Consider the following 70,938-nt stretch of genomic DNA (forward strand, 5'->3'; position numbering starts at 1 on the left):
ATTTTTTGAGCTTCTTGGATCTTTGTGTCAATTTTTTTTCCCGCAGATTTAGGAAGTTTTCAGCCATTACTTCTTCAAATGAGCTCTCTCTCTTTCTGTCTTCTCCTACTGAGATTACCATAATGCATATACTAGTTCACTTGGTGGTGTCCCATAAGTCCCTTGTCTATCTTCACTTTTCTTGGTTCTTTTATTCTCTTGCTCCTCTGACATGATGATTTCAAATGACCTGCCTTCAAGCTTGATAATTCTTCTGCCTTATCAAGTGGTCTATTGAACACCTCCAGTGAATTTTGCAGTTAAATTATTTTATTATTTTTTCATCCCTAGAATCTGCGTGGTTCTTTGTTATAGTGTTAATTTCTTTGTCAATATTCTCATTTCGTTCATGCTTCATTTTCCCGATTTCATTTAGTTGTCTCTCTGTGTTCTGTTTTAGCTCATTGAACATCTTTATGACAATTACTTTAAATTCTTTGTCAGGCAGCTCTTAGGTCTACATTTCTTTAGGGCTGGCTCCTGGAGTGTTGTTTTGCTCCAGTGACTGGGCCATCTTCCCCAGTTGATTTGTATGTCTTGAAATCTTTTGTTGGGATTTGGGCATTTGAAGAAACAATCACTTCTCCCAGTCTTTGCATACCAGCTTGGTGCATAGGAAGACCTTCACCAATTGGCTGGAGGTTCTAGGACCTCTCAAACCTTTTGTAATGCCTTGTTGCCCCTGGCGTCTACCTACATAACTGCAGCTCTTACCTGCTGTGCACTTTCGTTTTCAGGAGCTTCCAGACTCTATCTCAGGTTGCTTCAGCCTTCCAAGTCAGGCAAGACAGAAACCAGTCCCTCAAATAGCCCCCAAACAAGCCAGAACGTTGTATGTATGGTCCACTCTCTTGTTCTTATCCCAAGGGAGGGGCCCAGAATTCATGATTTTTTTTTTTTTCCTAGTGTTCCACACTACACCATGTAGAGGGAGGGGCAAAAGGGGGATGCTGAATGCTGGGAATTTTCCTACCCCTGTCGCTGGAATCCCTTCTTGGTTTTACAAGGGCCAATGTGCTGTAGCTTGTCCAGTGATCTCTACAATTCTCACAGAGGTATTTAGGTTTATACAATGTTGTTAAGTTAATGTCTCTATCAGGGAAGGAGGGCCTGTAGCTTTCTTGACTGCTGTCATGCTGATATCACTCCCATGGGGGAACTTTTTGACAAGTGGTATTGGAAAAACTGGATCTCTCCCTCACACCACACACAAGGATACATTTCAAGTGGACCAGAGTTTACAGTGTGACAGGAGACAATCTTCTCTATATTTAGAGTGGGAAATCTTTCCTAGCTACGACTAAAAACCAAAAAGATATAAGGCAAAATATTGATAAAGTTTATTAAGGAAACATAAAATGCTTTTGCATGGCAAACAATGAAACAAAACACTATCAATGAGGTAAAAAGATTCATGACAAACAGGAAAAATGATTTACGACTTAGATCAGAAGAAAAGGTAACTGTCCTAATATACCCCTAAGACATAAAGAACTTTTCTTGGAAAGGAGAAAATGCCAAGGCCCCTATACTAACTGGGCCAAAACTATAAACTAAAAGTACATAAGAATAAAGAAAACAGGAATTTCTCTTAACCGTATGGAAAAGATGGGCAGCCTTGCACATATGAAGGGAAATGCAAGTTAATGTACGCACTAATATGTCATTTATCTCCTAACAGATGGGCAAATTCAAAAATCTGGCAATACTACTGGTGAGATGCTGGGAAAACTTTCTCTCTCCGATATTGATGGGGAAAAGGCAAATGGTCCATCCTTCTTGAAGAGTTATTTGACAGTAATGAGCAAGATACCTTGTGTTTTCACCTTTTAAGCAGCAATGGTACATCTAGGGATCAATCCCAAAGACGTAGTGATATAAAAATTGCTAAAGATTATGTCAGGAGCCTATCCATTGCAGCCATATTTTAAAATAATAGCGACACCCAGGTGCGGTGGCTCACGCCTGTAATCCCAGCACTTTGGGAGGCCCAGGCAGGTGGATCACCTGAGGTCAGGAGTTCGAGACCAGCCTGGCTAACATGGTGAAACCCCGTTTCTACTAAAAGAAAAAATAAAATAAAATAATAGCAAGAATAGAAACAACCAGAGTGTCCATCAGTAGAAGACCAGTTGACCACACTATGGAAGGTCCACACAATGGAGTACCCTCTAGCTGTTGTGAGGAGTGAGGGATGTCTCCAGGGAGGACTGTGGAGTGATCTCAAGGATATCTTTTTTTTTCTGAGGTGGAGTCTCGCTCTGTCGCCCAGGCTGGAGAGCAGTGACGCGATCTTAGTTCACTGCGGCCTCTGCCTCCCGGGTTCAAACAATTCTCCTGCCTCAGCCTCCTGAGTAGCCGGGATTACAGGCGCCCACTACCACGCCTGACTAATTTTTGTATTTTTAGTAGAGACGGGGTTTTACCATGTTGGCCAGACTGGTCTCAAACTCCTGACCTCAAGTGATCCGCCTGCCTCGGCCTCCCAAAATGTTGGGATTACAGGCGTGAGCCACCACGCCGGCCTCCAGGATTTCTCTTTTTTCACTTTTAGTAACTTTGTTTATTCATGTGTCTTTAACCACTTCAGTACATGCATCACATTGTAGCTAACACATCTACTCACTGAAATAACACAGTTCTCAACATGGGGAACAAGTGGCATTTATAGAAATTTTTCTTATATGTGTGACTTTAAATGCTTCACAAGATGCATAATAGTGTGGTCAGTACATCCATTCACTGAAATAACACTGTTCTCAGCTTGGCGATCAGGTAGCCTCAAGGATATGTTTTTAAGTTTTTTAAAAAAGGCAAGGTGGAGAAGTTTATGTATTAACAGCTTATGCAGCATTTATCTAAGCAGGAGGCGGGAGTGTAATGAACGTCAGTCTCTCTAAAGAGAGATACAGGTCCAATGGCCAGGTAATACTGGTCGCCCCCATTTCTTTAGTCTTTAAGAAATCTGGTGACAAAAAAGAAAAGAGAAATCTGTTGAATATAACCTTGTATGGATGGGTTTTGCTAATTCTGAGATCATTACCACTCACTTCTTTTTTTTTTTTTTTTTTTTTGAGACGGAGTCTTGCTCTGTCGCCCAGGCTGGAGTGCAGTGGCGCAGTCTCGGCTCACTGCAAGCTCCGCCTCCCGGGTTCACGCCATTCTCCTGCCTCAGCCTCTCCGAGTAGCTGGGACTACAGGCGCCTGCCACCACGCCCGGCTTATTTTTTTTGTATTTTTAGTAGAGACAGGGTTTCACCGTGGTCTCGATCTCCTGACCTCGTGATCCGCCCGCCTCGGCCTCCCAAAGTGCTGGGATTACAAGCGTGAGCCACCGCGCCCGGCCCCTACCACTCACCTCTACCTGACTTTGGCCCCCTCCAAGAATGCACATTCCCACATAAATGGTTTTGACTGTTTATTCCGCTCAATATTTGTCCCAGATCTTTCCGGTTTTTAATTTAAAAATAATACTTTCCCGTACATCTTAGGCTGTTCTTGGTCAGAAACCAGCAGTAGCAGCCCTTTATGGCCCTGCAGTGTTAGCGAAACCTACTTTGGAAAAGCCGTCTTTCTGGGCAAGGGTTGAAAGTGGCGGAGTGCTGGAGCTGGCTCTTACCAGAACAGAAGAGCCAACCATAAGATTTTCAAGAATTTTGTGAGCCAGTTGTTAAATACAGCCATTATTAAAAACTACATTATATAAACTAACAATCACATCAATTATATTGAAAACAAACATAATATATGCTAAAAAAAAATCAATCCCTAATTATTTTTCTACGTTGTACTGTTATCTGTGTTCTTGTGGTTATTCACATTTATGGTATCCGAAAGGTAAAAATACATCTCTTCCCAACTCTGCGTTCACTGACATCACTTTGATATCTTGCCTTCAGCAAATGCAACAACCCAGGGCATTTCCCCCAACCTTCCTTTCCCCTGAGAGCCAGTTGCTAAACCTGTACGTGCACACTAATGGTTGAAATTGATCCACTCTACAGAAGCTCTGATGTGATGGGTATGCTCAGATCTAACCAATGCTGTTATGTGACACACACGAGTCAAGACACAACTCACAGTGCTCTACACAGCAGTGTTTTAAATCTATGAACAGGGGTAGTACACAGCTAAGGGAAGTACACGAGAAAGGTTTGATATTTAACATTCACAAAGATGTCCTAAGATGCCAAAAATACACCATTATGAGACTTTAGAAAAAGTGTGTGTGTGTATGAGGGGAGGGGGGCATCAGGAAAATAAAAGGGCACAGGGAAAAGGGCCTCACTCCTTCCCCCAATGCCCATCACTTTATTTCTGTTTTTCCTCCCTCTTCTCATGCCACATCCTTTAACCAAAATATGCCTCCTCTTTTACCCAAGTCAACTGTGGGACTGTGGTGTGCCTAGGACACGATTTCATAGCAGGATCTTAGTCCTCTTCCAGGTACTACCGCTTCATTCCTCCAGAAATATGTGGACTCGTTCATCCATCACTAGGAAAGGAGGGGCTTTGGGATCACTTGTTCGAGTAACAAATCAGGGAAGGAAGGAAGGTGTGAGATGGACTTCAGTCTAGTCTTGCTCCGAGTCTGAGTGACTTTGCACGTTTGTTTCTCTGCCATTGGATCAAGAATATAAGAATCCTGACTTCTCGGGGTCTCAAAAAAGGAAGGACAAGTTGCAATTGGATGTCATCCGAATCAATTGTCTTGGGTAAAGTACTGGGAGGGAAGAAAGGAGGGAGATAATAGCATGGAAAAGGGCTCATATCCAGGCATATCCAGTTGAGCTGTCTTTCTGCCTGGTGGGGGTCTCCAGGTCTTCATTTGTTTAGAATATCAGCAGAGGACTGGGAAACCAGTGCAGGTAAGAAAGATCTGATCGATTACTACATGGTGTTACCCTGAGTAAGAAATAAAGGGACTATTTTGGAAAAACCCTCTGACTGATGTTTGTTGCTTTGAGTTTTGAACCTTTTATTCAATGCTTTGTTAAAAAATCGAATTATTCGCTGATTTAGGGCCTGGTAAAGACAAGGGAGTGTTCACTGATCTTTGGCTTAAAATTTCCCCCAAACCACTTCTGCAAGTCACTTTCATTCTTTAAGTGTGTTTCCTCATAGGCAACATGGCAATAATAATGCTTAGCTTGCAAAGTTGCCGTGAGGCTGTATGTGCTTAGTGCGGTGAGCACAGAATAAATAAAAGGTAGTGATGCTTCCTCATATTTCATGGGCCCTTCAAAAATAGGGTCTGAGTCTAACTCATTTCCCCTGTTTGATTCTTCTTGTTCTGATTGGCCTCAGTTTCCCCCACTGTAAAATTCACATTGGTCTAGAATAAAACTGGCATTTCCATTGGCCAAAACCGTCCTTCATGGAAGTCTGGTTTGGCCCAGATATAGGGCTTAAAGAAGAAACCCGAGCCAACGTTTACAAGTCGAGTGATTTTATATAGAAATCTAGAATTCCATCTTCTCTTGAAAAAACAGTCAATTTGGCCAGCATGAGTCGCTATCCCTGCATGGCAACAATTGCCTGGAGCCAAGCAGCAGCTGCCCACTTACGCAGAGCATACACCGTCAGTTTGGCCAGAGCCCATCGGGCCTGCTCTACTCATTTACATGATCTGCTTGATCCTACAGGCATTGCCACTTATGGCCCTCTGGGCAACTGGAAACAGTCTATGCCAGGCAGAGGGTAGGTACTTAATTGCTCAATGAATAAATATCCTACTCTTTCTCTTCTACCATTTTCTTATCTAGCCATGTTAGGAAATCCCAGTTATTGGATAAGGTGATTCTCACTTTGAAACATGAATTGAACAAATCGGTTAGAGTCGCGATAGTCTGGGTTATACTGTGGTAACAAACAACCCGTATACCACAGTGCCTTATAACAACAACAGTTTATTATTTGTTCACGTACATAAACCTAGACACAAAGTGAAAACATCTTCATGTTTCCACATGCATGGGTGTACACATGGGTGCACAGGTATGTCAGCAATCACAAGACGAATAAAAACTCTGGCATATGAACTCACACAGAACCCCACTGAGAGACTGATCAACTTAGATTGCACAATCCTGTCTTTATGAGACAGAAAAAGGCCCCAGCATCCAAAAGAGTAAGGAATAGAGGTACAAGAATATCCACCCTCAGCCAAGGAATTGCCCCATATAATAAAAAGCTTATAAAACACCTGAAGGCTTTAAAAAAAGATGTTAAGCGTTTTGGACGTTAACCATTTTGCACATTCAGAAACTGGATACCAAATAGGCAGTGCTCTATTGAGGCCTCCTCCTCTGGGTTCCTAGCTCAAGAGGGAGATGCACCCCAGATGTCCAATAGGCAGCGAGATGGAGCTGGCTGGCCTGGGGCGGAGAGAGGGGCTGGGAGGCTGGAATCCTTTATCTCCAGCAGGAGCTGTGGACAGAAAGGAAGGGGCCAGAGCCAGGTCACATCCACATCCCCTTCCAGATCTACTCTTTTTATGCGTCCCGCCCAACCAAAGATTTGTCACCTGGACTGTTGCATAGACCTCTTCCTCTCTGATTTCCCCATCTCCCATCTTGCCTCCCCCAATCCTTCCATCAAAGCCACCACAACTCTTTTTGTCAAGCTCAGGGTCTCTGAAATTGTTCTCCCCAGCTCAGAAAACGTTCCCTGGCTCCTCACTACCCACAGTTGCTGGTCCAGCCTCCTCAGCCTGACCTGTCAGAGCTCTGTGATTGGTATCCTCTCCAGCCTCATCCCTTTCTGTTCCAGCAGTCCCTCCAGGGGTGTTTCTTCACTGGCACGCCATGCTCCGTTCACCATTTGGACCTGGGAATGCCTAGCCTTACCTCCCAGCCTCCCCAGTTGTTTATCCCCCCCTCGGAGCTCCTCCAGCCCCTCCTCTCTGGGCACATCGTTAAAATCTGGCCACAAAACACAGCTTGCAAGGGCATCCAGGCTCCACATCTAGATTGGAAGCTCCCGGAAGGCAGAGACCAGACCTCCTTCCAGACCAAGCCCCTTATCACCTCTGTATGTCCTCCCCAGACCACAGTAGGCCACAGGGGGCTGAGCATAGGCCCTGAGCATAGAAAGTCAAGAGGGCCGGTTCTTCCACTTGACACGCTGCACGCATATCAGAGAGGGCAAGTCCCTGCGACTCTCAGGGCCTCAGCTTCCTTCTTTCTTGACATCAGGGCACTGAACGCTTGCTGTTGCGCACAAAGCTCAATAAACCGAAGATTCACTAAACAGCCCTCAACCACCATCTCGGGAGTCATACTGAGGAGCTTGGGTGCCTGGCCCCAAGGAGATTCAACTTACTGACTCTGATTTTTCAGTTAGAACCTGCTTACCACAACGACCCCCATTCCCCAGCTATTCCCACCCTGTGTTCTCCTTTCAGGGAGCAGGCTACCTGGTGGGTTGCAAGGCTGGTGCAGGGAGATGGAGTCAGGAGGGGCCTGGACAGAGTTTCTCAGAGTCAGCAGAGCCTCAGCGGCCTCCAGCTTCCGCTGCCACTCTGAGTGGGCAGAAACCAAAGCCTGGTCAGAGACTTTGGGAACCTGCAAAGGAAAGTGCGTGAGAGAATAGGCACTGGGAAACTACACCTCTTCCCAATACGACAAGTGCCCCTTCAGCCCCCTGTTCCCTCAACCTCCTCCCCCACCCCCACCAAGGCCTTCTGCTCTTCCCATCCACTAAACTCCGCCCGTCCCAGCGTTCTGGACCCCACTACTTTCCCAGGACCTGTGGCTGCAGTAGAAGAGGGTCAAGGGTGGCACAGGGCTGGAGGATCAGAGTTGAGCATCTAGAAACAAGGAAAGGAGAGGCCAGGGGATTAAATCCGCTGGCGGACACATACTACCAGTAGACAGAAAGAGGGGCAGGATTTTGCAGTATCTGGATGTGAGAATCCCAATGCCTGCTGGACCATTAGTCATTGTGGCTGGGGCAAGTCCCTGCTCCTGCTTGGCCAGGTTTCTTTTCCATACCTCTCTTTCCTGACAGGGACGCTTATTCCTACCAGCTCTTTCCTCCCAGGGCAATGGTGAAAATCACGGGAAATTACAGGTGTCTGTGTTTTAATTTGCAAAACACCTGGAGAGATGTGATTACTGTCCCTGTTCAGGGACTGGTTCTCACTTCCATATTGCCCAGTCCCCATGGGTCTTGAAGGGTCTCCAGGAAGCTTTCTCTGACGGCCTCTGGGCTTTGCCCTGGGCCTCTGTGGCCCTCGCCAGCACGGACCCCACCTTTCAGCAGGACCTTCTACCCCATCCACCTGTTTCATGTGGCATAACAACCCCCATTTGTCGAAGCCCTACTATGTGGCAGGCCTTGTGCCAGTTCTCTTTTCAATGCTATGGGTATAGAATATTGTCCTCAGTACCTCCATAGGGAAATGGAGGTTCAGACACATAAAATCACTTGTCCAAAGTCTCACAAATAGAAAATAGCAAAGCTAGGAGAGCCCTGTCCTTGCCCGTTAGTATTAGATGCTGCCTTGCCCTCCTCCTCCTCCTCCTCCTCCTCCTCCTCCTCCTCTCCCACCTCCTCCTCCCCCTCCACCTCCTCCTCCTCCTCCCCCTCCTCCCCCTCCTCCTCCCCCTCCTCCTCCTCCCCCTCTTCCTCTTCCGTCTCCCATGGCATCAAGGACAAGGTTAGGCACACAAGACACAACCTGCTCCATGGTCCTCACGCTACTCACATGCTGGGCAGGGCAGGGGCCCTGTGGGGATCCCCAGAAGGAGAAAGCAGTTGCTGCTCCAGGGTCGCTGGAGTACAGGGCAGAGACAAAGGTTCTGGGGCCTGGCCAAGCAGCAGAGCCCCTTGGGAGCTCCCCTGCGGGGACAGAGAGCACAGGTTGCAGTCAGGTACCAGGCCGGCCATGGAGAGAGGAGGTGTGGACATGTTTTAGGATGAGGATAGGAGCCTAGAATGTCAGAGCTCTGAAGACCTTGAAGACCAGCCAGTCTTGCCTTTCATTTTGCAACTGGGGAAACTGAGGCCCAGGGAGGAGAAGTGATATTTCCCAAGGTCACATGGTGAGCTGGTGATAGGATTGGAGATGAAACCCATGTCCTTGGGACACAGTGAAAGATGTCTGGACAGTGCCTGGGTGGGAGCCTACCCGACTGGTCACCGACTCTCCTTACCTCCTCCGGGGCTGTGAAGATGTGGGTCTCGGGCTGCAGCATGTTGTTCTCCTTCCCAGCTGTGAAGGACCAGGAACAGCTTTGGTGAGTCTTTCCCCCAATCCCACCCCACTTCACCCCACCTCCAGTCTCAGGTCTCATCTCACCATGGAGCTCTTCGATTCCCCTGTCCCCCAGCTCTCTCCTCCCTACAAACACTTGGTAGATAACATTGGTGACATTTTGCACCTGGGCACACTAAGGTCCAGGGAGCAACTTGCCCCAGGTCGCACTGCAATTCTGTGACAGGACTGGTGACAGAACTACTCATGCTTCCTCCACCCAAACTCTGGCTCCCTCCCTTGCCAGAAACACTCACTGAGGACTCCTGCTCTGATGGTCAAATTCCTGACACGGATGGGAGCTTTGGGAGGGGCAGCCATACTCCTTATTGGTCCTTGAGCCAGGTGTCTCTTTGATCGTGCCTGCTGCTCCCTCTTCAAGGCACTCACAGCAGGCAAGACCCTGAGGCGTTCTCTGAAGTAAAGGATTGCAGGGCTAAGATTAGTCCCATTTAGAGGAAGTCTGGCCCCCCCGCATCTCAGACACCAAACTCATGAGAAGAGGGCACAGTTGTGACACTCGCAGGCCTGGAAGAGGCTGAAATGCTTGTGGCCCCTGATTTGGGCAGTGATACCGTGGTTGTGGCAGCGGTCACAGCAACCTATAGCTCTTCTGGGGCCAAGTTCAGTCCCCCATGGGGCTCCAGTCTGACGCCCTGTGGTGCATTCAGAGTCAGAGGGGCAGCAGGGTGCAGCAGGTATTTATTTGTCCTCAGTACATCCATAGGGAAATGGAGGTTCAGACACATGGGATCCACGCTTCTAGGGTCAGGAGCGGAGGTCAGAATGGCCACATGATCCCCTACCCCCAACGTACTTCCTCTGCCCTTGGAAAACCCTATCTGAGGTGGCTGAATGCTCCTTCTGCATCCTTCTCACCGCTGGAATCAGATTGCCTTCCCTCCCCTTCTTCTCCCGTGGTTTTCGCCAACCTTCACTGCGGCCTCCTTGCTCATGTTGCCTCCTTCCCAGAAGCCCCACTCACACATAGCCCCTTCCCAAGAAACTCTTGGAATGGATCCCATACCCATTCAATGCAGTCATTATTCTCCTCGCTTACCGTCACTTCACCATAGACCCCACTTTCAGGCATGCACATGCACTCCCGTGCCCTCTTCCACCATTACTACACCCCCTTCTTGTGTATCATCCTGCACTCTGCCAAACCCAAGTATTATTCCTGGCATCCACTTCACCAATTCTCTTCCGAACCTCCCGCATTCATTCACTCCCCACACAGGATTTTGTGCCACCACCACTCAATTCCACTGTCAGTCTCTTCTATGCCCTATATTCAATTTTCCCCTCACATTGCAAGCTGATTCATGCTGATTTTTTCCTTATACTCCACCTTACACTTAACTATTCCCTTGCTCCCCCTTTGGGCTGATTTCCCTCTAGTATCCCATGAAATCATATTGTTCTCCTGGATCCCTGGCCCTCTCTCAGTTACTAATTTCATGCATCCCTTCATGCATCCCCTTGATTCTTTTTTTTTTTTTTTGGAGACGGAGTTTCACTTTTGTTACCCAGGCTGGAGTGCAATGGTGTGATCTCGGCTCACCGCAACCTCTGCCTCCCGGGTTCAAGTGATTCTCCTGCCTCATCCTCCCGAGTAGCTGGGATTACAGGTGCCTGCCACCACGCCTGGCTAAGTTTTTGTGGTTTTTTTTTTTTTTTTTTTTTTTTTGAGACGGAGTCTCTCTCTGTCGCCCAGGAGGGAGTGCAGTGGCGCAATCTCGGCTCACTGCAAGCCCCGCCTCCCGGGTTCACGCCATTCTCCTGCCTCAGCCTCCCGCGTAGCTGGTACTACAGGTGCCCGTCATCACGCCCGGCTAATTTTTTTGTATTTTTAGTAGAGACGGGGTTTCACCGTGTTAGCCAGGATGGTCTCGATCTCCTGACCTCGTGATCTGCCCGCCTCGGCCTCCCAAAGTGCTGGGATTACAGGCGTGAGCCACCCCGCCCGGCCATTTTTTGTATTTTTTAATAGAGACGGAGTTTCACATGTTGGCCAGGCTGATTCACCTGCCTCGGCCTCCCAAGGTGCTGGGATTACAGGCGTGAGCCACTGGGCCCGGCCGATTCCCTTGATTCTTCATTCAGGAGGTACCTGCTGAGCCTCCTATGAAGTGTCAGGTTCTGATCTAGCCACTAGGGAACTCCTCAGTGCAGTAGTGTTTCTCTTGGACTGACACACCTTTTCTGCTTTCACGCAAACCCACACATTCCCTCCACAGCCTCCTCAAAATCTTCCATAATCCTCTGCACACTTCAACATTTGTGCTTGAGCACACCATCTCTCCCCACCCCCACCCCACCCCACACACGCAGTCCCACCACCCTGGAGTGCACCACTTCCTCAGGAAGCCCAATCATCCATCCACTCCCTCCCGGACCTCTGAATCAAAAGCAATCCCATGCATGAGTCCTGCCTCATTGGCCAAAGGCCAGGGCTCAGGGGGCTGGAGCAAGGAGTCCTCCCAAAAGGGGTTCCGGGAGAGCTAAGGGTGCGATGGGACATCAGGAGCAGATGGGGGTTCCCTGCTGAGGTAGCAGAGAGGGGAAGGGGTTGGGAATCTGGCTCAGGAGGGTGGGAGGAAATAAGAGGCGTGGAGAACGAGGACCTAATTCTGATGTCAGCCTGTGGTTGCCTCAGCCTCCAGCAAGTCAGAACCAGTCAGACGGTCTGAGGGAAGATCCAGCTTCTGCGTCCCTTCCCGCCCTTGCCACAAAGGCCCATGAGCTCTTGCGCTGCCTTTGACCTCCCGCCGCTGTGGCTGGCGACCAATGAACCTCGAGATCTCTTGACGCTCACGTTCTGAGGTCACGCCCCCATCACCTCCCGGTAGCTTCTCCTGCTCCCTGTGCTAGGTCAGTCAAGAAATCCTGAAGTGATCGTTGAGCTTTATGTTCCCCAAGGCTTGTTTCCCAGATTAGTCTCCCTTTGGGTGTGAAATATTGTGTGTGCGTGCATTTTTAACTCATGTACTTGGTATTTTGTAGTTTATCTTTCAAAAATTCAGCATGTGATTAAAGATCGATCCGTATTTCTATGCCGCGGCTTCCCAATCGGTGGTGACTTTGCAACCCCCAGGGAACGATGCTTGGAGACACTTTCGTCCATATTTGTGTGTCTCTGTTTATGAACTCCCTGTTATGTTCCACAGATAAATGTGTCTATTCCTGTACCACTACTAAATTGTCTTAAATTTTTTCACTTCATAATACATCTTGACATCTGCTAGGGCAAGTCCCTGCATGGTGTTCATCATCTCCAAACACATCTTTGCTATTCTTTGCTTTTTTGTCCTTCTGCGTGAGTTAGTATGCAATGTCAAGTCTCCGCAGACTCAGTCGTAACAGCTTTGGACTGCATTTTCACTGAATCTATGGATCAGTTAGGGGGAGAATCTACTATCTGTAGAATACTCAGCCTTCCTGTTCACCAGCTTGGGATGTCTCCACTTACGTGGGTCCTTAATGTTTTAATCTTTCAGTTCAGTTTTTAGTTTCATCTTTTGTATATTTAGATCTTGCACATCGTTTATTGTATGTATTCCAAGATACTGTAGATTGTTGCTGTTCTTGTACTTGATGTCTGTTTAAAAGGACAATTTCTATTTGGATCTAATTTACAGAAATGCCTTTAACTTTTAAAAACGTGACTTGATCTTAAAGTCTGTCAACATGCCAAACTCTATAGTAGGCGTTCTGGGATTATCTGTGAGTTTATGCATAGTAGAAATAGAATTGAAGTTATGGGGGTTTTTTGTTTGTATTTTTTGGTTTTTTGGTTGGTTGGCTCTTTGTTTTTTAACAGCGCTGGCTAGGAAATTTAGTACAAGATCTAATAGCGACAGCAAAATTGGGCTTCTTTGGGTTGTTCCGGATTTTAAAAGGAATGCTGCCAGCATTTCCATATTAATATTGTTTCCTTGTGTTTTCCTTAACTTTTCCTTTCCTTTCCTTTCCTTTCCTTTCCTTCTTTCCTTTCCTTTCCTTTCCTTTCCTTTCCTTTCCTTTCCTTTCCTTTCCTTTCCTTTCCTTTCCTTTCCCTTCCCTTCCCTTCCCTTCCCTTCCCTTCCTTTCCTTTCTGTTCTTTCCTTTCCTCCTTCCTTCCTTCCTTTCTTCTTCCTCTCTCCCTACACCACACCACCTCCACCCCCGCATGTCTTACGCCTTTTGTCCTTCTGCATAAATCAGCATGCAATTTCAAGTTTCCCAAGAACTCGGTTGTAACAGATTTGGATTGCATTTTCACTGAATCTGTGGATCAGTTATGGGAGAATCCACTATCTCTAGAATACCCAGCCTAGGTAACGTCCAGGTTTTTTCCAAAACCTTCAGCAAAGTTTAACTTATAATCCAAAACGTTAAAAAATCATAAATGTATATCTTAATCAGTTTTCTTTCTTTTTCTTTCTTTCTTTCTTTCTTTCTTTCTTTCTTTCTTTCTTTCTTTCTTTCTTTCTTTCTTTCTTTCTTTCTTTTTCTTTCTTTCTTTCTTTTTCTTTCTTTCTTTCTTTCCCTTTCTTTCTCTCTTTCTCTCTCTCTTTCTCTTTCTCCTTACTTCCTTCCTCCCTCCCTCCCACCCACCCTTCCTTCCTTGCTTCCTTCCTTCCTTCCTCCCTCCCTCCCACCCTTCCTTCCTTCCTTCCTTCCTTCTTCCTTCCTTGGGTTGCTTTCTTTATTTGATTTGTAAACAAAGAAGAAACAAAAAGCAGCCCCTCACTCTGTCACCCAGGCTGCTGAAGTGCAGTGTCGTGATCTTGGCTCACTGCAACCTCCACCTCCTGGGCTCAAGCAATCCTCCTGCCTCAGCCTCCCAAGTACTTGGAACTACAAGCACACGCCACCATCCCCAGCTAATTTTCGTATATTTTGTAGAGACGAGGTTTCTCCATGTTGCCCAGGCTATCGTGAACTCGTGGGCCCAAGCAGTCCGCCCGACAAAAGTGCTGGGATTATAGATGTGAGCCACCAAGCCAGGCCTCTTAATGAGTTTTCAAAAATTAAATATACGCATGCAATTAGTATCTAAAACAGGCAACAAAATATATGAGCAACACACAAACTTCTCTCGGGTCCCTTTCCAGTTACAGCTTTGCTAATGTCAAACCAGCTTTCCTCTCCCATAGTAAATGTAACTTAGCTATGGTGTATTAATTGTTTTGTATATGGTACATTAGAGCAGTGGTCCTAAAACACTAGCTTGCATCAGAATCACCCAGAGGGCTTGATAAAACAAAGATTTCTGAGCTCTGTATCTATATTCTCAGACGACAAGATCTGGGGTGGGACCCAGAGTTTGCTTTGCTTTGCTTTTTCTCTTTGCTTTGCTTTGCTTTTTCTCTTTGCTTTGCTTTTTGTTTTTCTTTTCTTTTCTTTTCTTTTCTTTTTTTTTTTTGACGGAGTTTCGACAAACCTTGTTGCCCAGATTTCAGTGCAGTGGTGCGATCTCGGCTCACTGCAAACTCCGCCACCCGGGTTCAAGCGATTCTCCTGCCTCAGCCTCCCGAGTAGCTGGGATTACAGGCATTCACCACCACGCCCGGTTAATTTTGTATTTTCAGTAGAGACAGGGTTTCTCCATGTTGGTCAGGCTGGTCTCGAACTCCTGACCTCAGGTGATCCACCCGCCTGGGCCTCCCAAAGTGCTGGGATTACAGGCGTGCGCCACTGCGCTCGGCTGAGTTTGCTTATCAAACAAGTTCCCTGGTGATGCTAACACTACTGGTAGGGGACCATATTTTGAGAATGACAGCACAAGAGAGGATAACATAAGGAACCTCCAAATATCCATCTCCCAACTGCAACCATTAACGACTCATGGCCAATCATATTTCATACATATCCTCTCCTCTCCCCCTCCTCCAGATTATTTTCAAGCAAATATCAGAAATCAAAAAAGTACAAAAATCATACGTGGATATCTTAATGTATCTTATTTGATTTGTAAACATTTCAGTGCATAACTCTAAATATGAGGAATCTATTTTCCTCAACGTTTTATTTTGAAAATACACAAAGCTGAGGGGGTAATACAATGAACAATCTTATGCCTAGATTCACATTATCCCATTGCTTTATCTCTCAGTCATTTTTTTTCTTGCCTAACCACATAACAGTTCCAAACACTTCACCCAGTTACTTCAGCATGCACCTCCTGAACACTAGAATGTACTCCTATGAAACCACAGTGCCATTATCACGTTGAAGAAATGTAACAATGAAGGGGTAATATTATCCAAGTTCACATGCAGTTCATATTTAACTTTCACCAAATGTCCCAATAATATCCTTTTGAAAGACTTTTGGGGGATCAACAATCCAGTCAAGCATGGTACCCTGCACATAGTTGTCATGTCTCTTTAGTGTCCTCTAATTGCAAACAGTACCCCAACCAATTTTTTAAACCTTCCATGACGATGACATTTTTTCCAGAGCCGAGGCCTGTTGTCTTGTAAAGTGTCCCACAATACGGGCTGGCCTGATGTTTGCCTCTTGTTTATATTTACGTTTGACACTTTGGGTACGAATATTAAGAAGGTGAGGAGCAGTTCACATTATGTCACATCTGGAGGCTCCTAACGCCAGTTTCTCTAGTTATCGGTGATGCTGTTTGTATTCATCAGTTTTATCACTTAACTAAGGTATTTTTCAGACAGAGTACTACATTGGGAAGGTACTTCTCTCCCTTTGTGATTAATAAGTAGTCTGTCATGATATTTCGATGACATGCGGATATTCTGCTCTCCAACAAAATTTTACCTCTTGGCCTTAGTATTCATTCAGGGCTCTTGCCTGATTTGATTGTTACTTTGTTGGTTAAAAAACGGTGATTTCTCTAATTCTATAATTCATTTCTGCTTTTATGGATGGGCATTTTGATGTAAAAAAAGCTCATCTCACCCCCTCCCCCACCTCGTTGTTGTTGATGTTGCATTTGCTGTGGCAGAGAAAGAGCACAAGCTGTTTATTCGTTTTGTTGAAAGAAATGTAAAGAGAATAAACTGGACAATATTAAGAGAAATGTAAGCAAATACATGATGAATTTGATAAGAATTTTCCTTCTAACAGTCTAATCAGATTGACAAAATTCGTTGCCTGAAATTAGAATTAATTGGTCAGCAATAGCAAAAAAGGCAGTTTGTGATAATTATTAAGAGGATCTGAGGTTATTAATTTGGCCAACTAAAAAATGGCTTGGATCTTGTAGAAGACACACACACACACACACATTTTTGGTGGAGACATCGTAAAAAGGTATTGTTATTTCAGTTACGTAACGCATAATAGAAAATTATGAGACCATATATACTATTTTACAAAACGCAGAAGGCCTTCACCTAAGTCGCCACTCAAATGTCCATGTAATACAAGACCTTTCTAACCATATGGGAGAATAATTGATTCAAAGTCTGAAAAACTTCAACTACCTTACTTTTAGCATTGCATGAATCATGGGAAATTTTGTCTCCAAGAACTTTCCAATTTGCAAAGACATGCTCGTAGCATGAAAAATTGAACTCATCGTGCAGTTATTTGGGTATCATGTCTGCCTCTTAGAAAGGAAATTGAGCTAATTGTGAAAGACGTTGCAGAAACTAGTTTCTATGATGAAAGACAGGGATCTGGCTGTTAGTTCAAAATTCAAATTTCGTCGTGATTTAAATCAAGAGTCCGATGTTTCTTTTATTTCTTCTTTCCATTGTATGATTCATATTGAAAACATAAGGGCTTAGCTTCCGAAAGTCAACTATATGAAAAGTTTCGTAACTATAGTTATCAAAGTCATTCGGTAAATATACACAAAGGCAGTGAATCATCATAGGCTTATTTTGGCAGTCTTTATTGAGTTGTGTATGTCTTACTGGTCTTCTTAAAGACCTCGGTTTTTATTTATTGATTTTCTCTATTATTTTTCGGGTTTCCATTTCATTGATTGTTTTACCTATCTTTCACATTTCCTTCCTTCTGCCTCTTTTGCTCCTCTTTTTCTAGTTTAGTGTGGTGACATCATAGATTACTGCTTTGATAATTTTCCATTTGTCTGATGGAAGCACTTAGTGGCATAAATTTTCCTTTTAACGATGCTTTAGCTTTGCACCACAGATGTTGACATGTTTTATAATCATTTCCATTCAGTTCAAGTCACTTTCTGAAGTCCTGGAAGATTTAGTCTTCAGTATTCTTTTTATTTAAATTGGCCAATAAAAATTGCATATATTTGTGGTGTACAACATGATGTTTTGATAATAAGTATACACTGTGAAATGGCTACATCAAGGTAATTATCATATGCATTACCTCACATACTTACCATTTTTTGTGTGTGGTGAGAACACCTAAAAACTACTCTCAGCAAATTTCAAGTACACAGCATATTCGTATTAACTACAGTCACCAGGGTGTAGAATACATCTTTTGAAATTATTCCTCCTGTCTAGCTGAAATTTTGTACCCTTTGGTCAACATCTCCCCCACTCCCCCAAACTCCAGCCTCTGGTAACCACCATTCCACTCGCTACCTCTAAAAGATCGACTTTTTCACCTTCCACACGTGGAAATGCCGTGTGTTGTTGGAAACGCCATGATTTCCTTCTTTTATATGGCAGAACAGTATTCCATTGTGTATATAGACCACACTTTCTTTATTCGTTAATCCGCTGATGAACACTTAGGTTCATTGTAAATCTTGGCTATTGTGAATAGTGATGCAGTGAAGATGGGAGTGCAGATATCTCTTCGACATGCTGATTTCATACCTTTTGAATGTAGTCCCAGAATTGGGAAGGCCAGGTCATATGGTAGTTCTATTTTAACTTTATGAGGAACCTTCATACTGTTTTCCATAATGGCTCTCCCAGTTTACATCTGGAAGATTTTCTCTTTAGCCCATGGATTGAGTGGCATCCTTAACACTGAGTGGTGGTGAAAATCCAGACATCATCCCAGCAGGGACAAAGAGGGGTGTCTCCTTATGGCCTGGTGGGGGTATATGTTGGAGATCTCCACATAATCCTGCTGATATGACAGCGCGAAGGGGCCCTCGTCTCTGCCCATGGAAATGAATGTGGAAGTCTACGCTCCCCACTAGATCTTTGCTGGCATGAGTGGGGAAGGGGCCACAGAGTTTTCGTAGGTGTTCGACTGGAGTAGAGCAGTTATTGTGAAAAATATTTTCTGTCTTGTTTGGCTGCCTCTTTTCTGATCCTTAGGCTAGGAAGAACAGGCTTTTGTAGGTTTATTTCTTTGTTTCTTCACTTGTTTTGTTCAGTTTCGTTTCGTTTTGCCTGTGCATTTTGGCATTCCCCAGTAGCTGGTTTCTTCAGCTCCAAGTCTGGGGTATATCAGGCAAAAACAAAACCCGAGGAACTCACCACCATGTCGTTCTGAGGTCCCCAGTTGGTCTTCTTTCTTCTCTCCATTTCCAGCCTTGTGTTTGTTCTATATATAGTGTCTAGAATTTTAAGTTGTACCTAGTGGGAAGAGTAGGGAAATGTACAACTACACCATCTTTCCAGAAGCAGCAGTCTCTATAAATTTATTTTATTTAAAAAAGCAAATAACAATTACATATATTTATGGGGCACAATACGATGTTTCGATATATGTATATACAATGTGGAATGATTAAACGAAGCTAATTAGCATATCCATCTCCTCACCTACCTATCATTCTTTTGTGGCGAGAACGTTTACAATCTACTCTTTCAGCAGTTTCAAAATGTGTAATACATTATTTTTAACTAGAAATGCTGCGCAATAGATCACTAAAGCTTCTTGCTCCTAACTGGAACTTTGTACTCTTTGACCAACATCTTCCCTTGCCGTATCCCCCGCAAGCCCTGCCACCCCCAGCCTCTGGCAACCATCATTCTACTCTCTGCTTCTATTAGATCAACTTTTTAAGGCCGGGCACGGTGGCTCACGCTTGTAATCCCAGCACTTTGGGAGGCCGAGGCGGGCGGATCACGAGGTCAGGAGATCAAGACCACGGTGAAACCCCGCCTCTACTAAAAATACAAAAAAATTAGCCGGGCGTGGTGGCGGGCGCCTGTAGTCCCAGCTACTCGGAGAGGCTGAGGCAGGAGAATGGCGTGAACCCGGGAGGCGGAGCTTGCAGTGAGCCGAGATTGCGCCACTGCACCCCAGCCTGGGCGACAGAGCCAGACTCCGACTCAAAAAAAAAAAAAAAGTTTTAAGATTTCACATGAGTGAGATCATGTGGTATTTGTCATCCTTTTTTTTTTCTTTTTTTTTTTATTTGACACATAGTAGTTGTGCATATTTACGAGGTACAGAGTGATATTTTGATACATCTATTCAATGTGTAATGACTATACCAGAGTAATTAGGGTATCCATCACCTCAAACATTTATCATTCCTTTGTGCTGGAAACATTCAAAATCCCCTCCTCCAGCTTTTTCTTAACATATACTATATGATACTGTTAACTATATTCAACCTACAGTGCTATAGAACACTAGAACTTATTCCTCCTATCGATCTGTAATATTGTATCCATTAGCCAACCTCTCTCTATCCTCGCCTCCCCTCTATACTTCCCAGCCTCTAGTAACCACAATTCTACTCTCTACTTCTATGAGCCCAGTTTCCTTCAGCTTCCACATATGAGTGAGAACCTGTGGTATTTGTCTTGCTGTGCCTACCTTGTGTCACTTAACCTAAAATCCTCCAGGTTCATTCATGCTGCCTCGAATGACAGGACTTCATTGTTTCTGGTAGCTGAATAATGTTCTATTGTACATAGATACCACATTTTCTTTATCCACTCATGTCGACGGACGCTTAGGTTGATTCTGTATCTTAGCTATTGTGAGTAGTGCTGCAATAAACATGGGGAAGCAAATCTTTCTTTGATATACCGACTTCCTTTCTTTTGGATAAATACTCAGTTGAGGGACTGTTGGATCATATGGTAGCTCTGTTTTTAGTTTTTTTGAGAAACCTCCGTACTGTTTTCCATGATGTCTGCACTAATTTACACTCAGACCAACAATGTGTAAGAACCCCCCTTTCTTCACATCCTCGCCAAAACTTATCTTTTTGTCTTCTTCATAATGGCCATTCTAACTGGGGTGAGAGGATATCTCATGGTAGTTTGGACTTGCATTTCCCTGAGGATTAGTGAGGTTGAGCAATTTTCCATAAACTTCTTGGCGACTTGTATGTCTTCTTTTGAGAAATGTCTATTCCGATCCTTTGCTCATTTTTAATAGTGTAATTTGGGGGAGTTTTGCTGTTGAGTTCTTTGAACGTCTAGTGTATTCTGGATATCAGTCTCTTATCGGGCGATTAGTTTGTAAGTATCTTCTCCCATTCTGCAGGTTGTCTCCTCACTCTATTGATTGTTTCCTTTGCTATACAGAAGCTTTTTAGTTTTAGATGGTCCCATTTGCGTATTTTTGCTTTTGCTGCCTGTGCTTTTGTAGTCTTACCCATAAAATATTTGCCCTACTAGAACAATGCCCTGCAGCTTTTCTCCTTTGTTATTTTTATAGTTTCAAGTCTTCCATTTAAGCCTTTAAGTTTCTACAACAATATCACGGTGTCTTGGTTACTATAGCCTTATAGTATATTTTGAAGTCAGGCAGAGTGATGCCGCCAGCTTTGTTTGTTTGCTTCCCCCAACCCCTCAGGATTTCTTTGTTTATTTGAGGTCTCTTGGGGTCCCATATGAATTTTAGGATATTTTTTCTATCTCTGTAAAAAATATCATTGGTATTTTGGGCGGGATTGCACTGAATCTGTAGATTGTTTTGGGTAATATGCTCATTTAAGCAATTTTCATTCTTCTAATCCATAAGCATGGAATGCCTTGCCAGTATTTTGTGTCCTCTTCAATTTTTTTTTATCAGTGTCTTGAAGTTTTCATGGTGGAGATCTATCACATCCTTGGTCACATTTATTCCTAGATACTTTATTTATTTTGTAGCTATTGTAAATGGGGTTGCCCTTTTTTTTTTAAATTTTACTTTAAGTTCGGAGATACATGTGCAGAACGTGCAGGTTTGTTACATAAGTATACATGTACCGTGGTGGTTTGCTGCACCTACCAACCCGTCATCTAGGTTTTAAGCCCCGCATGCATTAGGTATTTGTCCTAATGCCCTCCTTCCCCTTGCTCCCCACCCCCCAACAGGCCCCAGTGTGTGATGTTCCCCTCCCTGCGTCCATGTGTTCTCATTGTTCAGCTCCCACCTATGAGTGAGAACACGCGGTGTTTGGTTTTCTGTTTCTGTGTTAGTTTGCTGAGAATGATGGCTTCCAGCTTCACCCGTGTCCCCGCAAAGGACATGGACTCATTCTTTCTTATGGCTGCAGGGGTTACTCTCTTGATTTCCTTTTCTGCTAGTTCATTATTGGTGCATAGAAGCACTACTGATTTTCGTACGTAGATTTTGTATCCTGCAACTCTGTTGAATTTGTTTATCAGTTCTAAGAGTTTTCGGGGAGTCTTTAGGTTTTTCTATCTATCTGATCACGTCATCTGTGAAGGGGTGCAATTTGACGTCCTTTCTTTCCATTTGGATGTCATTTATTTCCTTCTGGTGCCTAATTGCTCCGGTAGGACGTTCAGTACTATGTTAAATAAGAGTAGTGAGAGTGGGCATCCTTCTCTTGTTCCTGTTCTTGGAGAAAAGGCTTTCAGCTTTTCCCCATTCAGTATGATGTGGGTTAGTTATATATATAGCCTTTTATTATGTTGAGGTATATTCCATTTGTACCTAATTTGTTGAGAGCTTTTATCATGAAGTGACGCTACATTTTGTCCAACACTTTTTCTGCATCTACTGAGCTGATCATATCATTTTCGATCTTTGTTCTGTTGATGAGACAGATCATATTTATTGATTTGTGTGTGTTGAACCATCCTTGCATTTCTGGGATAGATCCCAATTGATCATGGTGTATTATGTTTTTGATGTGCTGTTGGATCCAGTTTGTTAGTATTTTGTTGAAGATTTTTGCACCTGTGCTCATCAGGGACACTGGCCGGCAGCTTTCTCTTTTTCGTTTGTCTTTGTCTGGTCTGGGCATCAGGGTAATGCTGGCCTTATAGAACGAATTAGGAAAAATTCCCTCCTCTTCCCCCACCCCCTCCCCCTCCCCCACCCCTCCTGCCCTCCCCAACCCCCACCGCCACAGAAACAGCCAGGCAGGCAGTCTTGGGAAGGAGGGGCAAACACGGGGGCATGTGGTTCAGATGCACCTTGCTCCCATGGCAATGGCAGCGGGGCCTGTGTTGGGCACATGAGCGTGTCTGGACTCCGCTATCTCCCGGCCCAGCAGACAGTAGGAGCTGCGGCCGCTTAGGGCAGGACACAGAGCCTTGGGGGTGGGCACCTAGAGCCATGTTTTCCTGCAGCTGCCCAGCACACTGAAGCCTTTTGGGCTCCACACAGGGTCAAGCAGTGCCTCTGCATCTTCTCCCTGCAGCTCTACCTGCCAGCCCAAAGGGAACTCCTGTGTCTAGGATCTCAGAGGTCCACAGCAGGAATGTGGTGCCTTAGGGTTCCTTCACTCACCGCTTCCTCGGGTCCAGTCTGTGTCCAGGGGCCAGTCGTGGCACCCGGCAATACCAAACAGGCAGTCCCGCTTCCTCCCTCTTCCACCACAGTGTCTTCCATTGCCCCTTTATTGAATTCCCATGTTTTCTCTCAAAAGATGTGTTTGAAGTGTGCAGATTTACTTAATATTTTGCTTCCTCTCTGGGGAAGAGGCACATCCCAGCTGCATTTGGTCAACCATCTTTATTCCCAATCAAAATAAGCAATTCTGTCTGATAAACCCATTGAAAAAATGCAAGAGAACACTAAGAAAAGAAAAGCACGTATGTTGAATAGATATTTTTAATGGTATTTGAAAGACTCCCACATATATCAAGAATATTTAAGGAACTCTATCATATGCAAACTGCCAGATTTTTGGATTGAAAAAATAATAATTCAGAAAATTTTCAGTCTTTAATTCTGGATTTTTCCCCAATTCCTAAGGTATACCCACCTCCATTGAGTTAATACTCAGAAAGGTATATTTCATCTTTAATAACCAAAAATGAGTACTCCTGTGAAAGCTGTTAAAATGACAATCAGGAAATTCAGTGAATGTGGCAAATTGGCCATTATGTAAGTGCATTAATTTGAGGAGAATTGATTGTGTTGTCACCTAGCATCACTAAGCATATCAGGGAGAGTCATGAACACGGAGGATCTCTCTCCCTGGCCACTTTACATCCGTGGAAGCACAGGGGAAAAGCAGCTCACCGTTGGTCAGGTGAGGCAACTGGATTCCAAATCTCTTAATTTGGGTCACTAAAACAGACTGGGTGTTTATGGCATTAAGAGGTTGCTCACAGGGAGAGCTGGCAAAATGGCCAAATAGGAACAGCTCCGGTCTGCAGCTCCCAGAGAGATCGACGCAGAAGGCGGGCGATTTCTGCATTTCTAACTGAAGTATCCAGTTCATCTCGTTGGTACTGGATGGACAGTGGGTGCAGCCCACAGAGGGCAAGCCGGAGCAGGGTGGGGTGTCGCCTCACCGGGGAAGCACAAGGGGTCGGAGGGCGGGGGGAAGCTGTGATAGACTGTACGGGGAGGAACGGTACATTCCAGCCCAGATACTGCACTCTTCCCATAGTCTTCACAACCGGCAGACCAGGAGATTCCCTCCAGTGCCTGGCTCAGCGGGTCCCACCCCCACGGAGCCCCACAAGCTAAGATCCACTGGCTCGAAATTCTCGCTGCTAACACAGCTGTCTGAGGTCGACCTGGGACGCTCCAGCTTGGTGGGGGGAGGGGCGTCCGCCACTGCTGAGGCTTGAGTAGGCAGTTTTACCCTCACTGTGTAAACAAAGCCTCTGGGAAGTTTGAACTGGGCGGAGTCCACCGCAGCTCAGCAAGGATGACTGCCTCTCTAGTTTCCTCCTCTCTAAGCAGGGCATCTCCGAAAAAAAGGCAGCATCCCCAGGCAGGGACTTTTAGATAAAACCCCCATCTCCCTGGGACAGAGCACCTGGGGGAAGGGGCGGCTGTGGGCACAGCTTCAGCAGACTTAAACGTCCCTGCCTGACAGCTTTGAAGAGAGCAGCAGTTCTTCCAGAACAGTGTTCGGGCTGGGATAAGGGAAGGACTGCCTCCTCAAGTGGGTCCCTGGCCCCCATGTATCCTGACTGGGAGACACCTCCCAGTAGGGTCCAACAGACACCTCATACAGGAGAGCTCTGGCTGGCATGTGGGGGCTGCCCCTCTGGGACGAAACTTCCAGAGGAAGGACCAGGCAGCAATCTTTGCTGTTCTGCAGCTTCCGTTGGTGATACCCAGGCAAACAAGGTTTGTAGTGGACCTCCAGCAAACTCCAGCAGACCTGCAGCAGAGGGGCCTGACTGTTAGAAGGAAAACTAACAAACAGAAAGGAACAGTATCAACATCAACAAAAAGGATGTCCACTCAGAGACCCCATCCGAAGGTCACCAACATCAAGGACCAAAGGTAGATAAATCCACGAAGATGTGGAGAAACCAGCGCAAAAAGCCTGAAAATTCCAAAAACCAGAACACCTCTTCTCCTTCAAAGGATCACAACTCCTCACCATCAAGGGAACAAAACTGGACGGAGAAGGAGTTTGACTAATTGACCGAAGTAGGCTTCAGAAGGTGGGTAATAACAAACTCCTCCAAGCTAAAGGAGCATGTTCTAACCCAACGCAAGGAAGCTAAGAACCTTGAAAAAGGGTTCGACGAATTGCTAACTAGGAAAACCAGTTTAGAGAAGAACATGGATGACCTGATGGAGCTGAAAAAAAACAGCATGAGAACTTTGTGAAGCATACACAAGTATCAATATCCAAATCAATCAAGTGGAAGAAAGGATATCGGAGATTGAAGATCAACTCAATGAAATAAAGCGAGAAGACAAGATTAGAGAAAAAAGAGTGAAAAGAAATGAACAAAGCCTCCAAGAAATATGGGACTATGTGAAAAGACCAAACCTACGTTTGATGGGTGTACCTGAAGGTGACGGGGAGAATGGAACCAAGTTGGAAAACACTCTTCAGGATATTATCCAAGAGAACTTCCCCAACCTAACAAGACAGGCCAACATTCAAATTCGGGAAATACAGGGAACACCACAAAGATATTCCTCGAGAAGAGCAAACCCAAGACACATAATCGTCAGATTCACCAAGGTTGAAATGAAGGAAAAAAATGTTAAGTGTAGCCAGAGAGAAAGGTCGGGTTACCCACAAAGGGAATCGCATCAGACCAACAGCGGATCTCTCTGAAGAAACCCTACAAGCCAGAAGAGAGTGGGGCTCAATATTCAACATTCTTACAGAAAAGGATTTTCAACCCAGAATTTCATATCCAGCCAAACTAAGCTTCATAAGTGAAGGAGAAATAAAATCCTTTACAGACAAGCAAAGGCTGAGAGATTTGGTCACCACCAGGCCCCCCTTACAAGAGCTCCCGAGGGAAGCACTCAACACAGAAAGGAACGACTGGTATCAGCCACTGCAAAAACATGCCAAATTGTAAAGACCATTGACGCTATGAAGAAACTGCATCAACTAACAGGCAAAATAACCAGCTAGCATCCTATTGACAGGATCGAATTCACACATAACAACATTAACCTTAAATGTAAACGGGCTAAGTGCCCCACTTAAAAGACACAGACTGGCAAACTGGATAAAGAGTCAGGACCCATCGGTGTGCTGTATTCAGGAGACGCATCTCACGGGCAAAAACACACATAGGCTCAAAATAAAGGGATGGAGGAAGATTTACCAAGCAAATGGAAAGCAAAGAAAAGCAGGGGTTGCAATCCTAGTCTCTGATGAAACGGACTTTAAACCAACGAGGATCAAAAGAGACAAAGAAGGGCATTACATACTGGTAAAGGGATCAATGCAACAAGAAGAGCTAACTATCCTAAATGCATACGCACCCAATGCCAGAGCAACCAGCCTCATAAGGCAAGTTCTTAGAGACCTACAAAGAGACATAGACTCCCACACAATAATAGTGGGTGAAGCAGACCTAACAGAGATCTACAGAACTCTCCACCCGAAATCAATGGAATATACATTCTTCTCAGCACCCCATCGCACTTATTCTAAAACTGACCACATAATTGGAAGTAAAACACTCCTCAGCAAATGCAAAAAAAAAAAAAAAAAAAAAAAATGGAAATAATAACAAACTCTCTCTCAGACCGCGGTGCAATCAAATTAGAACTCAGAATTAAGAAACTCACTCAAAACCGCACAACTACGTGGAAACTGAACAACCTGTTCCTGAGTGACTACTGGGTCAATAACGAAATGAAGGCAGAAATAAAGATGTTCTTTGAAACCAATGAGAACAAAGACACAATGTACCAGAATCTCTGGGACACATTTAAAGCAGTGTGTAGAGGGAAATTCATAGCACTAAATGCCCACAAGAGAAAGCAGGACAGATCTCAAATCGACACTGTAACATCACAATTAAAAGAACTAGAGAAGCAAGAGCAAACAAATTCAAAAGCTAGCAGAAGACAAGAAATAACTAAGATCAAAGCAGAACTGAAGGAGATAGAGTCACAAAAAAAAATTCAAAAAATCAATGAATCCAGGAGCTGGTTTTTTGAAAAGATCAACAAAATAGGTAGACCGCTAGCCAGACTAATAAAGAAGAAAAGAGAGAAGAATCAAATAGATGCAATAAAAAATGATGAAGGGGACATCACCACTGATCCCACAGTAATACAAACTACCATCAGAGAATACTATAGACACCTCTACGCAAATAAACTAGAAAATCTCAAAGAAATCGGTAAATTCCTGGACACATACACCCTCCCAAGACTAAATGAGGAAGAAGTCAAATCTCTGAATAGACCAATAACAAGTTCTGAAATTGAGGCAGTAATTAATAGCCTACCAACCCAAACATGTCCAGGACCAGACAGATTCACAGCCGAATTCTACCAGAGGTACAAAGAGGAGCTGGTACCATTCCTTCTAAAACGATTCCAAACAATAGAAAAAGAGGGAAACCTCCTGAACTCATTTTATGAGACCAGCATCACCCTGATACCAAAACCTGGCAGAGACACAACAAAAAAAGGAAATTTCAGGCCAATATCCCTGACGAAAATCGATGCGAAAATCCTCAACAAAATACTGGCTAAACCAAATACAGCAGCACATCAAAAAGCTTGTCCATCACGATCAAGTCGGCTTCATCCCTGGGATGGAAGGCTGCTTCAACATACACAAATCAATAAACGTAATCAATCACATAAACAGAACCAATGACAAAAACCACATGATTATCTCAACAGATGCAGAACAGGTCTTCAACAAAAATCAACAGCGCTTCATGCTAAAAACTCTGAATAAACTAGGTATTCATGGAACGTATCTCAAAATAATAAGAGCTATTTATGAGAAACCCAGAGCCAATATCATCCTGAATGGGTGAAAACTGAAAGCATTCCCTTTGAAAACCGGCACAAGACAAGGATGCCCTCTTTCACCACTCCTATTCAACATAATATTGGAAGATCTGGCCAGGAAAATCAGGCGAGAGAAAGAAATAAAGGGTATTCAATTAGGAAAAGAGGAAGTCAAATTGTGTCTGTTTGCAGATGACATGACTGTATGTTTAGAAAACCCCATCCTCTCAGCCCAAAACCTCCTTCAGCCGATAAGCAACTTCAGCAAAATCTCAGGATACAAAATCAATGTCCAAAAATCACAAGCATTCCTACACACCCATAACAGACAAACAGAGAGCCAAATCATGAGTGAACTCCCAATCACAATTGCTACTAAGAGAATAAAATACCTAGGAATACAACTTACAAGGGATATGAAGGACCTCTTCAAGGAGAACTACAAACCACTGCTCAAGGAAATAAAAGAGGACACAAACACATGGAAGAACATTCCATGCTCATGGATAGGAAGAATCACTATTGTGAAAATGGCCATACTGCCCAAAGTAATTTATAGATTCGATGCTATCCCCATTGACTTTCTTCACAGAATTGGAAAAAAACTACTTTAAACTTCACATGGAACCAAAAAGAAGCCACATAGCCAAGACAATCCTAAGCCAAAGGAACAAAGCTGGAGGCGTCAGGCTACCTGACTTCAAACTAGACTTCAAGGCTACAGTAACCAAAACAGCATGGTACTGGTAGCAAAACAGATATACAGAACAATGGAACAGAACAGAGGCCTCCAAAATAACACCACACATCTACAACCATCTGATCTTTGACAAACCTGACAAAAACAAGCACTAGAGAAAAGATTCCCTATTTAATAAGTGGTGCTGGGAAAACTGGCTAGCCATATGCAGAAAGCTGAAACTGGATCCCTTCCTTACACCTTATACAAAAATTAACTCAAGATGGCTTAAAAAGTTAAACATACGACCTAAAACCATAAAAATCCTAGAAGAAAACCTAGGCAGTACCATTCAGGACATAGGCATGGGCAAAGATTTCATGACTAAAACACCAAAATCAATGGCGACAAAAGCCAAAATTGACAAATGGGATCTAATTAAACGAAAGAGCTTCTGCACAGCAAAAGGAACTATCATCAGAGGGAACAGGCAACCTACAGAATGGGAGAAAATTTTTGCACTCTATCCACCTGACAAAGGGCTAACATCCGGGATCTACAAATAAATTAGACAAATTTACAAGGAAAAAAACCACCCCATCAAAATGTGGGCAAAGGATATGAACAGACACTTCTCAAAAGAAGACATTTATGCAGCCAACAAACATATGGGAAAATGCTCATCATCACTGATCATTAGAGAAATGCAAATCAAAACCACAGTGAGATACCATCCGACACCAGTTAGAACGGCAGTCATTAAAAAGTCAGGAAACATCAGATGCTGGAGAGGATGTGGAGAAACAGGAACGCTTTTACACTGTTGGTGGGAGTGTAAATTAGTTGAACCATTGTGGAAGACAGTGTGGCGATTCCTCAAGGATCTAGAACTAGCGATCTTGACCCAGCAATCCCATTACTGGGTATATACCCAAAGGATTATAAATCATTCCACTATAAAGACACATGTACACGTATGTTTATTGTGGCACTGTTCACAATAGCAAAGACTTGGAACCAACCCAAATGCCCATCAATGATAGACTGGATAAAGAAAATCTGGCACACGTACACCATGGAATACTACGCAGCCATAAAAAAGGGTGAGTTAATGTCCTTTGCAGGGACATGGATGAAGCTGGAAGCCATCATTCTCAGCAAACTAACACAAGAACAGAGAATCAAACACCGCATGTTCTCACTCGTAAGTGGGAGTTGAACAATGAGAACACATGGACACAGGGAGGGGAACATAACACACCGGGTCCTGTCAGGGGGTGGGGGGCTGGGGGAGGGATAGCATTAGGAGAAATGCCTAATGTAGATGACGGGTTGATGGGTGCAGCAAACCACCATGGCACATGTATACCTATGTAACAAACCTGCACGTTCTGTACATGTACCCCAGAACTTAAAGTATAATAAAAATAAAAATAAAAATAAAAAAAGACGTTGCTCAATAGTAACTAAACCTAATATTTTTTGAAGCATTAGCTAGCTGCCGGATAGTGCACCACATGCTTTACAGGTATTGTCATCTTTAATTCCTGCAATCCCTTTAGTCTTATCCTCAGTTTTGCAAGTTAGGAATCTGAGGTTGAGGGAAGCTAAGTCATTTATCCGTGGTCACGGGAAAGAAAGTGGCAGAGCCTGGATTCAGAGTAAAATTTGTCTGACTCTTAAACATTATACTGTCGTTTGAAGGCTCTTGGCAACTTTTCAGACATGTTTATCCAAGGCACCAGAATACTCTGAGCAGTCACGCCCTCAACAAACAGGTTATGAGTAAGTTAGCAGCTTCAGTTTGAAGGATTTCAGAGACAGGTTATTCTATGTAAACTCGAGTCTTAGGTTACCAACAGGATCCTTGATCAATGACCATGTGATATTTGTTGATATGCAGAGGTTGATTCAAAAGGAGAGGGATGGAGTTATATTTCCACGCTGTGGTGTAAAGAGCAGTCTCTTGGGTCCCTGCTGCTTTCTACCCAAAGGCCTATTAATAACTGCCCAGGTGGTGGGCTGCATCAATATAAATCAAGCCGTTTCAGTGGGAAATCCTAGACTGGTGCTAAGGAGTTATTCAAAACCAAGCCCAGTTGTTGAAATAAATTTCAGTTTCTAGCTCTTCATATGGGAGATCTCTGCAGCACCTCATCTGCACTCTTACTCACTGAGGCTCCCAGCCACTTCTGAAGTGGCTAGGAATAAAACTAGCTGTGACGAGAGATGCTAGCCAGGCTGCTGTCAAATATGCAGGTAAAAGCCCGGTTATATTTAAGACACGGTGGCCCAAAACAGCCCACATCCTTGATCATCCCTGCCCCCATCTTACTGAATTAAAATATAATTTGGTGACGAGATGCAGGCTTGGTGATCACAAGGCTTTAAATGTTTTGGTTAAATGGAATCTACTTGAGAATGACAACTTTGAGATCAAAGGTGATGAGCTATACATCTTTGCTTCTAGAGCTCCGGTTGTGGTCCCTTTCACATGGTCGGTAACCCATAAAGTGATTATTGAGAGATACGTAAGTTCCAAGCACAGAGGACCACCTAACAACAAACACCCTCATGGATAGGTATGATGAAAACTCGTTCCGGGAGTCAGCAACATCAACGATGTAAGGACCTCTGAAAATTCTCCCCTTCGTAAATGCAATGAGAAAACTGGCAAAAATGGTCAAAATGAATGTTTTCGGAAACGTGCAAATTCACCTAAAGCTGAGGGGCAACCTTGACACAGCAAAGAAAGAAAATTGCTACAAAGAAAATAAAATACCTAGGAATACAACTCACAAGGGATGTGAAGGACCTCTTCAAGGAGAACTACAAAGCACCGCTCAAGGAAATAAGAGAGGACACAAATGGAAGAACGTTCCATGCTCATGGATAGGAAGAATCAATATCGTGAAAATGGTACACATTTTCTCTGTACGCATGGACACAGAGAGGGGAAGGACACACACCAGGACCTGTTGGGGGGTAGGGGATGAGGGGAGGTAACTTAGAGGATGGGTCAATAGGTGCAGCAGACCACCATGGCACACGTGTACTTATGTAACAAACCCGCACGTTCTGCACATGTATCCCGTTAATTTTTTAGAAGAAATAAAGAAAAATAAAAATTAAAGAAGAAAGAAAATAAGACATTTAAAAGCTGAGGGAAATTTTTTAAGCACACTCTTCTAATAACTACATATAATTAATCCGTAATCATCCCTAAAGACCTTGTTAAGGTTAAAAGAATGGTTATGTGGAGGCTTTTTTAAACCGAATTTGTAAATCATAAAGAAAACTTCAGTCTTCAATAGATTTACTGGTTAGCAGTATCATACATTTAAAGAAAACATAGTAGTAGTCCCAAAAGAACACTTTTAGAAAATACAGGACGGAACACTTTCCAGTTCATTTTATGATGGCAGCATTACTTTTATTTTTTAAAAAAATAGAAAAAAGATACCAGAAGAAAAAAAAGTACTACAAACCAGTGTTCCTAATGAACACAGATACAAAACTCCTCGATAAAATTTTAGCAACTTGAATCCAATAATATATGAAAAAAAATAATCTATTACCAAGCACAGTCTGTCCTGGGAATGTAAGGTCATTTTACCATTAAAATTCCGTGAATATATTTCACCATATTAATGGAATAAAAGAAAAGAACATCTATTATCCAGATATATAACAGAAAAGTAATTTGATAACGTAAAACACCCATTCATGACCAAAAAACCCAAACCACTTGATGAGTACATAAAGCAACGTCCTCAACCTAATAAAGTACTCCTACAAAAAACCTGCAGCTGGCACCATGCCTAATGGTGAAATACTGAATGCTTCTCCCACAAGACTAAAAATAAGGCAGACTCCTCCTATGTGTATACAATTATCCTTGAGGTCCCAGCTAGTGCAATGAGCCAAGGAAAATAAATAAAAGGCATACAGATTGAATAGGAAGGAATAAAAAAAACTCTCCATTTACAAATAGCATGATAGTCTATATACAAAATACTAAGGAATGCGGGGATAAACATCTCCTAGACCTAACAAGTCACATAACAAAGTTACAAGACAGAAACTCAACATGCAAAAACCGACTGTATTTCAACATACTGGGAACAAATAATTGGAGATGACATTATTTAAAATGTCATTTGTAATTACAGCAAAACAAATGAGGTATCTATTGAGAATTTTAATGTAATATGTGAAAGACTTGAATGCAGACCACTATAAAATACTGGAGAGAGAAAGTGAAGACCTAAATAAACAGAGATATATAATGTTCACTGATCAGAAGACTCAGGTTAAGATGTCAATTCTCAAGTAATTGATCTATAGCCTCACCATAATCATAATTAAAGTGAAGAACTGTTTCTCAAAAGTTATATATAAATGCAAACGACATAGAAGATCCAAAGCCATTTGGAAAAGAACAAACATGAAGGACTTACATCACCAAAGTCTCTGACTTAATATAAAGACATGGTAATCATGACAGCCTGGTATGACCTTAAGAATTCACATAGGGATCACTGGATGAAATAGAAGAAAGGCTAGAAATAGACTTACATATGTATAGTAAGTTGATTTCTAACAAAGGCTCAAAGGTAATTAAATTAGCTGACAATTAACTAATAGTGCTGGAAAAAGTAGATCTCTTTATGGAAGACCCAAACAACTTCCATATCTCACCATTCATCCCGACATTATTCACACTTCATGCGGGCATTAATTCAAAATAAATCCTAGATCTAAGTGTAAATTGCAAAATATTAAAACCTACAAACCACAGAAGAGAAAATCTCTGTTGTGAGGCTAGGCAATGATATCTTAGGCAGGACACATGAAGCATGAATCACACTGGAAAAATGATCAGTGGACTGCTATCAAAATTCTATTAAAAATATACACTTTGGGTTCTCAAAAACCAGGGTTCAGTGTCTCTGTGAGGCACAGCTTTTCAGGTGCCTGTACTGGAACCTCGTGACTGACTTTGACTTCTATTAAACCCTGGAACAGAAAACCAGGCCTACATCTTTTCAGCTGCAAAACCTCACAGTATTGTCTTGGGCTTCTACTTGTGATGCTCTCCCTTGTCTCTATTTCTTGGCCAATTTCTTTTGTCCCTCCTTTCAGGCACGCCTCGTCTGGGAAGTCTTCACTGACTCCCTTCCAATTCCCAAGGCTGAGTGACTGCCCGCCTCCTCAGTCCTCCCATAGCCCCATAAACGTCCCTCCATCACTCTCCGTTACATTCATGCCTCTCTCGGTTTCTCCCTCACAGAAGAGCTTGAAGCAGAGCCTCATTCAGGGCACGGCCCATGATAGGCTCACAGAGATCAACTCTGTAGCCTCAGGATTATGTAAGAGATGCTTTCCTAAGCAGCACTATTATTTCAAAAGCCAAATAAAGACTCTGAGGCCACCTACTTCCACTTTCCCTTCAAGGTACTGTTTGCAGGGAGCTCCTGTGAAGTCAGCGGTGCAGACCCCACAGACCCGGTTAGTAAACAGGGGGCATAACTTGGCAGCATTGCTTGTAACCCAAATGTCAAAGCCTGATTTTGACATAGCAAGACTAGGCAACAAGGAGCTTTCACGTCTGCTCTTCTACTTTCTTTTGTTTGTTTGTTTGATTTGTCAGTTTGTTTTTGAGACAGAGTCTCCTTCTGTCTCCCAGGCTGGAGTGCAGTGGAGTGGTGCCATCAAGGCTCATTGCAGCCTCTGCCTCCCAGGCTCAAGCAATCCTCCCCCCGTCAGCCTCCTGCGTAGGTGGGGCTACAGGTGTGTGCCACCACGCCAGGCTACTTTTGAGATTTTCTGTGAGGGTGGGGTCTCCCTATGCTGCCCAGGCTGGTCGGCTGTTCTACTTTCAACTCACCCCAGCCCAGGCCCTTCACCTCTCCCTCTCTCTCACATTTTCCAAGCCCTCCAGGCCCTAAACCACCTGACACTGACTGTTACACAGACGTGGAGTCTCACATAAACCTCAGAAAAGAAAACCGCTGTTGATTTGGACTCTGGATACCATTACCCAGCTCACTCTCCTTGCTGTGACGACTCATTTGGACTCATACACCTGCCCAGGGCATCCATGTACATAATCCTGTGAATCAAAGGCAGGAGAGAACCCACATGGACACTCGGGTCTGTGGCATCCCCACCAAATGATGACTCACCACCAGCTTGAAGACCTCTGCTTTTTCTGCTCGGCAAGGAGAAACGTGGCTCGAGCCTGCTGAGAGGGCCAGGAAGAAGAAGCAAAGGAAAGAAAGATTGGAGGAGTGGGAGTAAGAGATACAGAAACAAACGGAATGTGACATACCAGAAATGTATCCGCTGCTGGAGCACGAGGCTGCAGGAGGGAGGGACGATGGGGCAGGGGCAGAGGGGCTGAATGGGGCGTGCAGGGGGCAGGCCCTCGGCCTCTTTGCACCCGGCAGAGTGACGAGCTTCGCCGGTGTCTTCAACGAACTCCTGTCGGTCCCTACTGGCACATCACACACTCCTGGAAGCATGATCTTCACTCCCTTCCTTCCACCTGCTGACCTGGTGAGTCTGGCTTCCCTCCATTGTCTTGGAATGTCCCCTGGGAGGCTGGGCTTTGGTCTGTGCAGGTCACTGCTGCATCCCCAACCCATGGAAGAGGGCCGGAGACGCACCCAACAGTTGCGTAAGGGAAGCCAGGGATGGGAGGGACCATTAGGATCCAGCTATTTAGTCTGTCTTTCAGAATGTGAAAGGGCCACAAAAAGACCCTGAGAAAGTGGTTGCTGTGTCTGACGCCACGGAGGACCCATCCGGTGGCACAGGCTTGCCCAGGGAACCTGCTCTTCTGCGAGGGTCTTGGAGGAGCCGGTTCCAGAGGGCCCTGGCGTGTTTCACCAAGTGCTTCAGGTGAGAGCTCCTTCGGAGCCAGCCTCCGCCTCTCTCACTGCTCACCACCAAGCCCATCCGCCTCCCCTTCCTGTTCCACCAAGAGAACCTCAGGCCTAGCCAGAAATCCCCAGGGCTCCCGAGCGTCCACTTGTCACTCTGCTTTCCTCCCTAGGGGAGGATACCGGACACTCGGAATCTGAGACCACCGGAGCCACAGACACAGGCGTGAACGGTGACCGAACCCCCTCTGCTGCTCCATGCCCCTGCTCGCCCCAGTGTCCCAGTCACCAGGCCTGAAATAAATGCTGGCACGCTTGACTGTTTTTGCTTTGTGGCATTTGATGTAACTTTCAACACGTCGGCTGAACTGGGGGTGGTCAGCTTTGGTGGTGGTGGGGTTGTGGAAGGAGAGAGCTAGCATCTTCCTTAGCCCTGTTAGGCCGTCTGCCCTCCTCCTCGAGGCAACGCTGCTTGTTACTAGGTCCTGGTGGCAACGGGCTGTGGCCAGTCAACGGTGAGTTTTCCACGGCTCTCAGCTCTGACCCTGGCGGGGCACTTACGTGCAGGAATGAGGACAGAATAACATCTCTCTTCCCCCCAGCAATGCGCACAGTCTTCACATCTGAGGAAAACTGGGCGGTGTTTATATGCAGACGCGAGAGTGTGGAGGAAGAATCTGTGGATCTCAGAAAAGGCGTTAACCCCTATACTGACAAAGAGCTCCCAAGCCCCCCTACTCCACCACAAGACAGAGACCCCTTCCAACAGACGGCCTTGTCTCCAACTATGCATTGTTCCTTTCCATAAGATGAGGACTTTATTTTTTTTTCTTTTGCCTTCCTAAGGTGACCTTGGTATGTGTTGCAACACAGTATCAGCAGGAGAATTCTGAAAGGGGGGCGGTTGGAGCATAATTGTCCCTGTTAACTAACAACCATGGAGGAGGCCCTGTTAGAAACTGCAGCACCAGGAGTCACCAAAGTAAATGGACGAGGATATTGGATGTGCTTTTTAGCATCAAGAAGCCTAACTAGCACACGGGAACACCAAAATTCTCTCTCCCCCTCCCCCGTCTCATGTAGTCCCCTGTGCAAAGCCAGGGGAGAAAATAAAATGCTTTCATAGGGCCTGCTGGGTGAATTACTCACCCTCTGGTTTTTCAGAGGTCCAGGGCCTTTAAGCTCAAATGAAATCCAGATGGGGTAAGGTTCAGGTAGGCGACAGCATTTGGAAGTCCCACAGCCCTTTTCCTATATTCCTGGGGAACAGCCACGGTGAGACCCATAGGTACTGAACAGACAGAGCTGTTAATTATGGAGTGATGGAGTTCTTTACATCCCATGTCTCTGCAGCTTTTTCGATGGCACAGGTACCACCTATCTCCCCACAATGCCTCTGTCCTCCTGAGCTGGGCCCTAACTCAGTGGGGGAAGTTCAGCTCCATGTTGCTGCTTCTCCAAAAGGGGCTAGGACTTCACATCGTGGGGTTTAGCCCTAAACCCCATGTTTAGTCTAAAAGAGGAGCAGCGTTCCAACTCCCTAGGGCTGAGGGCCTGTTGGGTGTTCGTTCCTTCATAGCTGCTGTCATAACCATGAGCTCAGTCATTGCACTGGTAAGAGAGTGTCAGGGAGAGTCTGTGCATGCATGTGCATGGGCATGCTTGTGCTTGTGTGTGTGTATTTAGGATGCGAATACTTGTTGAAACAAGAAATGATGTGGGGAAATCTGGTGGATAGGGCACAACTCGGCAGTCACACTTGAAACCCAAGTGGCAGAGGTGGGATTTAAAGGTAGCCAGACTCAGCAACAAGCAGCCCTTCTCCCCAGCACCACACTCTCTCCAGGGCTCTCCAATCTGATCCTAACATTGTCCAAGTCTGCTTTGCCCAGAACCATATGCCCACTACCCACCAGATGCTGACTGACTCCCACACACAGCACTACCCATCGTCTCCTGAAAGGAACACCTCCACTGCTGATTCGACCTCTAGTTGCCATCGTCCACCTCAGGCCCTCTTGGGTTGGATGGACCATGCGGACTTCCCTGCCTTCCCCACTGCGCAGGCCACTGGACTCTGCAGCCTCACAGCAGAAGATGCTTTCCTCTGCCAGCCCCGTATACACAGGAGATTCCACTCGTGTTGAAATTTCATCCCCAAGGTGGTGGTGCTGGGAGGTGAGGCTTAGTGCACGGTCGTTTGGGTCATGAGGGCTCCACCATTGTCCTTGTAGGTGTCTTGGTGCTCTCCTCACAGTAGTGAGTGAGTTCTTGCTCTGGCGAGACTGGATTAGTGCTCGCAGGAATGGACAAAGTGCCCAAGATAGTAGGTTGCTATACAGCCAGGATGCCCCTCAGGTTTTCTCTCATTGCATGTGTCCACTTCCCCCTTGACCTTCCTCACCACATTATGACACAGCACACAAGCCCTCGCCTGAAGCTAGGGCCATGCCCTTCAACTTTCCAGCCTGCAGAACCATGAGCTACATAAATATTTTTTTATTTATAAATCACGCAGTCTCATGTATTCTGTTACAGCGACACAAAACAGATGCTCGTGCATCTCGAAAGCAGGCCCGTTACCCATTGCATAATGAACCATTTGAGCATACGGGGCAATCGCATGCAGGAATGGGGAAAGACAGGTCAGCAACAGGGGAAGGCATGGGTCGTCAGCTTTACACCTTTGTTTCTGAAATATGACTGAGCGAGTTACGAGTTCTTCTCCTTTGCTTACACCTCCCCACGACCCGCGTTTACATCACCTCAAAATCCCCGTGCCTGAGGGATATCTCAGGTAGGTCAGTAAAGTGGACAGTGCCTCAGAAGGAGGTGTGGGGTCAGAAATTCCACCGCTCCAGGATCACCCAGCACTTCTGGTGAACAGAAGACCATTGGACTGTGCGAGTGAGCAAGAGATTAAGCTTGTTTTTCTGCCCCAGCCGTCCTCAGTCTCTCTGGTGCTATGTTCCCGTGAATCCTGGGCAGCCTTACAGAGGTAGCAACATTTGTACTTCGCTCCATGAAATGTTACACAGCCTGCTGTGTTACAGGAGCGTCACATCTTTTTGTTTTATTATTCCACCATCCGGATCAAGGTGAGTGGTGTGATCACCATTCTGAGGTCGCATCGCCAGCACAAGAGGGAGCCAAGATACAGTCCCTGGTTGATCTGAGGCAAGGACCCTTCCATTACAGCAAGGCAGTCTAAGAGCCACTGTCACCAACTACAAATCTAGGGGGTCCTAATGAACTGTGAGTTACAGCCCACGCTCTTGGTGATGGGGACACTGTACTTGCAGTCCCACATGCAACAAAGCTAAAACATTCATGGGGTCAGGGTCCCCAGGTAACAGGGTGCTTGGAGACAGTTCCCACCACACAGTGCCCAATCTCCTCCCACACTGCACCCACCGGGGAATTGTTTCGACTGGTAAAATGATGGTGCGACCTAATGGGGAAAAAACTGCATCTGTCGTGCCCCTCCTCCAGTGCTCCCCATGGTCACCTGAGGTAATTCTACAGACCGCCAGAGTACTCCTGAGAACAGTCGGAAGACTGCTGGTCTCCTACAAAAGATGGAGCCTAACCGTGGGCCTTCCAGACACATACTAATGAGTGATGGGACCTCACATTGGTCATATCAAATCACATTCATCTGTTTTACTTCCTGTAGGGGGAAAGCTGCATCTCGCTGGAACCCCCAGAGTGGTGCCCTCAGCATCACAGGGTGGGCAGCTCAACCTTTAAGCCATCCCAAGGGGGAGCACACGCTCCAAGACCACTCTCATAAAAGGCTGACCCATCCTCACTGCACTGATTACAAAGAGAGACTTGGCTTTCCTGGGACTCCAGCATGAGGAAGTGTAATGAGATCATGCCAGTGAGGGTCAACGTGGGCTTTGCTTGTTTCTGTGACCCTACCAGTCAATTTTATTCATTCACTGGCCATCTTTAGACCCTCTAGTCTCAGTCACAGAAAATAGATGGGCATAGGGAGCAATCGTGCCCAAAGAAAATGCACTCACTCACTCGTGGGTTTTAAAGTTTGTGGGGAGGCCGGGCGCAGTGGCTCACGCCTGTAATCCCAGCACTTTGGGAGGCCGAGGTGGGCGGATCACCTGAGGTTGGGAGTTCGAGACCAGCCTGACTAACATGGAGAAACCTCATCTCTACTAAAAATACAAAATTAGCCGGGTGTGGTGGTGCGTGCCTGTAATCCCAGCTTCTCGGGGGGCTGAGGCAGGAGAATCGCTTGAACCCGGGAGGCGGAAGTTGCGGTGAGCCGAGATCGTGCCATTGCACTCCAGCCTGGGCAATAAAAGCAAAACTCCGTCTCAAAAAAAAAAAAAAAAAAAAAAAAAGTTTGTGGGGAAAATTAGTGGAAGAGGGTTTGGAGGGAAGTGGCATTATTTGAGAGATGCTTTTCATAGGATAGATAGAATGGTGCTGTGTTAGGTTGGAGGTGGGCCTGGGGCAAGGTCCAGAGAGAGGCCAAGGATGACACCCAGGTTTCTGGCTTGAGTGACTTGTGGCCCTGGGGTACCATCGACCAAGACAGGGATCACAGGCGGAGGAGGAGAATTCAGTGAAAGGCTGAAGAAATCGGGTCTAGTCTTCGGTTCTGCTAAGATTCATATAGCTGATGGGTTGCTGAGAAGCTACGTTGAACATACTTGGCAATTACACAGGAAATAACCAGAATTCTACCCCATTCAGGAAATTTATACACATCCTGTTCTTGTTTCGGCTTGGTTTGGAGTTTTTTTACATACACGATAACACATGTATGTTTTGGTGTATGGCGTAAAGGTGAGGCTCAAAACTGGTGGTGCTCAACCATGTTGGGTAATATTTGCAGGCTGTCCCAGGCCCTAATTGGCCACTTAAGGGTGGACAAGACCTGTATGGCAGAGACATCATAAACCACTGGCACACACCATGGAGCATGGGTCAGGAGGCTTTGGCCTTGGTTTACTTATTCATCAATGTCCTCTGGGGATTGTGAGGGGAGGGTGAACAGCCTCCTCCCAGAGGTAGGAGCTAGACTTGTCTTATTCACTTGCTGTGAGAACTAGATGGGATAAAACGTGTGGGGGCATGCCAGGCAAAACCTGGTCCCCGGTAACAGTGACTTCCCATATCTACTGAGAGGACAGGAGCTATGGATTCTTTGGGTGGCATTTGTAACTCCACTGGGAATAGTATCATCAGTGGGCATTTAATGATTAGTAGTAATATTGATGACCATTTGTCTCATAATACACAGCTCTGGTATGTTTTCTGCAATTGCCTGGATGAGTAATCTGTCGGACTTGCATCATGTTCCTCATGTTCTTGTTTTTGTTGTTGTTGTTGTTGTGGGTACATAGCAGCTGTATCTCACTTTCTAATATCTTCCAGGGCTGTTGGGAGCTTTCTCATTACTCCTCAGAGCAGTCCTGGATGATTGAGAAGGACCGATGCTATTACTCTTTGTGGGGGTGGGAAAGAAAGCATCTCACAGAGGGGTTGTGAAGATTACTTGGGATGCCCCCTCCACAGAGCAGCTGGTGTTGTACCAGGCCTAGAGGCAACATCCATCAGGTTCCTTGAGATCAGGCCCTTTGGGATAAGCTTTGGATGCCATTTGTCCCCAGATCGTCATCCAGCTGCAGTCATTTACATGCAAATCATGATGATACTAGCAATAGCTGCTAAGCCTGAGAGGTTGCACTGATAAGAGCTATGGGGTGTTGAAATGATTGCTGGAGGTATATCTCACCCCCTTCCCTTTTATCCCAGCTGGGGTCAAAGAACCCACGTTTCCGACACTTGCAATGGTGGCTCAGAACTGTTATCTGGTTATTAGAGAAGTGGCCAGGAGAGAGCCAGTTGCTTAGACAAAGTCACAGTAAGTGGTGGGTCTTGTCCCGGCCCCCAGATCTCCCAACCCTCACTACAGTGTCCTGTCCAGCAGGCCCATTATTATGCCCCTTCTTCTGCCATTCCCTGTCTCGTGGGCTTTGAAGTAGGCACACACCTCTGAGGACAAAAGAGGACTTGTTCTGCTACATGCCGTGCTCCCTCTGTGTCTAGGAGGAGGCCAATATGAATGGGGCTTTAATGTTGGCCTGTAGCCTGCCATGGGCCCACGTCACTGCCTAGCTTTCCAGTTAGGCACACATAGGTTGGGATCTTGGATTAGAATCTGGGGACAAATCCCTGCACCTTTTCTTAGCCTCGCTTTCTGCATTTGTACACTGGGGTAAATAGGAGGAAGGAGTGACGTCAGCAAGAAGGCTGAACAGATGATCCCACAGTACCACTCTTCCCACAAAAGTACAACTACAAATTAATCAAAGACAAGAATACCACCCTGATTTCACTAGAACTTGGGGGAGAAGCAAGGAAACTTCCTGGGATGACAAAACTGAGAAAAGCCACAACCAGTAAGAGGAACAACAGTCACGTTAGACTGTGCCACCTCCTCCCCCAAACCAGCATAATGCTACTCACGGAGAATTTCTCTGGACCCACAATTTCTGAGGTGGAAGGAGGGAATTGGAGGTGGACATGTGACCTCCCCAGCAGTCTGGGAATCTTCATGGGAAGTCCCCTCCAGCCCTATCCCACGGGTACCCTTCAGAGTTCCAGAAGACAGCTGAAACACCTGGGGTGAATTGGGAACAGAAAGTGGGTGCACTGATCACAGCAACTCTCACGTGGATCTTGGCAGCTGCTCTGTGCCACAATCAGTGGGCATGCCAATGCTGAGGAGACTGGCCAGAACCATAGCACTGCTGGGGGCACAACACACAGGAAGGCCCAAATCCCTGCCCAGATTTCCCACTAAGCCCACGTGATCACGTGGAGCCTTCCCTTGACCTGGAAAGAACTAAAAGGTTGGCAATAATGGGCCAGTGTTCGCTTAAGTCTTCCCCAGACCAAGAAACAGTGGCAGGGCAGCAATATAGTTCCAGTGGAGCATTTAAGTTCTGGTGCTCACAGTAAGTCTTTTCCAGACTGAAAGCAACAGCTGGCCAGGGTTGGAACTTAAGTTCCAATATTAAGTACTAAAGATTTAACACCACCAAGGAGCAGCTGCAAAACCTGGAAGAGGTGAGCATCTCCTTAAACACACAGACATCAACATAAAGAGACAAGGATTGCGAAAACTCACAAAATATGACACGCCAAAAGAAACCAACCAAACTCCAGTAACAGACCCAGAAAAACTGAAGATCTATGGAATGTCTGACAGACGATTCAGAATAATCCTAAAGAAGTTTGGGGAATTACATGACAATATGGATAACAAACTAAATAAAATTTGAATAACACTCCAGGAACAAAACAAAAAATCTGACAAAGAAATAAAAACAAAGAAATAAAAACAAAACAAGAAAAACAATTAAAAAAAGAAGAAAACAGAAGTCCTAAAATAGAGAATAGAGTGACTGAACTGAGAAGCTCATTAGAAAGGTTTAATAGCAGAGTTGACCAAACAGAGGAAAGATTCTGTAAGCTCCAAGACAGAACATATATAGAGGAGGAAAAAGACAAAAGCATTATAATAGAGGGAAGAAGGCCTTTAAGAATTATAAGACATCATCAAGAAAATTAGGCTCTGCGTAATAGAAATTGCTGAAGAAGACAAAAAAAAATACAAGGTCTAGAAAGCATATTTAGAATAATAATGGCTGAAATTTCCCAAATCTGGAGAAAGATCATAGCATTCAGGCACAGGAAGCTCAGAGGTGACAAATAAAATTCAACCCAAAGACAAATTCCCCAAAGCACACCATATTCAAATTATTTAAACAAATCAAAGGCAAAGAAAAATGCTCAAAACATCAAGAGAAAAACAACAAAAACAACATATCACACTCAATGGATCACCAATACAGCTATCAGTGGATTTCTCACCAGAGATCCTGCAGGCCAGGAAAGGGAGGAATGATACATTCAACGTGATGAAGGCAAAAAAACTGTCAGTCAAGAATACCATATTCAGCAAAGCTATCCTTCCAACAAAAAAGAAAGAGAAAGACTTCCTGAAGCAAAAAGAAAAGAAAGAAAAGAAAAAAGGTGAGAAAAAGCATCAACACAACACCTGTCTTACAGGAAATGCTAACGGGGTTTCTTCAGTCTGAAAGAAGAGAACACTAACATGTAACAAAAAAATATCCGAAGGTATGAAACTCACGGGTAATAGTAAGAAAGCAGACAAATTCACAATGCTATAATATTGTCATCGTCGGTTGCCAAATATATCTTAAGTATGAAACCTAAAAGACAAAACCGTTCAAAACAGTAATAACTACAACAATTGGTTAAGAGATAAGAATATAAAAAGATGTAACTTAAAACATCAAAAAGTCAAAGTGTGGAGGGAGGGATGAGTTAAAGTGTAGAGTTTGTTTTTGTTCGTTTTTCCTGTGATTAAAGTTAAACTGCTATCTGTTTAAAATAACCTGTTGTAATTATAAGGCATATTTTGTACATCTCATCATGGTAACCACGAAGCAAAAACCTATAATAGGGACACTAAAATATAAATAGCAAGGAATCAAAATTTACTACTAGAGAAAAATACATAACAGCAAAAGATGATGGTAAGAGTGAAACAAAGGAAGAACAGATCTACAAACAAACAAACAAAAAAACAGAAAACAGGTAACAAAATGGTAGTGTTAAACTTTTACCTGTCAATGATAAACTTGAATGTAAATGGACTAAGTTCTCCAATTAAAAGACATAGAGTGGCTAAAAACACAAGCCCCAACCAAATACTGTCTAAAAGAAACTCACTTCACCGACAAAGACACACACAGACTGAAAGCAAAGGGTGGGAAACAGACATTCCATGCAAATGGAACCCAAAACAGAGTGGGAGTACCTCTATTTAGATCAGATAAAATAGACTTTATGTCAAGAACCATAAAAAGAGAAAGACAAAGAAGGCCATTATATGATGTTAAACAGGTCAATAAAGCAAAAGGATATAACAAGTGTAAACATATGTGTGTGTATATATATACATATGTTTTTGTAACAATTGTATACATAGTGATATATATTGCAAAATATATATATTTTAACAACTGTAATATATATTGTAATATATATTTAATTGTTAAATACATCTATTTTAACCATTGTAAATATATATTTTGTAAATATATATAGTAAATATATATATTTATAATTGTTGCAAATATATATATATTTATAAGTGTTGTAAATATATATATATTTATAAGTGTTGTAAATATATATATATTTATAATTGTTGTAAATATATATATATTTATAATTGTTATAAATATATGCACCCAACACCAGGGCATCCAAATACGTAAAGCAAATATTAAAAGACCTAAAAGGAGAGATTGACCATGATACAATAATAGTGAGGGACTTTAATACCCCACTTTCAGCAGTGGATGGATCGTCCAAACAGAAAATTAACCAAACAGAAAATTAATGTCGGCATTAAACTGCACTCTAGACCCCATGGACCTAACAGATATTTACAGATCATTCCATCCAAAAGCCACAGAATACATATTTTTTCTCAACAGCACATGAAACTTTCCTCAGAATAGACTATACGTTAGTTTACAAAGCAAGTCTTAACAAACTGTTAAAAATCAAAATCACATTGAGTACTTTCTGACCACAATGAAATAATCAATAACAGAAGGAATATTGGAAACTGGGCAAAGTCGTGGAAATGAAACAACACGCTCCTGAACAATGGATGGGTCAATGAAGGAATTAAAAAGGAAAAAGGAAATTTAAAGATTCCTTGAGACAAATGAAAATGGAAACACAACATACCAAATCCTATGGGATACAGCAAATGCAGTTCTAAGAGGAAAGTTCATAGCAATAAATGCCTGTGTAATGGAAGTGGAAATATCTCAAATAAACAACCTAATGTTATGCCCCAAGGAACTAGAAAAAGAACAAAAAAACCCAAAGTTAGCAGAAGAAAAGAAATAACAAAGATCAGGGCAGAAATAAACAAAGTAGAGATTTTTTAAAAACAAAAGTCAGAAAACAAAGAGCTAGCTTTTTAAAAGATAAAGAAATTGACAAATCTTTAGCTAGACTAACTAAGGAAAACAGAGAGAAGACTCAAATAAAAACAGAGATAAAAAAAGGAAACATTACAACTGGCACAACAGTGGTGGAGATGATGACAAGAGACTATCATCAACAACCATCTGCCAGGAAATTCAAAATCTAGAAGAAACAGGTAAGTTCCTGAACACATACAAGCTACCAACATTGCATCACAAAGAAATAGAAAACCTGAACAGAAACAATAAGGAATAATGACATTGAAGCAGGAGTAAACACTCTCCCATCAAAGAAAAGTCCAGGACCTGATGGATTTGCTGGTGAATTTTACCAAACATGTAAAGAACTGGTACCAATTCTTCTCAAAGGCTTAAAAAACAAACAAACAAACAAATAAATGAAGAGGAGGGAATACTTTCAAACACATTTTACGAGGCCAGCATTACTGTAATTCCAAAGCCAGACGAGGACACGACAAAACAAGAAAGCTAAAGACCAATATCCCTAATAAGCATGGATGCGAAAACCCTCAACCAAACACTAGCAACACATTAAAAACATCATGCATCATGATCAAGTGGGATTCATCCCAGGGATGAAAGGTTGGTTCGATATATGTGCAATGTAATAAAAGTGATGCCTCACATCAACAGAACAGAGGACAAAATCCATATGCTCATTTCAATAGATGCTGAGAAGCATTCAAAAAATGTCAACATCCCTTCATGATAGAAACTCCCAGCAAAGTGGGCAAAGAGGTAAAAAACATATCTCAACAAAATAAAGGCCACATATGATAAACCCACAGCTAATATCATACTGAATAGGAAAAAGTTGGAAGCTTTTTCTCTAAGATTTGTAACAAGAAAAGAATGCTCACTTTCACTGCTTAAATTCAACTTAGTACTGGAAGTTCTAGCCGGAGCAATTAGGCAAGAGAAAGAAATAAAGAGCGCCTGTATTAGTCTGTTCTCACACTGCTGATAAAGACATACACGAGAGTGGGTAATTTATTTTTTAAAAAGAGGCTTAATGGACTCACAGTTGCACGTGGCTAGGGAGTCCTCGCAATCGTGATGGAAGGCAAAAGGCACATCTTACGTGTCGGCAGGCAAGAGAGAAAATGAGAGCCAAACAAACGGGGAAACACCTTATAAAACCAACAGATCTCGCGAGACTTATTCACTACCGCGAGAACAGTATGGGGGAAACCACCCCCAAGGTTTTATTATCTCCCACCAGGTCCCTCCCACAACACGTGGCAATTATGGGGGCAACAATTCAAGATGAGATTTGGGTGGGGACACAGCCAAACCATATCAGCATCCAACCTGAAAGGAGGAAGTCAAATTGTCCCTGTTTGCAGATGACATGGTCTTATATAGAGAAAACCCTAAAGACTCCACCAAGTAACTATTAGAAGTAATAAGTGAATTTGGTAAAGTTGCAGAATATAAAATCAGCATACAGGAATCAGTAGCATGTCTGTTTTCCAATAGCAAACTATCTGAAAAAGAAATCAAGAAAGTAATTTCATTTACAATAGCTACAAAAAAATAAAAAATAAAATCCTAGCGATAAACTTAAGCAAGGAGATGAAAGATCTCTACAGTGAAAACTGTAGAACACTGATAAAAGTAATTGAAGAGGACAAAAATAAATGGAAAGAGATCCCACATTCGTGGACGAATTAATATTGTTACAATGTCCATATTAACCAAAGTGATCTCCATGTTCGACGTTTGACATCCCTGTCAAAATACCAATGACAGTCTGGATAGAAAAAAAAATCCTAGATTTGTATGGAGCCACAAAAGATGCTGATAGCTGAACCAATCACAAGCAGGGAGAACAAAGCTGGAGACAACACACTACCCGACCTCGAAATATACAAAAGCAGCCAATACAACAGGGCACTGACATAAAATCAGATACGTAGACCAATAAAACATCATAGGGAAGCCAGATATAAATCCAAGCATTAACAGCCAACTGATTTTCTACAAAGGAGCCAAGAACATACATGGAGGATAGGACAGTCTCCCCAATAAATGGTGCTGGACAAACTGTAAGTTCACAATCAGAAGAATGAAACCAGACCCCTATCTCTCACCATATACACAAGTCAAATCAAAATGGCTTAAAGACTGCAATGTCAGACCTGAAACTGTGAAACTTCTAGAAGAAAACATAGAGGAGACGTTTCACGAAATTGAACTGGGCAACGATTTTTTTTTTTTTTTCAGTAAGGCCTCGAAAGCATAGGCAACAAAAGCACAAATAGACCAATAGGATTATATCAGACTATAAAGCATCTGCACAGCAAAAGAAACAAGCAGTAGAGTAAAGAGACAGCTTACAGAATGAGAGAAATAGTATTTTCAAACTCTGCGTCTGAGAAGGGGTTAACATCCAGAATATATAAGGAGCCCAAACAATAGCAAAATTCATAATAATTCAATTAAAAATTGGGAAAAATGCCTGAATAGACTTTTCTCAAAAGAAGATGTGCAAATGGCCAACGGATATATGAAAACAGTCAACATCACCAATCATCAGTGAAATACAAATCTAAATCGCAATGTGATATCACTTCGCCCCAGTTAGAATGGCTATTATCAAAAAGACAAAAAGTAACAAATGCTGGAGAGGATGTTGAGAAAGAGGAACACTTATGCACTGTTGGTGGGAATGAAAATTACTACTGTCATTATGGAAAACAGTATGAAGATTCCTCAAAAAATTAAAAATAGAACTGCTGTGTGATTCAGCAATCTCATTACTGGGTAAATAGAGAAAGAAAAGGAAATCATCACGTTGACGAGACATCTGCACTCCCGTGTTCATTGCAGCAATATTCACAATAGCCAAGATATGGAATCAACCTAAATGCCCATCTACAGATGAATGGATAAAGAAAAATGTGGCCTGTATATACAATGGAATACTATCCAGCCATAAAACAAAATGAAATCATGTCATTTGAGGCAACATGGGTGAGCCTGGAGGACATTATGTTAAGTGAAATAAGCCAGGCACAGAAAGACAAACACTACATGACCTCACTCAGATGTGGAATCTTAAAAAGTTGATTTCATAGAAGCAGAAACTAGAATAATGGTTACCAGAAGCTGGGGAGGGAAGGGGGTGTGGGGCAACGGGAGAGGTTGGTAAAAAAGTAAAAAGTTACGGTTAGACATAAAGAACGAGTTCTGGTGTTCTATTACACAGTAGAGCGAGTATAGAAAATACCAATGTAGTGTATATTTCAAGATTTTAAATCTAGAAGATTTTAAATGTTAACACTGCAAAGAGATGATAAATGTTTAAAGTGATGAATATGGTAATTACCCTGACTTGAAGATTATACAGTGTATACAGGGGTTGAAACATCACACGGTACCCCATAAATATGTACAATTATGTGCAAGTAATACATTTTTAAATCATGAAGGGAAAAAAAAGAAGTTTAAGAGTGTGCCTGAAACTCTTACAGGTGGAAAGCTCTGTAAGGATAGAGCTCATTACCGTGCCGCCAGCCCTCAGTGTGATCTTGGCACATGGAACTATGGTGATTCTATCCCCACTGCGCAGAGTATCTCTGACACCTAACTCAATAAGCATTTATTAAATGTAAATAAAACCAACCAAACAAAAAGAAAACTGAGGTAAATACTAACAACCTCGCATGGTTGTGGTGAGGCCTGAATAAAGCAGTCCGTGTGAACACCCCAAATGAAAAGTGTCCATACAAGAAGACACAGGAAATAAAATGCAAACACAAGTGAGAGACTGGGAGCAAACATCTTCTTCAATTATAACAGACTAAATAATCACATTTACAATATACAGAGAGCTCTGATGAGACAACTCAAGAAACACATGCGAGAACAAACAACAATAGGAGAGCTGACAAACAATCTGAGCAGGCCATTTATAGAAATACAAATGGCCACTATGAAAAGAATAGGAGCTCCACATCACAAGTCATAATGGAGTTAAGATAACAATGAGATTCCACTTTTCAAACTGCAACTTGACAAACATTTAAAATTATAATGATACCAATCGGGCATCATATACTGAGGTTCTGACGCTGGTAGTGTGAGTTGGCACAGATTCACGCTATGCACCAAATGTGCACTCCACATTTGGAATGCCATTTGTCAGGGATTAAACAGTTTTAATACATTTACCCTATGGTGCATCCCCAGATTCTTTCTTCCTCCTGACACCAATCATAACTAGAAGTAGGGTGGGAAAACTGATGCTTCCTAGACCAGAGCCCTGGGGGCTCAGATGCCACAGTCTCAAGGCCCATCACAGGGTCCTAAAAGGGCTCTGTCAAGCCCTTGACAAACCCTCGGGCGTCCTGAAGGCCAGGACCTTGGAAGGCTCCCGTAGGCTGAGCCTGAGCCTTGGCTGAGCAGCCTGACTCAAAAATTACAGCTAAAAATCTCAGGGCTCCGTGAGACACAGTTTTCTACATCCATGTTTCCCTCAAGTGCCCTACGTTGACTTCCACTAATGCACAGAAGAGAACCCTGGAGTTCGATTGTGGATCCCCAGCAACGCTGGGGTTCTGCTCACTGGGAATTTAGGGGTAGTTTCAGGGTTGTCTACTCACTGAGTTCCTTGACATGAAGATGGGGCTGGTGGGGGGAAAATGTAATTGGCAAGTACCCCGGTTTGAATTTCAGTAAACCTTAAAGATAACAATGCACAAATAGATCTTTCCTTAAGTCTTTAGGCTTGTATAAGTAGAGTAACGTGAAAAGCAGAAACCATGACTTTCAATTCATCATTTAATCATCTACATGAGAGTCGTGTTGTGGGGCTGGAAGCTGATTAGAGTGGGTTCAAGGGAGAGTCGGGAGAGAGGAAAGGGAAGCGATGATACTAGTCAATGAGGCATCTCAGCACTTGAGGGAGTTTTCGAGAATGTATCAACTGCTTGAAAAGAGTGTACTCATCTACAGGAGGGGAGGGTGAAGATCCAGGCCAGGGACACGGGGATGGATTTTCACGAGGGGGACAGGCCCTGAGCCAGAGGCCCAGCACAATGAAGAGTCCTGCCGGCCTCTGACATTAAGTCTTTTCAGACACCACATGTACGTCGCGCTTCTCAGAAAACATGAACTTCACCGGCATTCCTGCTGCTGCTGAGTCCTGATCTGACTGCATGGAGAAAGCCGCATCCCCCAGACTGGTGCCCTCAACTTTGCAAGGTGGGCAGCTCCAGTTTTTAGCCTTCCCAAGGAAGAGCAAACTCTTGAGGACCTGGTGAGCCTGATTTCCCTCCAGCGTGGCAGATAGTCAGCCCCAGGAGAGCCGGGATCTAGAGCTCTAGAGTTCATTGCTGTATCCCCAGTACCTGCAACTGATCCTGGTGTACACATAACAGGCCCCCAGCGAACACCCGATGAATGAAGGAAGCAATGTTAGTACTGGCTAGAATGATTTTTCCCTATTTTCCTGAACAGGACTGGCTCAGCTAAAGACACTATGCCCTTGATTTATTTTGCCAACACCATAGAGGACCAAGCTTGCCCAGGGAGCCTGCTCTTCTGAGAAGGTGTTGGAGGAGCTGGTTCCAGGGAGCCCTGGCATGTTTCACCAAGTGCTTCAGGTGAGAGCCTCTGCCTCTCTCACTGCTCACCGCCAAGCCCACCAAGAGAACCTCAGGTCAGGCCAGAATCCCCAGGGCTCCCAAGGGTCCAATTGTCACTCTGTTTTCCTCCCGTCCACTCGGAAACTGAGACCACGGGGGCCGCAGACACAGAGCCGTGAACGGTGACCAAGCCCCTTCGGCTGCTCCATGCCCCTGCTCACCCCAGTGGGCCTGAAATACATACTGGCACACTTGCCTCTTTTGGTGTTATGATATTTGATGTCCCTCTCCACATGAATATCCACCTCCTGTGATTTTATGGTTTGCCTCTTTCGGCCAAGGTGGCAGAGAAGGGGGTCGTTGTGGAGAGAGAGTCAGGCACGGGGTACCTAGCCAAATGGGTTGCTGTCCTTGTACCTTGGAGCAGTACTGCATGTCCCCCAGTCACTTTTGCAATAGCACAATGGTTGATGGACAGTAAACATGCTACTGGTTTCAAACACTTCATATAGGGTGGCTGATGGGCACTGATTGAGTGATAGCCCTTGGGCCGGGGAGGAGGGCTGTAGGTTGAGGGACAGGGAGGTGAGGTCAGAAGGAGAGAAGATGTCGCAGAATCCACAGGAAAGGCTTCAGAGGCATTAAGTTATAATCTGACCACAACAACCCCCACCTCAACCTTGGAGAGAGCCCCTCCAGCACATGGCGTCATATCCGTCACCTCAGGTTGTTTATCCCGTATTATGACACCGCGTCTCTTTGTAAGCTGCCCCTGATATATATTGCAAGAAAATAGCAGCAGTGGGAAGAGCTGAGTCTGGTGGATGCTTCCCAGAACTGGAAAAAGCCCAGGCTTCTTGGGGATGGCTCTGCTCCTGGCTAAGGTTCTGCCATGGGAGTCCAGCCACCTGCAGTCCTGATCCCCACAGCCTAATGGAACCACTGGGTTCCTAGGAAACTCACAAGTTCACAATGCCACCGCCCCAGCTTGACGCATTTGGCTCTGAGACACACCTGGGAAATGTGGAGTGCAGGGGTCCTGAGAGCCCCCTCCTTCTCTTCTGTTTTCTACTTTTAGAGTATTGTACTACTGACATATTTCAAACCTACAGAAAAACAGAGAGAAGAATACAGCAGCCACCATCCCTACTTAAAAATGCTTTGCCATATGTGCTTCACATCTCTCTCTCTGCTTTTGAGTTAAATACATTTTGGAGACACACAAACCATCCCCAATCTATACTCACTCCTCTCCTCCCTAGAGTAAGTCCCCCATCTTAGGCGTCGGAACACTTCTGGGTCTCCACGCAGCTTCAGAGCAGCTCCTTCTCTGGCATGGGTGCCCCCACGTTGCCTTAGAGATGTTTCTGTGATGCCTGCTGGAGAACATGGGGAGATTCTACCCAGAATCCCAACCCAGAGGGTAAAAGCAAGAACATCTCTGCAGCTTTCACAGATAACTCTGGACCCGGCCCTCTCCCACCTATACCCGTGTTCTCCTGAGGTGGGCCCTGTCTCACTGGGAGAGCTGAGCCCTTCACCTCTGTTTTACCAGGAGAGGCCTGGAGCACCATCCTGGGTCCCAGTCCCACCCGAGTGATGGGTGTGTGCTTCAGTCACAGGGAGCAGGTCCATTTTCAGCTGCTGTGACATCTCATGGGCTCAGTGGCTGGGAGTAGCTGGTTGGTTTGGGGAGGAAGGCAAGGCCAGGCAGACTGGAGTCCTGGGCCTGCTGGAAGAGAGGTGGGATCAGAGAGATGCAGGCCACATAGCACAGTCCAAGGTAGCCCATCAACCATTTGCTCCATCAAGGTGGTTGATCCCCAAAGGGGCTCACTATACTGAGGTGGGTGCAGGAGCAGGTGTGGTGGGCAGCCTTCCAGAATGGCTTCCAAGGATCCCCCTTCCTGGCACCCATGCTCCTATGGAATTCCCTCCCCTTGAGGGTGGGCTGGACCTAGTGACTTGCTTCTAACCAACAAAATTTGGCAAAGGTGATGGCGTGTCATTTCCATGCTCAGGCTATAACAAGACTGTGACTTCTGACCTGCTGGCATTCATTCCCTCCCTCAGGCTCTTCTTGCATGCGTGTTTGCCCAGATGGAGAAGGCCAGCGGGCGAGGAGCTGATGAAAGTCTCTGGCCAACAGCCATAGAGGAACTGAGGCCCTCAGGCCAGCAACCCGCTAGAGCCTGCCAACAATCACATGAGTGAGCTTGGAAGTCTATCTATCTTTCCCCAGTTGAGCCCACAGATGAGGAACTGGATCCTGCCAACAGCCGCATGAGTGAGCTTGGAAGTCGATCCTTCCCCAGTCAGGCCTACAGATGAGACTGTTGTCCCTGGGCTGGCAGCCTTGTGAGAGACTGGGAAGTAGAGGATCCAGTTAAGCCATACCCGGATCCCTGATCTACAGAACTCTCAGAGAAAAACTGCTTATCATGTTAACTTGATATGCTTGGGGTAGTTTTTATGCAGCAATCAATAACAAGGAAGACAGCAGGAATATCTGGGGGCTAGGGACTGGGTGCAAGACACAGAAGGCTCCATTAAGGCTGGGAGGAGTTCTCAGGTGCCAGGGTGGTGCATGGTGCACCCACGTTTTAGTCAGATCTGGGGTCAAGTCCCAGCTTTGTCAATAAATATCTGTGTGACCTTGGACAAGTATCTTGAAGTCTCCGGCCCCAGATTACACCTCTGTAAAATTTGACTGACATTGAACTTGCAGGACGGTTGGAAAGATAAGCGTCAGCTTACGTAATCCACACGACAGAGTGTCTGATATGTATTAGGCCCTCAGTAAGTGGAAGCCATGAGTAGTAATATAGTTGACCTGGGACCCTGCATCCTCCTCTTGGGAGCTCCCAGGTGATCCAGGTCATTCCAGTGCCAAAAAACAGAAACCAAAACCCAAAAACAGTGCAGGAAAAATATCTTCCTAGCAAGTAGGACAAAGGCGTCTGTTCTCCAGGAAGAGAGGCCCATCACAGTGGATACTTTTCCAAAAATTCTGCTGTGAGGGAGGCAGCCCCAGCAGGCTGCAGCTCATAGGCCATATCCCTTATGCAAAGGACCAAATGCTCTCCTTCCTCCCTCCCTAGATTCCTCTCTTCCTCCCTGCCCCCATCCATCCCTTCCTCCCTCCCTCCCTCCGTCACCCCCTTCCTCTCCCTCTCCTCACTTTCTCTCTCTCTCTGCCTTCGCCTCTCACCGAGGCCTGATTCCAATATCTTAACCCCACAATTCTGCCTCTTTGCACTCATTTGACCCCTACTAGAAACGCAGCCCTTCTTTATGTCATCCTGGTTTTATTCTAGATGAACTCACATCAATGTCCTCATTATGCACTGTTTGCCAGCTTCCCCAGCCACACGGGATGGTATCCGATCACTGGCTTCTAGGGAACAGCTTGGGTGGGCATCACTCTGACCTCACCATTGCGCTTTAGAGTTGGTGTGTTTAGAAGGCCCAGTGTATGCACTGTAGAAAACTGCACAGGGATGGGAGCCCAGGACTCATCCTGCACCAGCAATGGAGACTTCCTTCTATACCATCCAGATCCAAATGAGATGATTCTGTGAGAGCCCCTTTCTACCCAGGACATTGTCTCTCATCCCTCGGACTTTCCATCTGGACATCTCAACTCTGTTCCTCTCCTACAGCCTCGTCTTTCTCCACAACATGGCTAAAATTTGCCTTCAGTACCCCCCGAAAATAACTGTTAATTCTACCCTGCCTCAGGGCCTTTGCATTATGGCTCTCCTCTGGAGCCAGCATTTCCTTACTCAGCCTGTCGCTTGTCCTTTTGATCGCTGATGTTCCTACCCTCAAAAAGAACACATCCTTCTTCCCTTGGTAACATGTCTCCCCTCCACTATGCCAGGCTCAATCACAGTCTCCTCACTTGACTGTCTCACCATAGTGATACATTTTCTCTCTGTGTTACCTTGAGGAAGTTGCTATGCCTTTCTGGGCTTCCATTTCCCTATCTATATGATGAAATATTGGACTAACACACAAACATACTGTGTACTCTTCTCTACCATAGCATTTCTCATGCTAGACTGCCCCCTCTGGCGGGTTAAGTTGCATGACTGTCCTCACCCAGGTTCTCATCTCTGGAGCATGAGCTCTGCCTTGTTAGTCCTGGAACAGCCAGTACCTGGCCACAGGGCTTTACCTACAGCATGGCACCAATCAACCTTTATTGAAGAAAACGAATCAATGAGCATGAGTCCACTAGAGCTTTGCTGTGCCTGGACTCTCTGATCTGGGATAAGGGTGAGAAGTATTCCTTTTATTTCCTCTAGCTTGGAGCCCAGAGCCTCCCGCTCAGCAGGAACCAGATGTTTTCAATGTCTGGACTCAGAGCTGTCTTCCTGGAGGTGCTGAGGCCTTTTCTCCAGCCCAGAAATGAATCTGGGCTGGCTGAATGTAGGTAGGGCAAGGGATATGAGACTGTGTGGGACACAGATATGGATGAAGCTGCCACTGCAGCTTAAGAGGCTCAGGCCCAGGGGACAAGATTTGAGGCCACCTTGTTCCCTCCTTCCTTCCCTTGGGCTCAGAGGGAGGACCCTTGTCTGCAACGATACCACCCTCCAACCAATCCAGTGGGTTACGGGGGGCCATAACTTGGAAAACAGCAGTCGAAACCCAAGTGGTCATAGAGGATTTAATAGAGCAGGGCTTGGTGACAAGGGGACCTCACCTCTAGAACACACACTCACACACACACACACACACACACAGAGAGACAGAGAGAGAGAGAGACACAGAGAGAGAGCGAGAGAGAGAGGGAGCGAATGCCAGCCCGGAGCCCCCCGTTCACCACCCACCAGAGGCTGATTCACACACCAACACAGCCTCACACATTATATCCTCAGAGGCACAGCACTGCTGCTGATTGGGACCTGGCTGCCATGAACCTCCTCAAGCTGTTTGCTGTGATGACCCATTTGCACAGGCTCTTGATTTCTAGAACCTCTCAGGTTCAGGGGAAGACAGGTTTCATCTGTCAGTGTTAGTCACAGTGTCCTCACTTCACTGTCTCACCATAGTGATACATTTTCTCTCTGTACTGAGCAAGTTGCTATACCTTTCTGAGCTTCCATTGCCCTATTGACATACTGAAATCTTTGGCTAAATGATCTCCAAATTCTTGTTCTTCTCACACATTTAGTGACCCCGTGGCTTAGGGGACTGCTACATTCACAGCTACCTGCTGTGTCAGCCAGCTGCCTAGTTGCAAGTCCCCTGATGGCACTGCTGCCCTGGGGGCTATTATGCCTCCCATGAGCCCCAATGCAAGTATTTTCAGTGTCCTCTAAGGATACCCTCACTACCCCCTAAGATACTGCATGACACCATTGGCATCTCACCCTGCCTAAAATTGCTTCTTTTCATATCCCAGAGCTACAGAATGGGTGGGCAGCTGACTAGAGTCTCCCAGGCTAGGTCTTTAGACTATATATATGTATCACTATCTTATGTCCCATGACAGACTTCAGAAACTCTAGGCCAGGGCCTGGATGCAACCCAGAAGATCCTCAAGGGCTGGACCTTGGAACTCAGGCTAGCCCCTGATTGAGCACCCTCATTCTAGAGAACTGCAGCAGAGGAACTCAGGGTCTCCACTGGGACACACGTTTCTAATCCAGCACTGTTTCGTGGTAGCCAACCTTGACTGCTACTAGTGCACAGACTAGAAACTGGGTCTGCTTATTTGCAGTTTCCAAAATCACCTCAGTGGCCTGTTCTCTGTGCTTCAAGTGCTGTTCCTCCTCTCCCTTTCCCTGTCTAATTTCTTTCCTCACGCATTTCAGGCATCTAATCCTCTGGGACACCTCCACTGACTCCATTAACATCCCCAAGGCTGAGTGGGTGCCCTGTCTGAGCCTTCTCATGGACCCCGAAACTTCCTCCTGTCACTCTCTGTTGTACTCTGTTGTGCCTTTCTCGGCCTCTCCCCAACCAGCCCACTGGAGGCGACATCTGAGTATGGGCTTGCAGGCATGACCAGCCCTGGACCTTCACAGATTCTGTAAGGAAGGCTTTGTCTCAAAACCTTTCATATATCAACCACCAGATTAGCAAATATTTAAAGGGATGAATAACATCAAGAGCGACGGTGAAGGACAACGAACACTATCCTACACTGCTCCTGAGAGAATAAATTGCTGCCACCTCTTTTCAGATCCATTTATCAATGGTTACTCGGTGTTGAAATATTTGTAGGGTTTTGTGCCAAAATTCTGTTTCTGTGTATCTCTTCTAGAGCGACACATCCTCTGCAAACAAAGATACTGGAAAAACTTTTGAGAACTTTAAAAGTGGAGGAAAACAATGTGAAGGTCCTTGTGTATGGAAGTAGTTAAAGAATTATGGCATATCACTTAGAACACTATGCAGAAGTTAAAAATGATGAGATAGTTCTCCATCAACTGACAGGAGAAGTTCACCCAGACTTGCTGTAAAATGCAAAAATCAAGCGCCACACAATACGTGCATCCTGAGCCAGTATGTATCTTGTGGACCCATAAAAGACAAGCATATGTTTCTATTAGTGCATGTATGTGTATGTAAATGCATCGATTGAGGAATTTTTGAGGAAACACATTAAACCATTGCTGAGGGGGCTGGTGACGGAGAGGGGTGGACAAGGGAGACTACTGTTTTGTCTGTACTGTTTTCATACACAAGGATTATTTGCATAAATAAGACAGTATTGTAAACAGGTGATATACCTGTACTTACTAGGTCTTTAATAAAAAGAAACTGTTATTATTTGTAATAATCAGAATCACTTCACCTCTTGCAGGAGCTTCTGCAAAACTTGCTTGCAAGTCAACAAAATTGTATTGAGATCCTCTCATGTACCCAGTGCTTTCACACATATAATTTACCTGTAATTTATCCAGTTCAATCTCAGGGCTGGCAAAATCCAGTTGACCCCTACTCCCTGTAACACCCACTCCAAATTAAAAAATCAACTTTTTCTTGAATCCCTACACACTTGTTTAATCTCAGCTGAGGGAGACATGGTATAAAACTGGGGGCCGACATCGTAGCCTTTCTCGATATAAATCCCATCCATCCACAAGGTGGTGCGGGGCGGGTCTTATCACCATCACTCACAGCCCCTCCCTGACTCTTTGCAGAACTCTGGGTCCATTCAAGGCAGTTGCACAGAGGCAGCTTGTTCTCTCAAAGGAGATTCAGAAAAAAAAGGGAAATGTTACTGGGCGGGACAACAGGGTTGTCCACCTCACCTGCCATCAGGCTTCGGGGACTGAGCAGCCTGGCCTCCTGGGCCAGCCTGGGACTCATTTCTTTGAAAAATCGCTAGGTTGGTGTATTAGTCCGCTCGGGCTGCCATAACAGAATACCACAGGCTGGGTGACTTAAACAACAGACATTTATTTTCTCACAGTTCTGCCAGCTGGGAAGTCCAAGATCAAGGTGCTGGCCGATTTGGTTTCTGCTGAAGGCTCTCCTCATGGTTTGCCTCCTTCTTGCTAAGACGTCACATGGCCTTTCCTGGGTGCATGCAGTGCAGAGAAAAAGAGACATCCCTGCTGCCCAAATGTCCCTGCAGAAGCACAGTTGTCACTACCTCGAGATACTGACAGATACAATGAGCTCTGTGGCGTCTCTTCTCATAAGGACGCTAATCCTGTCGGAGCAGGGCTCCACTCTTATGACCTCATTTAACCTTAATTGCCTCCTAAAGGCTCTAGCTCCAGATACAGTCCCGTTAGGGGTCAGGGCTTCAATATGTTAATTGCAGGGTGGGGGAACGCAATTCAGTCCACAGCAGTTGGCAAGGTTTTGCGTTGCGGACCCTCGCTTTCTGGCGTTTCTGATTCCCTGCCGTCCAAATGTCCCTGCAGAATCACAGATGTCACTACCCTGACATACTGACAGCTACAACTCGCCCCTCATCCTGCCTGAAGCCACCTACTACCACATCCCAGGGTTACTAATGAGGAGGTGAATTGGGTCTCCCAGCCCAGAGGCCCTGCTGATCGATGTCACTGCCTTAAGCGTCATCATAGACGTCAGAAACCCTGGACCAGGCAGGCCCTGGGTGCACCCTGGAATAGCTTAAGAGGGCGGAACCTTGGGATGGTTCCCCAGGACTGATTCCGGCCCCTGAGAAAACTCACTCAAAAACTGCAGCAGAAGGGGCTCAGGGACTCCGTGGGGCACAGTTTTCTCATCTTGTTCTGCCACCTGGTGGCAGTTGGCTGCGTCTACAAGGAAACAGGTGGAAGCTCCATAAAACCTGGGCCTTTCTTCCTGGGAATTTCCAGCAGTTTGGAGCAACCCTCCTACTTAGAAAATGAGTTTCTTTATATGAGAATGAAAGTCGTGCTGGGAAGATGACAGTGTAGTTATTTGGGTCTTCATTTCCATTCATTTTTTAAGTTAACAATTTAAACCTAGCTTTTATTAAGCATTTAAACACAACTTGCCGGTTTGGTCATTTTAATCACGTAGCTAGTCATAAACAACTATAAGAAACATTACTTTCACTTGTTCATTGGTTCATGTTCAATTAACTCCTAAGTTTCGGTGGAGTGGTGTAGGAGAAAACCTAACTGGAGTAGATTCAAGGAGAGAAAAGGGAGATAGGACAGACAATGAGACCTGCTCACTTCTCGGAGGAGTTCCTAAGTATTTCACAACACTTGCCTGGAAATTCACAAGATTTTGGGGAGAATTTTTGTACACGTCAGAGGGAATTATGTATTTACATGAAAGCTAAGGGCTCTTTACCTCCAATTTGCACACAAATCCTATGAATCACAGGGCTGTCTGAAACCATTTGAACCCTCTTCTCTGCAGCATACGGTACAAGTGACCGCTCAGGCTGTGTTTCAACATGTCTAATGTTGCTAATCTCATTACCTTACAAAGCCAGCGATGGCCTGGCTGGTGGGAAGGACATCTTCGTGTGAATCCCATCTGCAGCATCTGTGGTCTTGTTAACCTCTTTCCCGGCTCCTTCCCCTGACCTTGTCTCTCTGCAATTCTGGGTCCATCTAGAACTCTGGTGTCACACCCCAAGAGCAGATGTGATGGCTGCGGTCCGGTCATAGGCTTTTAGTGGATATGTATTCAGGGGCAAACACATAATGCTGCATTTACCTCCACACTATGAAGATATACAGAGCCTTCAATACACATCGATTACTCATAAATGTCTACGTCTTATGTATCAGGATCACTCTTAACAATTTCATCTGTAGGGTTCAACTGTTAAATGTGAGAAAAACAGTGCACAGTAATGTGACAATAGTGTCCACATGAATGAAGTAGTTCCAGTTTCCCTGGGACTGAGAGCTTTCCCGGGACAGGGGCCTTTAAGTTTTAAAACCGGAATGGTCCCACTCATGGCAAACTAGGACCATGTGTGACCTTGGCATGCAATGAACCATTCATGGCCAAATAAAATGAGCTACCTGTAGAAGACCTCTACACATCATGTTCTCTCGAGGAGGACCCTCGGGGCTGTTTCTGCTCAGCAAGCAGAAACGTGACTCGAGCCTGCTGGGAGGGCCAGGAGGAAGAAACAAAGGAAAGAAAGATTGGAGGAGTGGGAGTAAGAAACACAGGAAGAGACGGAATGTGACATACCAGAAATGTATCCGCTGCTGGAGCACGACGCTGCAGGAGGGAGGGACGATGGGGCAGGGGCAGAGGGGCTGAATGGGGCGTGCAGGGGGCAGGCCCTCGGCCTCTTTGCACCCGGCAGAGTGACGAGCTTCGCCGGTGTCTTCAACGAAGTCCTGTCGGTCCCTACCGGCATATCACACACTCCTGGAAGCATGATCTTCACTCCCTTCCTTCCACCTGCTGACCTGGTGAGTCTGGCTTCCCTCCATTGTCCTGGAATGTCCCCTAGGAGGCTGGGCTTTGGTCTGTGCAGGTCACTGCTGCATCCCCAGCCCCTGGAAGAGGGCCAGAGATGCACACAACAGTTGCTGGATGGGGTGAAGGAAGCCAGGGGTGGGAGGGACCATTAGGATCCAGCTATTTAGTCTGTCTTTCAGAATGTGAAAGGGCCGCAAAAAGACCCTGAGGAAGTGGTTGCTGTGTCTGACACCACGGAGGACCCATCCGGTGGCACAGGCTTGCCCAGGGAACCTGCTCTTCTGCGAGGGTCTTGGAGGAGCCGGTTCCAGAGGGCCCTGGCATGTTTCACCAAGTGCTTCAGGTGAGAGCTCCTTCGGAGCCAGCCTCCACCTCTCTCACTGCTCACCACCAAGCCCATCCGCCTCCCCTTCCTGTTCCACCAAGAGAACCTCAGGCCAAGCCAGAAATCCCCAGGGCTCCCGAGGGTCCACTTGTCACTCTGCTTTCCTCCCTAGGGGAGGATACCGGGCACCCGGAATCTGAGACCACCGGAGCCACAGACACAGGCGTGAACGGTGACCGAGCCCCTTCTGCTGCTCCATGCCCCTGCTCGCCCCAGTGTCCCAGTCACCAGGCCTGAAATAAATGCTGGCACGCTTGACTGTTTTTGCTTTGTGGCATTTGATGTAACTTTCAACATGTCGGGTGAAGTGAGGGTGGTCAGCTTTGGTGGTGGTGGGGCTGTGGAAGGAGAGAGCTAGCATCTTCCTTAGCCCGGTTAGGCTGTCCGCCCTCCTCCTCGAGGCAGCGCTGCTTGTTCCTGGGTCCTGGTGGCAATGGGCTGTGGCCAATCAATGGTGAGTTTTCCACAGCTGGCAGCTCTGACCCTGGTGAGGCACTTACATGCAGGAATGAGGACAGAATAACATCTCTCTTCCTCCAGCAATGCGCAGGGTCTTCATATGGGAGGAAAACTGGGCAGTGTTTATATGCGGAGGCGGGAGGGTCATGTGGAGGAAGAATCTGTGGATCTCAGAAAAGGCGTTAACCCCGATACTGACAAAGAGCTCCCGGGCCCTCCTACCCCACCGCAAGACAGAGAGCCCTTCCAACAGACGGCCTCGTCTCCACCTACGCATTGTTCGTTTTCGTAAGAGGAGGGCTTCATTTTTTCTTTCTTTTGCCTTCCTGAGGTGACCTTGATATGTGCTGCAACACAGTACCAGCAGGAGAATTCTACAAAGGGGGTTGGAGCATACTTGTTCCTTTGACCTGTTAGAAATTGCAACACAAGCAATCACCAAGGTCAATGGAGAGACGGCGGGCCTTTCAGACACACAGTAATGGGTGGGAGGACGTCACAGAGGCCCACGTCAAATTACATTGATCTGTTTACTTTCTGAATGAGGAGCTGAGTCCCATGGGTGCTCCCAGAGTGGGGTCCTCAGCTTTGCAGGCTGGGCAGCTCTAGTGTCTCAGCATGCCCAGGGGAGAGCAACACTCTCGAGGACCCACTCCCACAGGAGGCTGACCCATCCTCCCTGCTGGCACATTCTCTTGCTTCTCTCTCATTAAGACTGAAAAAAAATCTGGAAGTGTTTGGTGGTTTTATGGGTCAATATCTTTTTACACCTCTTGAGAAAGATATTTAGGTGGGATAGGGTTGGCTGTTGGAGATGGAGAGGAGCTTAAGACATACACTCGTATCTGGACTCATGTACGTGGTTACAGTCATGGGACAGCATTGCTTCTTCCTAAGTACCTGTTAGGACTGTGACTTATAGACAATGCTTTTTCCACAGGTATCTTGCTATGGCCTTGAGGAGGGCAATTCAGTGTAACAATGCAGAAAAAATATCATCTCTCCCTGCCCAAATGCATACACCCTTCATAACTGACAATGTTTATTGGCTTCACATGGAGAGCAGGTGGCTCGGGATTTTGAGGAAAGGCCTCAGATTGAGGTACACATAATCAGCTCCTACTATCCCCACCCCAAACTAAGACAGAGCCCTTCCAAAACCCTTTCCCCATTCACCTCAGATTGCATGCTTTCATATTATGATACCCCCAACTCCACTGCACCACCCCACCACCACCACCACCTCCAGCCTTTCCTTGACGCCAGCAGAGGAATGCGAGTGAGGGGTTACAGTGTAATGTTCTCTGGATCCTACATATCCTAGGGTAGGTCCTGAGAGAACTGGTGCCAGGATCCCACGGTGTTTGTGACGAAGGGCACAAAAAGGCTTTGCAAGGCCCACGGGCAGGGATGTAAAACATGCATGTCAATCTCTAAGAACTGAAGATAATTTTAGGCTAGTTATTATGATCACTATACCCACCAGGACCATTCTAAGGCATGGAGAATACTGGTCCTTTGAAAACCACGCTGGTGCTGGCCACTGTAATTTTGGTAGGGTTTGGCCTTCATCAGATCCTTCCCTGCTCAGGAAACCTCCATAGCTTCCTGGGCCAGCCAAATCGGGTTTGAGCCATCAAGGCTCTTCCTGGCTTCGCTCCAGGCTAGTCTAGACTTATCTCTCAACCCTACAAACAGTTTTCCCTCTGTATAAACAGGATAACTTATCCATTCTAACATCTAGGCCTTTGTTTCTTAAAACAACAACAACAACAACTAACTGTAGTCATATAACCCACTGAGCTCTGTCTCTCCCAGGCTTCACGGGCGAACATCTGCTCAGTAGCTTCTGGGAATCAGATCCGGTGAGTGCAACACACTTACCCCCTTGCCCATCACTCCTTACGGATGCTGGATGTAAAGCACCTGCTGTGTGCACTGTAGAAACTGCACAGGGACAGGAGTCCAGGACAGCTTCTAGGCATGCCACAGGCGGAGTCTTTTCTCTGGCTCATCCAAGAGCCAAGAGCAGCTGCTTTCCAAAGAGTCACTTTCCACTACACATTTACTTTATTATCATTATTTTTTTAATCTCTCAGCTGTGAAGTCCGCCAACTGAGGATCCTGGCTCCTGTACAGGTCCCCACCCCCAGATCATCTCTCCCCAGTCTCCCCAAATTCTAACCTTCCAGTTCCACTGAAGAACATGGAATGCTCCCGATGCCCACAATACCCTGCCTCGGGGACACACCGCACTTACTACTCCTTCAGTGCTTCAGATCTCAGATGGCATCTCACTACAAGGAAGCCCTCCTTGTTCCCAGACGTCCACCACCCAGGGTTAAGTGTCTCTCCTCCAGGCTCCCATACCACCTGGTCCTTATCCTCATCCCGGCAATTAATACATCAAACTGCCACATCTGGCTGATTTACTTACATGACAGCCCCATCTAGACTCTCAGATGTGGGGCAGAGGCTGAGTCTGGTGCATTCCTGTATCTCCAGCGCCCGGCACAGTGCCTCACATATAGTAGGTAGTCAGTAAATGTATGTTGAATAAATGAGTCGATGAGCGAGGTGTCTAATTCATTGAATTTTTATTTTTCCCTACATTCTGGAGAACTAGGCAAATACAAGCAGAGAGCGGTTGTAATTTTGTGCAACAGACACTGACCGGCTTTTTATTTTATCTTTTTATATTTGGAGGCCGGGGCGGGGGGGGAGTGATTGTACTGGTAAAGTCTCTCAAACTTCCAAAGAACAGCTTATTCCAACGCTATAATAAGTTACAGGCATAAAATGATATACTCTCCCAATTTCTTTTATGAAACAGCAAATCTCTCCTGCTAAAATCGAAACAGAGAACAATAAAACATTTGACCAACGTCATTCATAGACCTGGATGTTCAACTTAAGTACTCAATCAAGTGTACTTGGATGGAACAAAGGATTTTGAAAAAATGCTTAGGTATGGCGTTTGTTTCAACTCTGATATAACTCTGTCATCATGTAGTTTTAACCGGTTTATTTCCTGTAAATTGATCATCATTACAAAAAAAAAAGTTAATTAAGGCAAACAAAACTTTGCAGTATGCCAATTGAAAGCTAAATCACTGAGAAAGACAAATAGAACTGGAACACAGATACCATGGGCGGGAGGTTCTCCCTAACCCCACTCTACCCCTGGACTCTTGAAAAGTCAGGACCCCAGCACCCACTGCTGTGGGGCTCTTTTGACTACCCACAGCAAAACAAAGTGAAGACTCAGCCTCAGCCTTCACTGCTGGCAGGAGGAGTCCCTGACACTAGCCTGAGATTGCAACCACACTGGCACTGTCCCAGGTACTGATACTTGCTCCAGCCATGGCTCTAGCCCTGGCACTGGCAACTGGCACTTGCATTGGTGCTGGTGCTGATGCTTGCTTCAGCCATGGCATAGGCCCTGGAACTGGAACTGGCACTAACACTGGCACTTGTCACGTCACCAACGGCAGCTGCCATCTCGGGCACGGGGTATCTCCTCCTCTTCTCTCAATGCCTCATTTACTGCCACGGAAAGGAACTGGGGTGGGTGTCATTCACTTTGGCCACAAACTCCGGGACTTCCATCTGTCTTGTTTCCTTTGAGAGCCCCCACAAGAACACCTAGAGCGTGGGATTGCTGTGGGACACCTATTTGTGCACCAGATACTCCTGCTGCACACTAGCTTTGGTGATGAGCTTCATGGACTCCCCAGAGACGAAATGCTTTTTAGAAGAAATGTGCCTCCAACACCCTCAACACCTCCCAGACCACCTCCTCGGGGACACAGCTGGCCTGCATGAAGATCGAGTCCAGAGTAATCATCAGGAGCCGGGTCTTTGGTGTGCCCTGGTCGCCTGTCAGGCCCCAAACCAGGGCAGGATCGATTTTTCTGATCAAGACATAAGAGTGCTCTGCTGGATCAAGTTCCTTCAGATAGAACCCAAAGACTAACTCGGGGAGGTCAGACGCTTTCTTGAAAATCTCAGGGAGGAAGCTCCTGTACCTTTTGATGACATACTTCAGCATGTCTGCCCTTTTGATCGCCACCGTCTTCCGGTTCTTAACCAGCAGGTACTGCACCAGCTCAGCTACTTTCTAGCTCACAGGGCCCCTGGGCATGCGCATCAGGGATGTCGGGGGCCCGAGGGGTACTGCGGGGGCGGGGGGCGGGGGGCGGGGGGCGGGGGGGGCGGGGGCGCGGGGCGGGGCAGACAGTTGCCTAGGGGTTTCTGGGGTCCACAAAGGAACTTTCAGAAGCACCTGAGCAGGGGCTCCATGCCTCAGAAGAAGTGCTCCCAGGACTCCGGGGAGCACTTGGTGTCCCCGCTGCAGGCGCCCCCGTGGGGGTTTCTTGGGCAAGGAGGAGAGGAGGAGGCCACCGGGCCTCTGAGACCCGCAGGCCCTGGGTGTCACCTCTACCGCGGACGTTCTCACCTGCGGCTTTGGCTGGCCCAGGAAGCAGGAACTCTGAGAAGAGATGCGCGTCCACGGGCATTCGGCGGCCGGAGCGCTGTGTGCCAGGCCGCGAGGACAGTGACGTCGCCGCGGCTGCTGCGGCGGCTGCTGAGAAGACCCGGAGCCCCAGGGTCTTGAGTCGGAGACCGCCGCCCTCAGACCCGGAGGAGGAGAAGGAGGAGGAAGAGGAGGAGGAGGAAGAGGAGGAGGAGGAGGAGGAGGAGGAGGAGGAGGAGGAGGAGGAGGAAGCGGGAGGGGAGGGGGCTAAGCCTCCGCCGCCCGGGTCTTCCCGGAGCTGTGGGAACTGGGGGGCGCCGCCCCGCAGTGCCTCTTCTGGCAGAAAACAGTACCGCAGGCTACAGCCTGAGGGATGCGGGGGCGCTGCTCCCAGAGGTGGGGCTGCTCATGTGAGGCTTGAAAGAGACCATAAGCCTAAAAGAGACCAGGCCCAGTGTAAGCGCTTAGTAACTGTTACCTGTTGCTGTGATGAATCCGATCATTCTGAATTATCTTCGTATCCCTCCTTCTCTCCTGTGGAGAAGACTCCCTAAGAGCGTAGGCATTTCTGTCCAGCGGCTGCCTCTGCAGCTTCCTCTTCAGATCATCTACCTGAAGTTGCTTTGCTCAGTGCCTGGCCTAGAGTAAGCACTTAGTGAGTTTTCCTTTGCGTTCGTTTCATTATTATAGTGTACATCCCATCTACATTGCTTGCACCCTGTGTGGTCATCTAGATGTGGAGGAAGGACCTGGGAAACAAGTGACCTCCATGGAGAACTGAAGATGTGTTTCGTTTTCTTTATGATCAGTGGATCTGGGTGCACAACATCAGTTCTCTTGTGTATTATTTCTCTGCTACACAGTCTGGAAAGTTATTGTTAATTGTAATCTAACTTTGCAAACCACCATTCCCATAATGACATCCTCTTCTTACCTCTCTTACTCTCACGTCACTGCGCCTCATCCTTTCTCTACAGAGCGCTCTCTCCCATTTCACCTCTCATCTGAGATTCGGGGACCTTAAATCGACTCCTGCCTTGAGGTCAGCCCCTAGGAAGCCTGCAAATAAATAGCAAGAAGATTCCTCCACCCTAGCAAGTGCATTCTCTCATTGTATCGTGGTACAACTTAGCATTCCTTTCTTTCATCCTAACCTTTCTAGACAGTAACCAGTATAGCCTCCTCACACATAACAAAACGGTCGACGTTGTTGTTGTTGTTGTTGTTGTTGTTGTTGTTGTTGTTGTTATTGCTGTTATTGAGACGGAGTCTTGCTCTTGTCCCCCAGGCTGGAGTGCAGTGGTGCGATCTCGGCTCACTGCAACCTCCGCCTCCTGGGTGCAAGCTTCTCCTGCCTCAGCCTCCTGAGTAGCTGGGATTACAGGTGCCCACCACCACGCCCGGCTAATATTTGTACTTTTAGTAGAGACGGGGTTTTGCCATGTTGGCCACGTTGGTCTTCAACTCCTGACTTCAGGCCCGCCCTCATCTCATCGGCCTCCCAAAGTGCTGGGATTGCGGTCGACTTTTATATAGCAATTGTTATACTTCGCAATAACACGTACTAGATTTCCATATAATGTCCACGCTTGCACTTCAAATTTCTTCCATTGATCTAAATTCTGTTGTTGCTAATTCTGCTATAAAGATTTAGAAATTGTTGTTGTGTGAGTAGAACTAATTCCCCCCTCACTATTCTTCTTTTACAAAATTTCTTCAAACTGTTTTGGAAAATATTGTCATCTATAAGAACTTCAAAATCAAAGTTTTCAAGTTAAAGAAAATTCCCTGGCTTGAATTTTAACTAGAATTTCTTAGGACGTATAGTTTACTATGAGAATAATTAACATCTCATTAACATGAGAAGATGAAGGCTCCTCAGCCACAAAATATAGCATGTTCTTCATGTTCTTCCATTGATTCTGCTTTTTAATCAGAGTACTTCAGTCACCTTTTAGTTTGCTTTATATAGCTTTTGCATAATTCTTAAGTTTGTCCATGGCAGTCTTTTTAGTTTTATTGCTGCTGTGAATTGTGTATTTCCCATTATGTCTTCTAATTACTTATTTCTGACATATAGGAAGCCTACTGGTTTTGTATACTTTGGGGCATACGGCCATCTTAATATCCCCTCTCCTTAATTAGAATGCTTTTTCAGTGGATTCTCGCGCGTCTTCTAGGTAGGCAATCACAGTCTCCGCATATTATTAATACAGTATTCATTTTCCCTTTTCTCATCACATTGACTAGGACCGTGGTACCCTGTTAGCTAATAGCGATGATGTGAAACATTTTTGTTGTCCTCGTTCCCACTCTTAACGGGAAGGACTCCGTTCATTTGGGGCTAAATATGTTGTTGGTTTTGGATACCGATTGTGACATTTATCAACATATTGTCTGTCAGGTCCAAGTTACTCCTTCTTTGCCCTGCTTTGTCACACTAGAGGTGATCCTTGTGAGTCTTTCTCCTATGCCAACTAACAGAATGTTACGCTCTGGCCATAGAGAGCACTGGGGGCGACCCTACAAATCCCAGCAGGAAAATTCGTCCCTCCTGCTAGTAGCAGTCTCCCGTTTGATGATATTCACTGAAGGAGGTCAGAGACCAGTGCAGGCAAGCTCCAGCTGCACCTCCAGACCATGATTTCCCCACTATCAGTTGCCTCTGAGCAGCTCCAGCCTTCCCATGCACCACCACCACCCACCACCTTCCTGCCTTGGTGGTCTCTGCTACAGACCAGCAAAGGCCCACACTCTCTGGTAAGTTTCGACACCACTGGCAGGCTGCAAGTTCTTTTGGCAGCTACATCCTCTTCAAAGAGGTCTGATTCTCAGCTCGGGAGGAACAGCGAACTCTCCTACTCCTTTACTGCCTGCTATCCCTCATCCTAGAGGTAGTAGCTGCTCTTTTGCAACTGCTACTCCTGGACCCCTTAAAGCTCTCTTTTGTGCCTTCTAGGAGGTAACCCCCTTCCACCACTTAGCCATGTTTTGTATTCACTGTGCTCTGTCCAAACAACCTGCATGGTTTCTGTCTCCTGATTGGGCCCCGACTCACATACCACTTATCAACCTGGAGATGTTTCCCTCTCAACCAAACTTTCTAGCAGGCTTTCTTTTCTTCTTCACCCTCACCGCCGACTCCTCCTCCTCCTCCTCCTTCATCTTCTTCCTCTTCTTCTTCTTGTTTGCAAATGTACTTTAAATTTCATCAAACATCTTGTCATTCTCGATCAAATTATTCACATGGTTTTGCTTTCTTAAGGGCTTTTTATATTTAAAGAAGCCTGGAAAAATGCAGACAACACAAACAAGAGATATGCATTAGAAATCATTGCAATGAGCAGGGTGCAGTGGCTCTCGCCTGTAATCCCAGCACTTTGGGAGGCCAAGGCACGCGGATCACGAGGTCAGGAGATCGAGACCATCCTGGCCAACGTGGTAAAACCCCGCCTCTACTAAAAATACAAAAATTAGCTGGGCGTGGTAGCGTGTGCCTGTAGTCCCAGCTACTCGGGAGGCTGAGGCAGGAGGATTGCTTGAACCTGGGAGGCAGAGGTTGCACTGACCTGAGATCGTGCTGCTGCACTCCGGCCTGGTGACAGAGAGAGATTCCGTCTCAAAAAAAAGAAAGAAAGAAAAGAAAAAAAGAAATCATTGCAACGCACAGTAGTGGGAATCATACAAATTTCTTTAAAACTGTCCTTGGTGAGTCTTTGGCTGCAGACTCTCATTAAGATACTGTAAGTGCTATAGAATCCTCTCTACATGACCCACTGAACACAACTGCTGGCCATGTGGAGGGTTTTAGCCTGTGAGGTGAAGGAGAGCTCTGTTCCCTGGAATGCTCCCCACTGTAGTATTTGTTCACAACTGTTCTCTGTTCTCCCCACGACAAAGTCACCCAACCTCCTCAAAAAGTTGTCCAATCCACTACTCTGTCCACAGACAGACCTCAGAGGGCCTCTGCAGGCCAAGGAAGGGGGAAAAGCCTAGGCCAAAATGCTTTACACTTTTGAAGAGGGACCACCAGAGGATGACCCAAGCTGAGAGCAGTGTGCTTGCTAGGCATACTCAGGCTGAGTGACGCATTCAAGCTTCCTTCTCTTCATTCTCTCTCTCTGCTTCTCTCTGCAGCAGCATAGCCCTATGCCCTGCCTCCCTTTACCACCCCACACACTGCTCATGCTAGCCTGCTCTAAAAAAGTAAAGAAAAGGTAGAAAATGAGCAAAACTTATGGACCTACTCCCCAGAGTCAGAAATTCAGATGGCCAACAAACCTGCATGTTGTGCCCATGTACCCCAGAACTTAAAGTATAATAATAAAAAACAAACAAAATCTTCAGGCTGGGCACAGTGGCTCACACCTGTAATCCCAGCACTTTGGGAGGCTGAGGTGGGCAGATCTCTTGGGGTCAGGAGTTCGAGACCAGCCTGGCCAACAGGGTGAAACCCTGCCTTGACTAAAAATACAAAAATTAGTCGGGCGTGGTGGTGCGTGCCTGTAATCCCAGCCACTCGGGAGGCTGAGGCAGGAGAATCGAAAAAAAAATTCTTTGATCCCAACAACAATCAGGGAAATACTCATAAAACAACAAAGAGATACAATTATTTACCCAACATGCAGCAAACCCATGTTTAAGTAGATTCATATCAAATATGGCAAAACACAATTGTAAAGACTGTCAATCAGCTATAAAATTTTAAATGCGTATAC

At 45.5% G+C, this 70,938-nt stretch overlaps 3 protein-coding genes across 8 annotated transcripts; 2 read left to right on the plus strand and 1 right to left on the minus strand.

Annotated features, from left to right (window-relative positions):
* Positions 1–5,928: 5,928 nt before the first annotated feature.
* DMRTC1 (DMRT like family C1) lies at positions 5,929–34,837 on the minus strand. Of its 4 annotated transcripts, none has more exons than XM_058441638.1 (7): positions 11,926–13,295; positions 9,556–9,713; positions 9,198–9,256; positions 8,750–8,883; positions 7,789–7,849; positions 7,457–7,604; positions 5,929–6,468 (listed from the first exon to the last, which is right to left on the minus strand). In XM_058441638.1, exons 2-7 carry the CDS (start codon positions 9,617–9,619, stop codon positions 6,356–6,358), a joined length of 579 nt encoding a protein of 192 aa, XP_058297621.1. In that variant the 5' UTR covers positions 9,620–9,713; positions 11,926–13,295; the 3' UTR covers positions 5,929–6,355. The 4 variants fall into 4 exon arrangements, with proteins under 4 accessions (XP_058297621.1, XP_058297623.1, XP_058297620.1 ...); XM_058441640.1 differs by lacking the exon at positions 11,926–13,295 and adding an exon at positions 34,786–34,837 and having other exon boundaries at positions 5,938–6,468; XM_058441637.1 differs by lacking the exon at positions 11,926–13,295 and adding an exon at positions 34,640–34,693 and having other exon boundaries at positions 5,938–6,468.
* Positions 34,838–34,867: 30 nt separating this feature from the next.
* Positions 34,868–35,662, plus strand: LOC116811796 (protein FAM236D). Of its 2 annotated transcripts, none has more exons than XM_032757185.2 (3): positions 34,868–35,012; positions 35,182–35,357; positions 35,512–35,662. In XM_032757185.2, exons 1-3 carry the CDS (start codon positions 34,977–34,979, stop codon positions 35,537–35,539), a joined length of 240 nt encoding a protein of 79 aa, XP_032613076.2. In that variant the 5' UTR covers positions 34,868–34,976; the 3' UTR covers positions 35,540–35,662. The 2 variants fall into 2 exon arrangements, with proteins under 2 accessions (XP_032613076.2, XP_032613077.2); XM_032757186.2 differs by having other exon boundaries at positions 34,874–35,012; positions 35,194–35,357.
* A 24,908-nt stretch (positions 35,663–60,570) lies between these two features.
* LOC131383925 (protein FAM236D-like) lies at positions 60,571–61,547 on the plus strand. 2 transcript variants are annotated; one of them, XM_058441641.1, is made up of 3 exons: positions 60,571–60,889; positions 61,067–61,242; positions 61,397–61,547. In XM_058441641.1, the coding sequence occupies exons 1-3, from the start codon at positions 60,668–60,670 to the stop codon at positions 61,422–61,424; spliced, it is 426 nt and encodes a 141-aa protein (XP_058297624.1). In that variant the 5' UTR covers positions 60,571–60,667; the 3' UTR covers positions 61,425–61,547. The 2 variants fall into 2 exon arrangements, with proteins under 2 accessions (XP_058297624.1, XP_058297625.1); XM_058441642.1 differs by having other exon boundaries at positions 61,079–61,242.
* Positions 61,548–70,938: the final 9,391 nt, after the last annotated feature.

The sequence above is a fragment of the Hylobates moloch genome, unplaced genomic scaffold (assembly GCF_009828535.3).
Source record: "Hylobates moloch isolate HMO894 unplaced genomic scaffold, HMol_V3 SCAFFOLD_7, whole genome shotgun sequence".
NCBI classification, from domain to species: domain Eukaryota; kingdom Metazoa; phylum Chordata; class Mammalia; order Primates; family Hylobatidae; genus Hylobates; species Hylobates moloch.

What these genes read in the sequence shown, in the direction of transcription:
- DMRTC1 (XM_058441638.1), bottom strand. Translation starts at nt 9,619, where the DNA reads ATGGCTGCCCCTCCCAAAGCTCCCATCCGTGTCAGGAATTTGACCATC. An exon ending in TCTTCACAGCCCCGGAGGAG is followed by an intron (nt 8,884 to 9,197) that starts GTAAGGAGAGTC and finishes CTGTCCCCGCAG; the next exon opens with GGGAGCTCCCAAGGGGCTCT. An exon ending in GCCCCTGCCCTGCCCAGCAT is followed by an intron (nt 7,850 to 8,749) that starts GTGAGTAGCGTG and finishes CCTTGTTTCTAG; the next exon opens with ATGCTCAACTCTGATCCTCC.
- LOC116811796 (XM_032757185.2), top strand. Translation starts at nt 34,977, where the DNA reads ATGATCTTCACTCCCTTCCTTCCACCTGCTGACCTG. An exon ending in TCCTTCCACCTGCTGACCTG is followed by an intron (nt 35,013 to 35,181) that starts GTGAGTCTGGCT and finishes CCAGCTATTTAG; the next exon opens with TCTGTCTTTCAGAATGTGAA. An exon ending in TGTTTCACCAAGTGCTTCAG is followed by an intron (nt 35,358 to 35,511) that starts GTGAGAGCTCCT and finishes TTTCCTCCCTAG; the next exon opens with GGGAGGATACCGGACACTCG.
- LOC131383925 (XM_058441641.1), top strand. Translation starts at nt 60,668, where the DNA reads ATGTATCCGCTGCTGGAGCACGACGCTGCAGGAGGGAGGGACGATGGG. An exon ending in TCCTTCCACCTGCTGACCTG is followed by an intron (nt 60,890 to 61,066) that starts GTGAGTCTGGCT and finishes CCAGCTATTTAG; the next exon opens with TCTGTCTTTCAGAATGTGAA. An exon ending in TGTTTCACCAAGTGCTTCAG is followed by an intron (nt 61,243 to 61,396) that starts GTGAGAGCTCCT and finishes TTTCCTCCCTAG; the next exon opens with GGGAGGATACCGGGCACCCG.